Source organism: Vigna angularis, chromosome 5 (genome assembly GCF_016808095.1).
Source record: "Vigna angularis cultivar LongXiaoDou No.4 chromosome 5, ASM1680809v1, whole genome shotgun sequence".
NCBI classification, from domain to species: domain Eukaryota; kingdom Viridiplantae; phylum Streptophyta; class Magnoliopsida; order Fabales; family Fabaceae; genus Vigna; species Vigna angularis.
In genome coordinates, this window is record NC_068974.1 from 5,438,437 (window position 1) to 5,510,525 (window position 72,089).

General features: G+C 33.7%; 2 protein-coding genes and 1 pseudogene across 14 annotated transcripts; all 3 read right to left on the minus strand.

Annotated features, from left to right (window-relative positions):
• Positions 1-4,002, minus strand: part of LOC128196606 (WEB family protein At5g55860-like) — a 4,863-nt pseudogene extending 861 nt beyond the window's left edge.
• A 33,697-nt stretch (positions 4,003-37,699) lies between these two features.
• Positions 37,700-41,116, minus strand: LOC108339640 (uncharacterized). Of its 13 annotated transcripts, none has more exons than XR_008249196.1 (7): positions 40,353-41,116; positions 39,567-39,693; positions 39,382-39,449; positions 39,063-39,268; positions 38,773-38,892; positions 38,447-38,507; positions 37,700-38,050 (listed from the first exon to the last, which is right to left on the minus strand). XR_008249196.1 is itself a non-coding variant. In XM_052878501.1 (3 exons), exons 1-3 carry the CDS (start codon positions 40,830-40,832, stop codon positions 39,151-39,153), a joined length of 417 nt encoding a protein of 138 aa, XP_052734461.1. In that variant the 5' UTR covers positions 40,833-41,116; the 3' UTR covers positions 39,063-39,150. The 13 variants fall into 13 exon arrangements, 1 of the variants encoding a protein (XP_052734461.1); XR_008249194.1 differs by lacking the exon at positions 40,353-41,116 and adding an exon at positions 38,262-38,331 and having other exon boundaries at positions 39,567-40,346; XR_008249193.1 differs by lacking the exon at positions 40,353-41,116 and adding an exon at positions 38,262-38,355 and having other exon boundaries at positions 39,567-40,346.
• A 4,259-nt stretch (positions 41,117-45,375) lies between these two features.
• LOC108339127 (acidic endochitinase) lies at positions 45,376-46,599 on the minus strand. Its single transcript, XM_017576274.2, has 2 exons — positions 46,321-46,599; positions 45,376-46,195 (listed from the first exon to the last, which is right to left on the minus strand). The coding sequence occupies exons 1-2, from the start codon at positions 46,594-46,596 to the stop codon at positions 45,530-45,532; spliced, it is 942 nt and encodes a 313-aa protein (XP_017431763.1). The 5' UTR covers positions 46,597-46,599; the 3' UTR covers positions 45,376-45,529.
• Positions 46,600-72,089: the final 25,490 nt, after the last annotated feature.

Genomic DNA, 72,089 nt, shown 5'->3' on the forward strand with positions numbered 1-72,089 from the left:
AGACTCAAAGAACTTTGAACTAACTGAACTAAGCTAGAAAAGGTACAACTAAGTATGAAGAGAGCATAAGTGAACTTACAAAGAAATTTAGCACAATGAAAAACTAATTATAAGACCAAAAGAAGCATGATTCAGATTTGAGAATTTAATTTCTTGGGAGAATTGAATGAGAATCTGCACATATCAAGTTTCTAAATAGTTTCTTCCAATCAATGTAAAAGTATTGCACAAAAAATGGTTATCTCTTAGTGTAGAATGACAACACCCATATTAGCCTTAGTTTCCTAAATAGCTATTTTCTTATGTAAGCTACTTTTATGATTTTAAAGTTGATTCCTAGGCTTTTGGCCTGCAATCAAAGTCTTTAACCACAAACAATTAGTCTCAAAGTGTTGTCTAGTTAATTTTTGCCACAAAAATGACTCACAATTTGGTGGTTTAAGACACGAAATGTCACAGCAGTGACTGTAGGTCAAAACTAATCAATGCTGCAACTTGGATTAATGTTTTGAAACTTGTTCATAGTTTGAATTGGCTCAAATCCAAACTGTTATTCAAAAACACCTTGCCACTTCCCAATTTTGACTGAAAATTGAGGGTTTAGTATACTATTATGCACTTAGACCATTATACCACTAATTGAACTCTGCTAGCAACTTTTAAACATCATTTTAGACTTGCTCAAACTGTCAAACAACATAGAAATGGTAGCATTCGAAATCTGACTTTGTTATGGCCAAAAATGTAGAGGTTGCTTTCACTCTCTCTTGCATGCTTCTCTATACACTTTTGCCTTAAATTTTTTGTTCGTTATATTCTCCAAACACTACACATGTTACTTCTTGTCCAAACCAAGCTTAGAGGTCTGTGACATCTGTGTATGGAGAAGCATTTATTTTCTCATTGCGTTTTCTACTTAGGTGATAGAAGCATAGAATATGCTCATAAGTTAGCTATATTTAGGAGATGGTTGTAATGAGAAGTGAGGAAGAAGTGATATAGAGAGTCTCACGCCCAGGTGCGACAAAGGGGGCGCCGGGCGCGACAAAGGGGGCGTCGGGCGCGACTTTACAGAGAGTCCCAGCGCCCTGTTTTTTTTTTGCCCTTCGGAAATTACCGAATTACCGAAGGCTTTTGGCCCTCGGTAATTACCGAAGGGCAAAAGACCTCGGTAAATGTTAGCGACAAGAGATTTACCGAGGGCTCTTTGGCCGTCGATAAGCCTTCGGTAATTACCTTTTACCAACGGTTTTGAGCTGTTTCCGAGGGCTTCTGGCCTTCGGTAATGCCCTTCTTTTTTGTAGTGAAATATAAAGTAGAAAATATTCATAAGTGAAGAAAAAATACCTATAGAGCCTTTAATACATGTTGTACTGCAATGTTAGACACCATCATATGAAGGGCTTTCAAAGACACCAACATACGAGTTTCAGAATAGGGCTTCAAAATTTTAACACCGAATGAGGAAAGCAAAAGAAAATAAAAAAAGAAGCAACGGTGGAGGGTAAATTGAAATCACAGTGAAACACTATAAGGGAGTTAAATATTGTTTTAAAACTTTTTGCAAATAGAGTTTGATATATAATTTTTCAAGAGATTGACGGTCAAAATATTTGTTCAAACACTTGTGTAATGAAAATGTTTCAAGGTGCAAAGCAATAACACATAGATTTTATACCGGTTCACTCAACTTGAGGTATTTTCAATTCTCCCTTAAGACTTCTTAAGGGGTTCCACTAATATTTAAGATTACACAAGTTTTATCTCTTTTGGTTTACAACGAGTATTCGTACCACTCCTGGTTCATCTAATCAACACGACTAGTCCGAGTTTAACCACTTCTGTTAGACAAGAATTCTAACCACTTCTACTATCAACCTTAGACAATTGTCTAGACTGTTTAACTTAAGTGAGCTAAATACCAAGTGTTTTAATTCTCTTCAGAATATTCAACACAATTAGTGTTATAAGTGAAAGTATATATTGGTAACTCTCAAAGAGAGGATAATATCAATACAATGAAATTTGAGAACTTGTAAAGTTCTTTCTCTTAGAAATTTAGCTTTAAATGGTATAGAGACAAAGTAACAACAAGGTTCTATGAGCTTTCAAAATTTCTCTATGGTATCCTTCTTGTCTTCTCTTCATGCATCTGTTTATTTATAACTTTTATTGAGATATGTCCATTAGACAAAGAGTGTTGACTTCATGTAGAGTTGGTAGCCTTTTTAGGTGAGAGGTCAAACTCAAGTTTACTTTGTAGAGGTACAATACTTTGACATAGTTTTTATCAAAATGTAGTTTATACGATGTGATAGAGTAGAAATCTTCAAGGAAAACATTCCCAAAATGTTTTTCATATTTCTCAACGTCTTTTATGATATGCACAAATATCAAGAATAAGTTATACAAACATCGAAACACTTTATCATACATACATTTAATGTCATTAAATGTTTTGAATGTTGATCAACGTTAAGTTGTATTGCATGTTCAAAATATTCTATCATTGGTCAACTAATTAATATATGCATCGTTTAACAAAGCATTCAACGTATAATTATAAGATAGTGTAAAACATTGTATGCTTATATTCAAAAGTTGTTTGTGATTTATAGCATTTAACGGACTTTTCCATAGATGATATATTTCGTAAGATGCTTGCATGATTAACACTATTTCAATAAAACATGTTTTAAGCTTCAATGTGTTTATGAGCATTGAGATAGACACTTCCTTTCTCAAGATATTGTTTACAAAACAATGTTCATTTAGATGATATGTGTTTGAAAGCGCTATTAGATGATTCAATTTTATATATGTTTTCTATTGTTAGACGCTGTTTATAAAACTTTGTCTAACAGACAATATAATCTACAAAACTTTATTGTAAGCTTGTTTTTGTCTATAAAAGATGTTCCACAATATATTTCTCTTTGACACTTTTCTTTTAAAAAAATATTTCTTTTAGACGCTTTTCTTTTAAAACAATATTTCTTTCAAAATGATATTTCTTTTAATGTTGTTTGTTAAACTTCAAACTTGAGTTGTTAGACAGTCTAATCTCTAGACGATTTTGTCTTAACATAAATAAAGTTTTAGAAAATGGTATCTCAAGTACAAATCACTCGTGAATTATTCTTCTCTATTTATGGTGGATTGTGACGTTATGAGTGGGAGCTCTGCCATCTAGTATTGACTTCACTGGTCCACACAACTGTTGTCTACAGCTCCATCATCACTGTGGTGGCTCTACGATTGAGAATTAGAAAGGAAAATAGAAGAAGGGGAAATAGAAGAAGGGGAATTGGAAGGGGAAATGGAAGAAGAGGAATTAGAAAGAGAAATGGAATAAGACTAATGAAGTGAAGAAATCCTGGAAATTTGAGAGGGATGAACGGAGTGGAAAATTTGGGAGGAACGATGAAGGGTTGAAAATTGTGGAAACTTGCACTTAGGTATAAATGGTTTTGGAATTTAGGAAAACAAGTTTCTGTGTAAAATTTTAGGAGGGAAGAGATGTAAAAAATGTGAGAAGGAAAGGGAAAATGTAGTATAATTTGAGTAGATTATAGACCTTTTCAGAAAAGAATTAAAACTCCTATTATTATTATTATCATTTAGACCATCACAATCATCCTAAATCATATAATTTTCGCAAAATAACTTCCACTAAATAATGTTTTTTTGGTTTAATACATCATTTGGTCCCTATTTTTAGGGGTTTGGTTCAAAGTAACCTACCTTTTAAAAAAATTCAGTAATACCCCAAAATTCGTTAAAAAATATTCAATCCGGTCTTTTCCACTCATGCCGTTAAAAACATAACGGTGCAAATGCCACTTCATCATTACCATCTACAGACAAACCCTGATTTCTCTCCAAGAAACACTAGCCGCCGCACCATCCAACACTATCACCGCAATCTTTGCCGGCAGCCGTCCTCTCCAACACATCACGCCCCATCACCAAAGCGTCTTCTCCCTTCTGTTGCACCTCCATCACCTTCGCATCTCACCTTCGTTCTCGCGCCACCACCCAACGCGATCCCTTGTTATGTCGCGACCACCAATCTTCACCATTTTCACCCTCGCACCAACCAAATCGTCGTCGCGCCAGCAGCACTACCGTCCAATCTCCACCACAAAATTGTCCACCACTAACCACCAGCCAAATCGCTAGATGTTGCAGATCGCGAATCACCACTCTTCTCCACCACTAATCGCGTCGTTGCTTGCCTCCACCTGCAACCACAATCAGACCTGCAAGCAAACCGTGGAGACCTAAGGTTTCTCGCGTTCTCGTCGCAAAGCTTTGGTGGTGGCGTGTGATGCATTGGAGAGGACGGCTGCCGGCGAGGATGGTGGTGACAGTGCTGGATGGTGCGGCAGATAGGGTTTCTTGGAGAGAAATTAGGGTTTGTCTGGAGATGGTGATGATGACGTGACAAGGACTTTTTTTTTAAAATTAAAAAATCATTTAAGTCTACCTATTAACGTGTGCCACATGCTTATGAGATGTCACAGTGACATTTGTATACCGTTATGTTTTTAACGGCATGAACGTAAAGGACGAGATTGAATTTTTTAAATGGCAGGATTACTTTGAATTAAATCCCTAAAAGTAGAGACTATATAATGTATTAAACCTATTTTTGTTTTAATATAACGACGATGTTGAGACTCTGACTATCGGTAAAATGTTGTGAGTAATGAGTTTGAGATATACGAAAAAGGATTTGGAAAGAAGGAAGAAAAAAGAGAAAAAAAAATCTAAAAAAATCCCAAACAACAAAATAAGTTATACAAAATTTAATATATTGATTGAGTTTCATTACAAATAGTTAACTTAACTTCTTTATAAACTTCATTTATTCAAATCTAATATAAATAATAAAATAAAATCAATTTAATATATGATAAAATTTAATTAAATCCAAAACAAATATTATAACCAAAAGAAATCAAAATTCAAAATATAAGAATCAAAATAGTAATTAAATCAATAATATATTATCCAATCAAACTTTAATAAAATATTAAAATAATGAAAGAGATATAAAAGTGAACCCTCGTTACTTAGGTTACTCAACGGAGTTTCTCTCAGTGATAGAAAAATGCATCCTCAATTAAAGCTATCAAATTTTTTCCTAAAAACTAGAATTGAAAGATCATAGTATACCTAACTAAAACGTAATTAAGTCTTAATTTTCTTTATTAATAAAAAAATATTTACCATAATTTAAAATACGCCTAAACCAATTTTTATTTATTTATTTTATCAAATTTCACCTTTAATTAATAATACAATTTTTTAACTACGGTAACTAAGATTATGCTTTTCTTTTTTTACTTAGCTAGGTTGGTGCATATCTTCCTATATAATATCTTTCAAAACTCTCATATGATTTATATTTGGGTTTCACGGGAAGATATTTCATGATAATAAAAAAATCTTTTTTTAAGACACGAGTTCTTCATAACATTTTAAAAAACATAAAGAAAACATATGACAATCGACTAATCATAATTATTGGGACCACTATTGAAATATATAATTGTCGTGTTGTGTGGCTTACGTGATCTTTTCAATGCACGTGAAAAAAAAATTATTTGATAACGATGTTTGTTTTACTAAGGATATAACATATTTTTTGCATAGGTTTGGTTAAGAAAGAGGAGAAAATATATACCTTTTTATTGGTCGTGATAATTTTATATGATATATGTTCTAGCATGAAGAAAATATTTAAGGATGTGTTGAGGAAGTGGATTTAAGAAAAAAAAAAGAGAAATAAAAGGGAAAAAATTAAAAGGTGAAGTTGCTTGTAATAAGGAAAAGAAATAAATATAAAGAAGTTGCTTAGATTAGAGAGAAGTTAGAGCACAAACAAATATAAAAGAAAATGTTTGTTTGGGATTTGATATGTGATATATTAAAATTATTTTTGAATTGATAAAATTATTAAATATTATTTTGTGCTTGTATTAAAAAAAATTTAGAATAAATGTTGATAAATTATTCTTACATATTACTTGACATGTTTTCCAAAAATAATACATTTTTTAAAAAAAAATATTTTCTGAGAAATTTACATTTTATTTCCTCATATAGACCATTAATACTGTTCAAGGTGAGAATTTTGTTTTCGATTAGTTGAAGAAAAACGTCTTTCTTCTTTTGAATTTACATTGTTGAAGAAGTTGAACAGTATATAAGCTTACCAAAATGAAAGAGAAGAAAGTCATAACTACACTTTGAAAAATGTTCATGATAAATTTGGAAGTATAAAGAGGAAACTAAAGAAAATGAGTAAAGAAAACACAAGTGAATCAAGTAAAGAATTTTAAATTGCTCGTTAATTTTGTTTATTTTAATTAAGTTGTAAATAGATTAATATCTTAATGAAATTTGTATTAATTTGTTTTAATTGGTATATGTTATAAACAAATTTAGTTACTGTAATAAGTTTAATGGATTAAGATTTGAAATAACAGATTAAAAGGGATTTAAACTTAATTATTTGTTTGATCTTATAAGAAATCGATCAAATAAGGATCAAATCCACTATTTTAAAGAAGTTGTTACCAATGGCCTGTTTCTGCTCCAGTATAATCAAATAAAGGAGAAGATAATTGATACTCTGGGACTTATGTTTTTAAGATTTTGTTATGTTGAAGGATAATTAATTATCAATATTAAAGAATCAATTATGATATTATTTTAGGATAATTCTTTCTTTAACATATACTTTTATTTTATTCTTTTCCTTTTAACGTCCCAAGAGAGAGAATTGATTTAATTTTGTGAATAAATACATGTTTGCTAAGAATATTTGTTTGTTATACTGAGTCTTTTTGTTGTATTTTTTTTTTTTTGTATAATTTTATGGTTGAGAAAGGAGAGTTTCATGTTACTCGTATGAAGTGGTCAAAGAAAGCTTTGTGTCACTAATGCAGAAAGAACATTTTTATTCTGGCTTTTTAACGTCAGCTCCAAAATTGATGTCTTTGTGGGTGATGTTAATCAAATGTTTGACTCAACAGGTCCGACATCTTTATAGACGCCGGTTACTGCATGATCTGACATCTAAAGGGTTCTATAGACGTTGGACATTGCATTAACCGATGTCTATTACAGCTCGTGTCTTTGGGCAGCGTAGTATCACCTTCTTCCTTTGCTAGTTTCGTCATAGAAAAGGTTGCGTCTTTTAGATCTCTTATGGCAATTCAACCGAAAACCGAATCTGGGTCCTTGCCTAGTTCCATTAAAACCGCCAATGAAAACAAATGGTGACAATAGAACTAGGCAAGGACCGAAGTTCAGTTTTGGGTCAAAATGCTATAAGACATCCAAAAGACGCAAGTTTTTCTTATTAGGAAACTAGCAAAAGGAGAATGCGATACTATGCTACCAAAAAACACGAGAAAAACTACACAACACACAACAAAAACTCATTTGAATCGGTTCAAATGAAAGATAATCAACCAAAGACTAATATAATCAGAATAAAAGTACATCTAAACGGTTCAAAAGAGACAAAAACATACCTGGAAAAGCAATGCCGTGGAGAGAAAAGGCGAGAAGGAAGATGATGAAGTGCTCGTAACTGCGGGTTTGATGTCTGATTTAACAGCAAACTAGACGTTGACTCCCTAGGTGAACTGACACTAGTGGAAAATATACTTTTTACACCAATTTTTTATACCTGTTCAAAATTCATCAGCAATAGAAAATGATACAGTGGTAATTTCATAAATAAGAAAAACTTTTCTACACCGGTTATAATGAAATCAAGTATAAAAAGTGATGTAGTGACAAAATTGTAAATAATATAAATAACTTTATACCGATTATACCGAGAATAGTGTTGGAATAAAACAAATATTGGGACCCATCCACATTTATGATGCACCGTAGATTGAGGAAGAATGTCTTCCACTTCTGCAAAAGTTCCCCATGAAGTGCTCCACTACACCAACTTGTTTTTTGTATTTTTGCTTCTTTTCAATTATAAATTGGAAGCCAAGCAACATGCATATGCAAGAGAAGAACTGAGAAGGAGAAGCCACACTGCAGAATCCATCATCCACCGTGAAGAAAAGAGAGCCACGGTGAAGGAGAGAAATAGAGTTTTTTGTGTGTGAGAGAAATATCGAGAGGTGTAGACACAGTGTAGTAGAAGATACTGAGTGTGAAAGTGAGAGTTTTGTATACCATCCGAGAGGGTGAGATTTATTGAGAGATCCTCAGAGAGTGAGAGAAACACTGTAATCTTACTTTCATAGTGGAGATATTTTTCTAGACTAGGTCCCGTGGTTTTTTCTGAGAGGATTTTCCACGTTAAAATTTCCAGTGTTAATTTTCTCTTTTCTTACGCTTTCATTTTTACGCTTCCGCATAGTGCCCATTTTGGGGTTCACAGAGGAGGGAACAAGTACCGCTGTTTCCCAACAGTGGTATCAGAGCTACTGGTTCGAAAAAGTCACGGTCCTGTGAAACTCAAGATGGAAGGAGACATGTTCAAGCTAATTGCGGATAATTATTCCTACTGGAAGCCGATGATGGAAAATCATCTATACTGCAAGGATTTGTATGAGCCGATCACAAATCTGGAAATTCCGGAAGGGAAGACCGAAAAAGACTGGGAGATTCTGAATCGTAAAGCAGTGGCTATGATTCGGAAATATATCGACAGAAGTCTCTTTGAGCATGTATCGACTTATACCAATGCGTATGAGTTATGGACAAAGCTTGAATCAATGATTCAAAAGAAGACTCCCAGGAACAAAGCTCACCTAGTCAGACGACTCGTAAAGTTGGAGTACTTTGACGACCAGAATATGATCGAGCATCTCAACACCTTCAAAGGTATTGTGAATCAATTAATGAAGGCAGATATGAAGATAGATGACGAGTTACAAGCTCTTCTACTCCTTAGTTCTCTACCGGAGAGTTGGGACACGTTGGTGGTCACTCTCAGTAACTCAGCACCAGATGGAAAGCTCAGTCTGGACAACATCACAGACAGATTACTGAATGAAGAATCCAGAAGGAAAGAAAGGGGATCGAGTAGTCACTCAGAAGCCAATGTTGTTGAGAATAGAGGAAGGAGTGAAAATAGAAGCAAAGGAAAACGTGAAAAGTCACGAGGAAGATTCAAGTCTCGTTCCAAAGGTCTGACATGCTTTTATTGTGGAAAAGATGGTCACAAGAAGCCAGAATGTAGATTCCTGAAGAGAGATCAGAAGAATGGAACTGTACACCCTGATGTGGTAGATCCCAAAAAGAAGTTGGAGGAAAAGACTACAACAGCGGTGGTATCAAATGATGAGAATGTGTTCCTTATCACTGAGGTAAACTATCTAAATATTGCTTTTGATGATTGCACTTGGATAGTAGATACCGGAGCATCTTTCCATGTTACTCCTCACGAGGGATTCTTCTCATCCTATCAAAAAGGAGACTTTGGAACAGTGAATATGGGTAATCATGTCACAAGAAAAATTGTGGGCATAGGAGAAGTGACTTTGACGACACAAAATGGAAACAAACTTGTGCTGAAGGAGGTAAGACATGTACCAGAGATACGTCTAAACCTTATCTCAGTTGGCAAACTAGATGATGCTGGAATGAACAACCAGTTTGGAGATGGAAAATGGAAACTTAGCCGAGGAAGCATGATTGTTGCTCGTGGCAAGAAGGAAGGCTCCTTGTACTGCATGCAAGGAAAAATATACAAAGGAGAGACGAATGTTGCTCAAGAAGAAAGTAAGGAGTTGTGGCATAAAAGACTAGGCCACATGAGCGAAAAAGGATTAGAGATCCTCGCAAAAGATCATCTCCAAAGTATAAAAGGACAACCACTTGAATTATGTGAAGGCCACTGGCTCGCTGGGCCACTGGTTCCTGGTCGCTGGGCCACTGATGCGCTCTGGCTGGGCCACTGGTGCGCTCTGGCTGGGCCACTGGCTCGCTGGGCCACTGGTTCCTGGTCGCTGGGCCACTGGTTCACTTCTGGCTGGGCCTCTGGTACGCTCTGGCTGGGCCACTGATGCACATAGGGTCTCTTTGATATTATCCAATCCTTATTCTATTGCAAAAATAAACACACAAAAGCATCAAAACACACATTTAAACATTACAAACTATACTTACATCAACAATTATATACTTTTCATGAGAATTAATACTAAAACTTACTCAAAAACACAACATTTTAAGGAACAAAAACAAGTAAAATTTACACCTATCAAACTCCCCCAAACTTATATATTTTCGTGTCCTCATGAAAATACACAAAAACAAAAGAAAAACGAACCCAATAAAGCAGTTAGTATTCCATCACATAATCTCTGTCACAAAAGTAAGGATTGTACCTACACCTCCAAATATTCAGATCAAATGTTATAACTTCTATATTAACAAGTTCTTGAATCCGAAATGATAAGACAACCAGAAAAAGAATAGTACAAATGTGCTCAATCAGTGTTTACCTCAACCTGCAAGTGTTTACACTCAAATTCACGCTCAAAGTGTTATCAACTACTTCATCAACTTTTGCAAGTCATCTCATATACACATCAAACATTCTGATTTAAATCAAAAGGACTTTCTCAGGTTATAACTTGGCTTGGCTAGAAGAAACATGGTTTTACAGGGAAACAAAACAACACTAAAGAAGAGGAGAACAAGAACATAACAACATTGAAACTTTATTCATCAACTACCTCTTCATTCATCACATAACACATTTTTTTTTTTTTGAATTTTTCTCTAACTTTGATACTTTATCATATTTACATGATACAATAACCCCCTTTTTTTTTTATCAGTTTAAGATTCAACTGATTATGATTTCCCCCAAACTTAATTTCTACCTATCATCTTGACAAATATGTTTCTTGTTCTCTTCTCCTAGAGTGTTGGATAAGGTAGATTTTTTTGTAAGAAGCTCAGGGTTCACAACAAATATATATAAGGCTCAAACAGGATAACAAAGGATGAATATTCACATATGGGTAGTCATCTGGCCAAGTAGCTAATTTCATCAAACAAAACTGCCTTTCTCATTTCTAAACCAGAATGCATCTGTATCAATAAGAATTATGCAAAAATCGAATTCATAGCAATAACAACTTCTCACTTGCTTTCAAAGCTGTCTCAGTACACTCAGATATTCAACTTCTGGGTCACAATCAATCAGATTCAAGAACAACTCATATATAATCATAACACAAGTTCTAAAACTCAGATTTTGCAATAACAATCTCACAATCATGCCAGTTATCATGGACAAAATTCCAAATTCAAATTCAAACTTCAAACACACAATTCACATTCAAATCATTGCAGAAACATAAATCAATCCACACAACCAACAGATTCAGATTCAATCCACACAACCAAAATAACTGAAAACATAAATAGATAGAGTTAGAAAAGCTGGGTTGCCTCCCAGTAAGCGCTTGTTTAACGTCTTTAGCTTGACACTAAGAAGCACTCTGTGGTTGAGCCAACGGTTTGAAATTATCCTTCATGAATATTATATGCATGGAATAAGAAGAAGGACTTATTCCTTTCAGATCAGAATTTGACCAACCTACAGCTCCTTTCTCCACTTTCAAGAATTCAGTTAACTTTTCTCCCTCTAGAGTGGATACAGCATTGCTGATGATCACATGTTTATTGTCATCTTTGTCAAGAAAAGCATACTTCAAATGTGAAAGTAGCAACTTCAAGTCCAGCTTCTTTTCTTTTATCTCTTTTTCATCAGATGGAATCTCCTTCAAAGCATCTAGACTCTGTATACATTCATCAATTAACTTCTCTTCATCTACAAGTAAAAATTCACAAGCATCAACAAGAGTTCTTTCAAGAGGTGATGATATGTGCATCGTCTTCTGTGCCATCATGCAGACTTCCTCAAGCTCATCAGTTTGAAAGCATGTATCTTCATCATTTGGGTGAGACATTGCTTCAAAAACATTAAAATTTACTTCTTCATTCTCAACTCTCAATTTAAGCTTTCCATCATCAACATCAATCAATACTCGAGCAGTCTTCATGAATGGCCTTCCCAAAATCAAAGGAATTTCTTTATCCTCTTCCATCTCCATGACAACAAAATCCACTGGAAATAAGAATTTGTCTACCTTTACCAACACATCTTCTACTACTCCATGCGGATATTTGATTGATCTGTCTGCCAATTGTAGAGTCATGCGTGTGGGCTTCAACTCTAATTCTCCAATCTTCTTAAACATTGACAGAGGCATAAGATTGATGCTGGCTCCAAGATCAATTAACGCTTTCCCAATAGTCAGTTTACCAATGGTGCATGGAATTGTAAAACTGCCTGGATCTTTAAACTTTGGTGGAAGCAACTTCTGAATGATAGCACTGCACTGGCCCTGTACTTCTATAGTTTCTTCCTCAATATACTTTCTCTTCTTTTAGAGCAAATCTTTCATGAATTTTGAGTAAGCAGGTATTTGTTTCAGTGCTTCTGAGAAGGGCATCTTGATTTCCAGCTTCTTGAAAATATCAATGAAACTCCTGAACTGTTTTTCCTTCTCGTTTCTAGAGAAAACCTTTGGATAAGGAAGAGGTTTCTCATACATCTGTTCTTTCCTTTTCTCTCCCTCTCTCTCTTTTTCAATTTCTCTATCCTCTTTCTCTTCTTCTTCATCTCCCTGTTTACTCATCTTATCTTTTTCTTCACTCACTCTTTTCTCATTCTCTTTTTCTTCCAGCATTCTTCTAGATCTTGTAGTAATAACATTGCAGTCTTCCTTTGGATTTACTTCAGTGGTTTCCCCAAAGTCCTTCACTGGTTTTTCTTCCAACTTCTTAGCTAATTGACCCACCTGAATCTCCAAATTCCTAAGTGAGGCTTCTGTACTTTTATGGTTGGAAATTGATACCTGCATAAACTGCTGAAGAGTTTCTTCCAGTTTTGAAGTTCTGTCTGTCAGAGTAGGTTGTTGCTGAAAGTTCTGTGGAGGTGGTCTGTTGAAAGGAACAGCTTGTCCCATACTCGGATGAGGTCTCCATCCTTGATTAAAACTTTGACGTTGATCATAGTTTGTCTGAAGACCTTGATTTCCCATATAATGTACTTCTTCATGAGACATGCTTTGCACTACACATTGACCATTATTATGATCTCCTCCGCACAATTGACAACTCTGAACCATCTGATGTTGAAATTGAGAAACATTCTGCAGTTCTTTAGGTAGCTGAGATAACTTCTTCATTAATGTCTCAAGTTGCTGAGTCATAATCTTGTTCTGAGCTAATAAAGCATCTTGAGATTGAAGTTGAAGAACACCTTTTTGTTGAAATTGAGCTCTCTCACTCTGAACTTCATTATCATTTGATGCCATATTTTCAATCAGATCTTGTGCTTCTTCAGGCGTCTTCCATCTGATACTACCTCCAGCTGATGCATCTAACATTAACTTTGTTTGGGATTTCAGCCCTCCAAGAAACAAATTTAACATTGTAGGCTCATCAAATCCATGAGTAGGGGTTTTTCTCAGTAGGCCTTTGAATCTATCTCATGCTTGACCTAGAGTTTCATCAGCATCTTGTTGGAAAGAAGAGATCTCCTGCTTTCCCTTATTGACTTTGGACTGAGGGAAAAACTTATTCAAAAATTTAGCAACCACATCATCCCATACTGTCAGACTATTCTCTGGAAAGGAATTCAGCCAAATTTTTGCATTACCAGCCAATGAGAATGGAAATAAGCTGAGTCGAATTGCTTCATCTGGAACCTGATGAATCCTCACTGTATTACAAATCTCCATGAAAGTAGCCAAGTGAGTGTATGGATTCTCGTGGGATAATCCATGAAATTGATTGTTCTGCACCAGATGAATAAGAGTTGGCTTCATCTCCATGTTAGCAGCATTCACCACTGGTCTTGCAATACTGTTGAAGTGCAGAGGTCCTGAGAAAGTATTATAATCTGCAAGAGTACGTCTTCCTTGCCCAGAACCTTCTCCAGTACGATTATCTTCCATTTCTTCTTTGTCTTGACTAGATGAAAAGTTCAAAATTTCTTCAGAAATAGCAGAGGCTTCTCTAGATTCTCTACTTTGTCTCCTTCTTCTGCTGTTGTTTCTTCGAGCAGTTCTTTCAATTTCCGGATCAAAAAGAAGATTTTCAACCTGTTCTCTGCTTCTCATACAAAACACAAACTAAAAGAAAACAATAAAAAAAAAGACACAATTTCTACAGATGATAACAAATATGCACAAGAATTCAAATACGATCACAATAAAAACTTAAACAAAAGATAGCAAAAATCAACTAAACCAGATAAACAACAAACAATCAACAAAAACAAAAACAAATCCCCGGCAACGGCGCCAAAAACTTGTTGAGACCTCGGCAAGTGTACCGAATCGTACAAGTAATAAACCGGTAAGTCCGGAAATCGTTTCCCAAGAGATTTGTTTTGATTCACAGATTGATTAAAGTTTACTAATTTAGCGATTAATTTTACAACACAAGTAAAATTTGCATACAGATGAAATTAAAGTGGTAAAAACAGATGAATTAAAGTTCACTGGGGTTGATTTTCAAGTTCATCACTCAAGTAATTTTTCTACTAACACAATTTCTCAAAATTAAGCATCAACATCCTAGGCGCATGCAGTCCTGATCTCTTAGATGACCGTTCAGAATCATTCAAACTAAATCCTAATCTCTTAGATAATTCAGTTATCAGATTTGCCTTAATCACAATGTCACAGATGACTAAAAATTTCCTCCTATGTCTAGGACTCGAAATCCTTTAGCAGTTCTATCCTAGGTCCGCGGTCTCATACATTTCTCAATGATTTAACCGTTCAAATAGCTCAGATTCTCATCATAGGCATGAATAATAAAGATAGAACACAAAATTCATACAAGATCATGCATTAATATAGAAATTACAAAGAGTTTCAGAAATGTACTCTCAACCCCAGTGAAATGGAGTTCTAGCTACACATATACATCATAGAAGCGATAAAGGATGGATTGGATGGTAGAAAGTGTTGAAATTCCACTCCGAAGCACCCAAAACGAGCATGGACGCGAGCTGCAGAGTCTCCCCTAGCTTCTCCCCTCCAGAACTGACTGGTTTCTGCCTCTGGATCGCGTTTTTAAAGAAAGAACCTTAAGTGATTTTTCGCTGGGCGACGAACGTACGCTCGCTGGGCGAGCGTCGGTCGCTGGGCGAGCTGTTCCAGCTCGCTGGGCGAGCTGGCGAGCTGGGCCACTGGTTCCTGCTCGTTGGGCCACTGGTGCGCTCTGGCTGGGCCACTGGCTCGCTGGGCCACTGGTTCCTGGTCGCTGGGCCACTGATGCGCTCTGGCTGGGCCACTGGTGCGCTCTGGCTGGGCCACTGGCTCGCTGGGCCACTGGTTCCTGGTCGCTGGGCCACTGGTTCACTTCTGGCTGGGCCTCTGGTGCGCTCTGGCTGGGCCACTGATGCACACAGGGTCTCTTTGATATTATCCAATCCTTATTCTATTGCAAAAATAAACACACAAAAGCATCAAAACACACATTTAAACATTACAAACTATACTTACATCAACAATTATATACTTTTCATGAGAATTAATACTAAAACTTACTCAAAAACACAACATTTTAAGGAACAAAAACAAGTAAAATTTACACCTATCAACTGCCTAGCAGGTAAGCAACGTAGAGTGTCCTTCCGTAGATCTGAAAGTGGAAGAAGAAAAGAGCATATTTTGGATCTTGTACACTCAGATGTTTGTTCAACATCTGAAAAGTCCCTTGGTGGTGCTCAATATTTTGTTACCTTCATTGATGACCACTCCAGAAAATTGTGGGTCTATCCATTGAAGAGAAAAGATGAAGTTCTACGAATCTTCAAGGAGTTTCACGCCTCAGTTGAACGTGAAACTGGTAGAAAGTTGAAATGTTTGAGAAGTGATAATGGTGGAGAGTACAGAGGTCTGTTCGAGCACTATTGCAAGACTCATGGGATCAAACATGAGAAAGTACCTCCTAAGACACCTCAGATGAATGGTGTAGCTGAAAGATTCAACAGAACGATTGCCGAGAAGGTCAGGAGCATGTTGTCTCATGCAAAACTTCCCAAGTCATTATGGGGGAAGGCAGTGGTGACAGCCGCTGATTTAATCAACTTATCACCGTCAAGACCATTAAACAGTAAGATACCAGAAGAAGTATGGTCCGGTAAAAAGGCCTCATATCGCAACTTGAAAGTCTTCGGATGTAAGGCATCAGTTCACATTCCGAAAGATGAAAGAGCAAAGCTCGATGCTAAGGCGAAAGAGTGCATATACCTTGGTTCTCCAAGAGATGAATTTGGTTTCAGATTATGGGATCCTGCAAACAGAAAGATTGTTCGAAGCAGAGATGTGGTGTTCTTTGAAGATCAGACAATCCAAGACATCAAGAAAGTGGAGAAACCAACACTTAAGCTGATAAGTGATCAAAGCCCTATTGTGATGAACAACTCAGGGGGAGAGACTCATCAAGCCGAACCAGAGTTACAACTTGATGAAATGGCTGAAGAAGCAGATCAACCTAATATGACGGAAGAAGATCAACCAATTGAGGATGCTCCACAAGAACCCCAATTGAGACGATCAACAAGGCAGAAGCAACCGTCAAGAAGGTATTTTTCAAATGAATATGTTAATTTTACTGATGAAGGTGAACCTCAAAGCTTTGTAGAAGCAATGGAGATGAAAGACAAAGGCAAATGGTTGCAAGCCATGGAAGAGGAGATGCAATCCTTAAAGGAAAATCAGACTTATGATTTGGTAGAATTACCAAAAGAAAGAAGAGCATTGCAGAACAAATGGGTGTTCAAGCTCAAGAATGAAGAGAACAACCCAAGCCCAAGGTACAAAGCACGAATTGTCGTGAAGGGGTGCAACCAGAAGAAATGAATAGATTTTGACGAAATATTTTCACCAGTGGTGAAGATGACATCCATTAGAGCAATTCTCGGTCTGGCAGCAACACTAGACCTGGAGATTGAACAATTGGACGTCAAAACAGCATTCTTACATGGAGACCTAGAAGAAGAAATTTACATGAAACAACCAGAGGGTTTTGAAGAACCAGGCAAAGAACACTTGGTGTGTCGTCTGAAGAAAAGTCTCTATGGTCTGAAGCAAGCTCCAAGACAATGGTACAAGAAATTCGATTCCTTCATGATTCAACATAATTTCAAGAAGACCTCCGCAGACCATTGTGTGTTTGTGAAGCATTATGAAAATGGTGAGTCCATCATACTTCTCTTGTATGTTGATGATATGTTGATTGTAGGGAAGGACAAAATTAGAATAGCTGCTCTCAAGAAGGCATTGGGCAAGTCTTTTGCCATGAAAGACCTAGGTGCAGTGAAGAAGATACTTGGAATGAAAATCTCCAGAGATCGTTCTAGAAGAATGCTATGGGTATCTTAAGAAGATTACATCGAGAAGATTCTAAAAAGGTTCAACATGCACAATGCCAAATCTGCTCGTGTTCCAATTGCTGGACATTTCAAACTCAGCAAGTCTCAATGTCCAAAGAATGAAGAAGAAAAGGAAGAAATGAACAAGGTACCCTACTCTTCTGCTGTGGGTAGCCTTATGTATGCAATGGTTTGTACAAGGCCAGATATTGGCTATGCTGTAGGAGTTGTGAGCAGATTCCTGTCGAATCCAAGAAAGGAGCATTGGGAAGCTGTTAAGTGGATACTAAGGTATCTAAGAGGATCTGCCAAAAGAAGCTTGTGTTTTGGCAATGGAGATCTAAAGCTAATCGGATATTCAGACTCAGACATGGCTGGAGATGTCGATTCAAGGAAGTCAACATCAGGTTATCTGATTACTTTTGCAGGGGGAGCTGTTTCTTGGCAGTCAAAGCTACAAAAATTTGTGACATTGTCTACTGCTGAAGCAGAGTATGTAGCAGTGACTGAAGCCTCTAAAGAGATGCTATGGATGAAGAATTTCCTAAGTGAATTAGGACATGATCAAGATGATTATGTGGTGAATTGTGATAATCAAAGTACCATTCATCTGACCAAGAACCCCATGTTCCATTCACGCTCGAAGCACATCGACGTGCGGTATCATTGGATACGAGAAGCGCTGGATGAGAAGAAATTGAAGATAGAGAAAATCCATACAGACTTGAATTGGTCTGACATGATGACTAAGTCAATACCAACCAAGAAGGTTGAAGACTGTTGCCAAGGTACTGGTATCTTGGTACCTTCAAATTAAGTCAAGAAGGGATGGAAGACCCATTTTTGTTTTATGGGGGAGTTTTGTTGGAATAAAACAAATATTGGGACCCATCCACATTTATGATGCACCGTAGATTGAGGAAGAATGTCTTCCACTTCTGCAAAAGTTCCCCATGAAGTGCTCCACTACACCAACTTGTTTTTTGTATTTTTGCTTCTTTTCAATTATAAATTGGAAGCCAAGCAACGTGCATATGCAAGAGAAGAACTGAGAAGGAGAAGCCACACTGCAGAATCCATCATCCACCGTGAAGAAAAGAGAGCCACGGTGAAGGAGAGAAATAGAGTTTTTTGTGTGTGAGAGAAATATCGAGAGGTGTAGACACAGTGTAGTAGAAGATACTGAGTGTGAAAGTGAGAGTTTTGTATACCATCCGAGAGGGTGAGATTTATTGAGAGATCCTCAGAGAGTGAGAGAAACACTGTAATCTTACTTTCATAGTGGAGATATTTTTATGGACTAGGTCCCGTGGTTTTTTCCGAGAGGATTTTCCACGTTAAAATTTCGAGTGTTAACTTTCTCTTTTCTTACGCTTTTATTTTTATGCTTCCGCATAGTACCCATTTTGGGGTTCACAGAGGAGGGAACAAGTACCGCTGTTTCCCAACAAATAGATATAAAAAATCCTTTATTTTACACCTATTCATCTGAAGACAGGTATAAATTATTTATCTACACTAGTTAAATATTATAAGAGGTATGGAATTTTGCATCTTCTTCCGGAGCTTCATTCGTCTGTCTCTCGAGCTTCTTCTTCTTGAGACCACAACTTCATCATTCCACTTTTTATACACCGAACCGCTTCCAAAACCCAAGGTTCTTCCTTCTTTAACCATTTCATTCAAGTTGGACCAATTAAAACCATTTTTGAACCGATCAAACCCTGACTTTTGAACCGAGCAAAAATTACCAGTCAAAAGATCAAAAGGAAATGCTAGTGGCGGTAGTTTAAATATGTGGATTGCAGTAAAAAATAGTGAACTTGGTAAAATAAACGGAGAATCTACTAATGAGATTCATTCCAAGAGGTAAGATTCGGTTATTGATCAATAGTTGTTAAACTAAGCCTTTGTTATTTGAATCAAAGTGATTTCATGATTTAGAAAACGTGAATTATCTGTAATATATGAAACTAATATAAATTTAACATAAAACACATTGAATCTAGTGGGATACTCTTATAAAATGAGCATGGGTCATTGTAGACATAATAAAATGTTACAATTTATTTATAGATATTCTTTTGTCTTTACTAATAAAATGCTTTCAATATGTTCTTTTATTAACTTTATTAAAATTTGAGATTTTATTTATAAAATTTGACCATGTGAATTGAAACAACATAACATCGGTATGCTATGTTTAATAGAGCATAAGATAATTATAAGCTTATAAAATAGGCAATCAAAAACGTATGTCCATATCTTGTATCAATCAGCTTTTAAGTACATTAGATGTAGACTTGGAGTTATATATATATATATATATATATATATATATATATAATATTCCATTATTTGATTTTGTTTTTTCTGTCATTGAGAAGATATAGAATTACGATGTATTCATGAAAGTGTTTCTGATTGACATCTTCCACAAAGTTATATTTGTTTAATGTGTTCTAGATCTTAACAGAGATGTCATTCACCAGTTGTGAATAAAACCACACCACATTAATAACATGAAACTTTATTTCGTAAATAGCACAACAATAGTACATGTTTGTCATCAAGTTTTTCTCAACAAATCAAATTAGTTGATCATCACTGGGAGGAATGAAGCATCCATCCGCTAACAGAGAGGAAGGCCATAAAACTAATTGTAAATTATCCACATTTCTCCTAAAGGAAAATATAAAACCATTAGCCAAATCTGTATGATAAAACTATAGAGAAGTTTGAAACAAGTTCTCTTGCTTGTAGGAACAATCAGTCTACTTTTTCCTATACTTTTACATTAATTCTATCAGTTAAGTTAAAATGTGCAGGTTGTTGGTTGGTCAATGTGGTTTTCTTAATATCTTTTTCTGGAGAGAAGTTGGGCAAAGAATGAAAGCACGCTAAAGGTATGAGATACTCTAATATAATTGATATATGCATATGTTATTGTTTTAATTATAGAAATAAGGAACATATCTTATATAATCAGTAGTAAACAGAGCATATATGTATTACTAAGAGTGTTTTTGTTTATATCAAATCTTTTCTATATATTGCATTAATTCCTTTCTTTCAAAACAAATAAAGCATTATTGTACCACAAACACACTATATCAGTTTAATAATACTAAGTTATACATATATAATACTAAGTTATAGGTAGTTGAAGTAAACAAGAGGGAGTAGAAGATGTGGCGTGTTCTGGCAGTAGTGAGAAGAAACTTTCAGAACACAAGAAAGAGTTCAAAGGTGGCAGATGAAAGCATGTTTGGAGATGACAGAGGCAGAAGACAACATGGTTAAGGGCTTGTGTGCAGCATTCTTCAAGCTTCAATATCAATACTCTCATGTGTTTCTCACCCTCAGGTTAATGGTTCTGATGGGTAATTGGGGAATTCTCACAGGTTTCTGAAATGAACCATCTCATGGTAAGTGACAGCATGAGATATGCAATTTTGATGTAGTAAATATTGTTAATACCAATTGTTGTTGCCCCTGCTTTCCAAGGACAACATCACATACCTCTCTTTCTCTCTCTTTCTTGCCATCATTCTTCTTTTCTCTTTTCTTCTGTTCACAGTTTAGATCATATATGTAATACACTAGGTGATTTAATGGATCAGCCAGAGTTATGACCTACTTTTGGTGTTAATCAATGTTTCATTTGCTTTTCATCGTTTCCCCATTGCTAATAGTACATATGGCTGTAAAAAGTTGATACCTTTTCTCCATTTTTTGTTTCTCTATCTCTCTTAACTATGCTTAAAATAAGAACAAGAAAAGTGGTTTGTTTTGTCAGCAAAGAACATATGACTAGGTCATGTCCTGCAAAAAGAAAGAGAAAATATCGAAAGAGTTTAGCTTTAAGCAGTTGATGCCTTTTCCCTTTTGGCATGATCAAATGTTGATGTACAAAGCACACAACACACATTTGTTGAGGTAGCTAATTTCTGTTTTATTGATATAGTTAATTTGGTCACTATTCTTTGTAATGGAAGCAAAATTTGGTCACTTTTTGTTGAGGTAGCTAATTTATGTTATTTGGTCACTGTTCTCATATATTTCCCACCTAGTTCTTTCCTTCATACAAAACAAACATGTTTTCAGTGCTACCTAAGTGGGAAGGAATGAGAGATTAAAATATCGCTGAAGCACTTTGCTTTTGCTTGTTATTGTGATAAATCATATTTCATGTAGTCTTATTTTCATTTTATAAAAGAACAAATTTATTAGACAATAGAAAATTAGAGTCCTTTGACGTAAAGATAAAGAATGCAGTTAACATGAAGAGGCTCAAATTAGAGTCCTTTGGTTGTAAAACATGATTAGATGTTTTAATATTACATTTTGAGTTTAGGAACTACCTTATGTGTAATTATGCTAAGTAATTATGTTAGTTAAATATATTTAGGAAGTTTGTTAGGTAAATATTACATTTTGAAGTGGTAAAATAAGCAATATTGATTATTTTATTCGTTATTAATTATTTAAACTGTATTCTGGGATTGAATTTTATGTAGGTCTAGATATGGATATCAGTATATACAAATCAAATATTTAAAAAAAAATTCATTTTTTACATCGATTAAATCCATATAAGGTATTAAAAGTCTTGTTTTTCACACCGATTATAGTATCAGCAGGTATAAAAGTGAGATTTTTTTATACCTATTCTAGCACAAGCAGGTATAAAAGTGAGATTCTTTTATACCTATTCTAGCACCAGCAAATATAAAAGTGAGATTCTTTTATACTTGTTCTTAGAGTACCAAGTGTGAATAGTAGACTTTTATTTCTATTATAAATAGAATTGGTATAAAAGAAAAACTTTCTACACCAGTTCTATAGTAGGTATAAAAAATTGAAAACTTTCTATACCCCTACTTCTATACCTACTCGAAAATAGGTTTAAAAAGCCTTTTTTAAGAGGTATAGAAAACCTTTTTTACACTAGTGTGATGTCTATTTTAGGCCTAGACATCGGGGCCCTCACTAATATGACATCCAAAACAACTTTTCACCTACCCGATCAGGCCATTTAGACGTCGGATGGCGGAATCCGACATCTGTACGGCGGAAGAAAATAATTTTTCATCCACCTGTCAGACATATACAAGTCCAATAGGAGGGGCACCGACGTCTATAATCGAACATAAACGTCGGGGTGGTGGGATCGGACGTCTCTAAGGCAGACAAAAATGACTTTTTAGCTACCTGTCAACATACAGACATTTGTTAGGAGGGGCCCCGACGTCTATAATATTATAGACGTCGGGATGGCAGGATCAGACGTCTCTAAGGCGGAAAAAAATGACTTTTCACCTACTTGTCAGGCATATAGACGTCTGTTAGGTATAGACGTCGAGGCCCCTCCTAACAGATGTCTATATGCCCACTTATTTATGAAAATGTCACCGGTCAATAATTTACGCTATTATCTTGTGATCCGACGTCGACGGGGTGACGTTAAAGACCAATTTTGCACTAGTGTGTCTACATCAACATTGTTCAACATAGAGAGTTAAAAGTTCATAATCTTCTTTGAAGCATGGAACATCATATAAAAAAAAGCTAATTGTTGATTTTAAGGAAGACCTTCATAGTTACAAGATGAATTTTTTGCGGTGATGTTTGAAGTGATGAAGATTTGAGCCTTAAGTACACATAATATCTTAAAAAGAGAAAATGTTTTTTGAAGTTAAAACTAAGCTTAAAAGATTTTTAAACATTTTTAATCAATTAAATTTAAATATAATCAATTAAATTGTTTTTGAAAGATTTTAAAATAGAATAATTGATTATCTAGTTTAATAATCAGTTAATCTAGAGAACTCTTGAGGTTTTTTTCAAACTCTCGATATTTTAATTGATTAAAGGCTTAAATGCTTATTTCGTCCCATGTTAAGAGGTGAATTTCTGTTTAGTACCCGGTTTTAAAAATGAAGACATTGAGTCCCTATGTTATGAAAAGTATATGAATAAGGTCCACAAAGAAAGAACAAGTTCAACAAATTATCAAAGAAAAAGTTGAACAAGAGAGAAAAAAAGATGAACAGTAAAAGAGAGAAGAAAACAAGTACGGCCACATCAGCATGCACTTAATGTCGTTGCTGTGAACTTAACGAACATGACCTTATTCATACATTTTTCATAACATAGGGACCCAATGTCTTCATTTTTAATACCGGGTACTAAATAGAAATTCATCTCTTAACATGAGGACGAAGTAAGCATTTAAGCCTTGATTAAATTAGTTTGAAACAATTAATGAAAAGAATGTTTAATTAATTAACATGTGTGATAATTCTAATTGATTAACATGTGTGATAATTCTAATTGATTAAGTTCACTTATAATTGATTAAATTGGTTTGAAACAATTAATGAGAAGATTGTTTAATTGATTAACATGTGATAATTGATTATTAAGAAGAGACATTGTAACTGTTTTTAACTATTTTTTTAGAATAACTGATTAGAAGTTTTACTTAACTGATTAAATGAGTAAAACAAAATTTAAATCAATGTTCTAAAAATTTCTATAAATATAGATTCATTCTAAACCTCTTAGTTAACTCTTGTGTTTATATAGAGCAAATCAAACTAAAATTTCTCGGGTTAATCACACAATTTTCTAGTTCTTTCAAGGTTTACCAAATTTAACAGGTTGTACTAAATTTTTAAGTCCAAGCTTCCATTGTGATTGGTAAACTCTTTTCGTCTTTGTTCTTATCGTTTGAGATTAGCGTTGCTTTATTGTTAGCTTGCAACTTGAGTTGATAAAGCATATATTCTCTTGAAGATAAAGGTTTAATATCCTCTTTGTTGTGATAATCCAAACTTATATATAACTGTCATAATATAGTTAGTTCGTTAGCCTTTTGGTTTTACGTTACCTATGTATTGTGCCTTATATAAGGCAATACTCTTTGAATGAGAATATATCTCAGTTCTCTCATTTTATGTGCTCTCTCTACCTTTCTCTAAACATCTCTGCATAACTCTCTAATAAGTCTTCCCGCACTAATAGTGGTATCAGGAGCAACAGGTTTTGAAACTTGGTGGAGTCTTAACGTTCAAGAAGTCGAATAAATAAGAGTTACGTGGAGAAGTGATGGCAGGGATGATTCAAAGCAACTTACTGGTGTTCGATGGTAAGAACTATGATGATTGGTGTGTGAAGATGGATGCCATCTTGGGTTTCCAAGAAGTCGATGATGTTGTCCAAAAAGGTTTTCAAGAACCTTCAAAGGGGGATTCGGAAGAAGTGAAGAAAACCTATAAAGAAAACAAGAAACTAGACTACAAGGCACGTATGTTGTTGCATCAGCGCGTCTCTACGGTGATTTTTCAAAAGGTATCGAAAGTAGTCACGACCAAGGAAGTTTGGGACATACTGCAAGAGGGATATGGAAATTCTGGAAAAGTTAAGAAGATCAGATTACAATCCCTAGAAAGGAAATATGAGCTCTTGAGTATGGGAGAGCAAGAAACGATTGAAGAATATGTTGGAAAGGTTCAGATCGTGGTAAATGCAACGTAGGCTTGTGATACGATTGTTAAAGATAAGAAGATTGTCGAGAAAATTTTGAGAACGCTGACATCCCAGTATGACCACATCGTTGTGGCTATAGAAGAAAGCAAAGACCTAGAAATGATGAGAGTGAAAGAACTACAAAACTCTCTTGCAGCGCATGAGCAACGTTTGATCGAGAGAAAGACTACAGAGAAGAGTGCTACACAGAGCACGAACCAAGCGCTGCAAGCCAGAAATGTAAACTCCTCTTTTCAACACACGGAGGTTAACGACTGTGAACAAAAAGAGGGAAACAAAAGAGGTGGAAGATAGTCGAGCAGCAGAGGTAGAAAGAATTTCAACAAGAAAAATGTTCAATGTTACACTGCAACAAGTTTGGGCATTACTCTGCGAAATGCTGGCACAACGAAGCGGCGAAGAACACCAAGAATTATGAGGCAACGAATCTTGTTCAAGACGAATGCGATTCGGAGTTTGACCATGTTATTTTGATGTGCACAACCGAACAGTCATCACGTTTCGACCGAATGGATGTAGATAATGGAGAAACCGAACGGTCGTCACTTTTTGATCGAACGGATGTAGATGATGGAGAAACCGAACGGTCTTCTTGTAAAGTTGGTGAAGAAGCTAAACGGTCTTCAAGTGTTGTAGATGATGAAGAAATCAAACGATCTTCAGATGCTATGGATTGTGAAGAAACTGAACGGTTTCTGTCTTTAAACCGAACGATTTCTAGGGAAAGGTGTTCTTAATCCAAGCGGGTGTCAATGAAGAAACCGGACGGCTATTATGTTTTGACCGAACGGGTATTAACGAAAAAATCGAACGGGTGCTACTGTCAAGCGAAAGAGGGAACTCTGCGTTGGACAAGCGTGAAGAGTTAGCAGAGCACGTGTCACTTGTCAGTGAAACGAGCCATGCAGATGATGAGTCATCTTGTTATTTGGACACGAGGTGTTCCAATCATATGACAGGTAAAAGAGACTGGATGTTGGACTTAGATACAAGTATGAAGAGTACCGTTCGGTTGGCAGATAACAGCGTCATCCAGGCTGAAGGCTCAGGCAAGGTGCTAATTACACGCAAAGATGGAAGAACCGCATACATGCACAATGTTCTGTATGTCCCGACGATGAAAATCAATTTACTGAGTCTTGGATAGCTCCTGGAGAAAGGTTACACTATGAAGATGTAGCAAAGACACATCGAAGTGTTTGATGAAAGGCAACAGTTGGTGCTCAAAGCTCCTCTTGCTTGGAACTCAATCTTTAAGGTGAATCTGAATGCCACTGCTATTCAGTGCCTAGCTGCGACAGATACTAGAAAAGATGGGTGGTTATGGCACTATCGCTATGAACATTTGAACTTCAGAAGTCTAGGTCAGTTGAGAGATAAAGACTTGGTGAAAGATGTTCCTACAATTGTTGCACCACACAAGATTTGTGAAGGTTGTGCCATTGGGAAGAAAACCAGAAAAGAATTCAAGAAAGCCATCATCAAAAGAGCCAAGCAGCCTATGGAAGTGGTTTATTCTGACGTATGTGGACCCCTTGATGTGCAAACACTTGGAGGTAACAAATACTTCCTACTTTTTGTAGATGAATATACTAGAAAAATGTGGATTTACTTGCTTAAAGAAAAGAAGGAAATATACTCACACTTTCTTAAATTTTGTCCCATGGTAGAGAGAGAAAAAACACTGCAGATTAAAGTCTTTAGAATTGATGGTGGTGGAGAATTCAACTCGGGAGAGATGGACAAATTCTGTCAACACAAGGGAATTATGCATGAGGTAATAGCTCCCTACAAACCCTAGCACCATGGCCTCACCGAGAGAAGAAACATAACTTTGCTGGACATGACGAGATGCATGATTAAAGGGAAGAGTTTGCCACGATACCTATGGGGAGAGGCTGTCTCCACGACTGCATATCTGCTCAATAAAAGTCCAACTAAAGCACTGCAAAATTCAACACCAGAAGAGGCTTGGACAGGACTCAAGCCATCCGCAAGTCATTTTAGAATATTTGGTTCAGTCTGCTGCAAACATGTGTCTGATGAAAGGAGGAGAAAATTGGATGATAAGAGTGTAGTCTTGATTCTGGTACGCTATCATCCGACAGGTGCCTGCAGATTGTATGATCTGGAAAAGAAACAATTTGTAATTAGCCGAGACGTATTAGTAGATGAAGCTGTAACATTTGATTGGGCGAAGGCAGAAGCAAGCTTGAAACCAGATGTGGTTGTGTCTAGCTGGTTAGAAGAAAAAAAGATTGATGATGTTGAATGGGTCGTTGCTAATGTAGAAACTAATAACAGAAGGTCACAAAGAGCTCAATTCCCCTCAACAAGGCTTGCAAGTCATAAGGTGTTAATGGACAATGAAATTGCAGATTCAGGTGACATTGTCCATTATGCCTTTCTTGCCGATGTTGAAACACTCTCATGGGAACAAGCTGTTGATATTAAAGAATGGAAGGAGGCTATGTTGGAGGAGCTGAAAGCAATAGAGAAGAATAGAATATGGGAGATGGTAGAGCTGCCTCAGCATAAACAGGCTATTGAGGTTAAATGGGTATTCAAAACAAAGTATAAACCAGATGGAAGTGTTGCAAAGTTGAAGGCTAGGCTGGTAGCAAAAGGCTTTTTGCAAAAGCCTAGAATAGACTTTACTGATGTCTTTGCACTTGTTGAAAGACTAGAAACCGTGAGAATGGTTGTTGTTGTTGCAAACCTGAGAGATTGGAAAATCCATCAAATGGATGTAAAGTCAGCGTTTTTGAACGGTCCACTAGAGGAAGAAGTGTTTGTGAAACAGCCACCTGGTTTTGTGAAGAAAGGTGAAGAACAAAAGGTATACAGGCTACACAAGGCCTTGTATGGACTTAGACAAGCACCTCGGGCCTGGAACAACCACATAAATGCATTGCTTCTAAGAATGGGATTTTAGAAATGTCTAGTAGAATTTGGAGTATATGTAAAGTGATTCGGACAACAAAGCACATTGCTGATATGTCTATATGTTGATGATCTTCTTATAACAGGTGATTTTGAAGAAGAGATTGCAGAGTTTAAAAGACGCATGAAAGAAGAATATGATATGACCGATCTTGGTCAATTGAGTTACTTCCTCGGACTAGAGTTTGTGTATAGAGCAGATGGGATTTTGATTCGTCAAAGAAGATATGTTAATGAAGTCTTGAAAAGATTCAACATGTTAAACTACAACAACACCGTAGTTCCGATTATGGCAAACTTAAAGCTATCTAACTTGGAAGAAGAGAGAAAGGTGGATGCAACTCTTTTCAAGCATATAGTAGGGTCACTCAGATTTTTGTGTAATAATAGACCAGACATCAACTTTGTAGTTGGATTGATAAGTATATTTATGAGTGATCCAAGACATACTCACCTCATTACAACCAATCACATCCGGCGGTACTTGAAAGCAACAATAGAGTTTGGATTGTTCTTTCCAAAGGATCCAGCAGTATGGATAGAGTGTTGGAGGCCTAGAGTAATTCAGATTGGTGTGGTGATCAGGTGGAGAGGAAAAGCACGCATGGTTACTTGTTCAAGTATGGAGGAGCATCAATCTCTTGGTGCTCTAGGAAGCAAAACGTAGTAGCGCTTTATTCATGTGAAGCGGAGTACATTGCCTCAGCTGAAACAGCATGTCCAAGCGCTTGGTTGGAAGCTATTCTTGATGACTTGAAGGTTGAATACAAGAAACCAGTACAACTATTAGTGGACAACAAATCGACCATTATAGTTTCTCGAAGAATCCAGTCTCTCACGGTAGAAGCAAACACATAGAGACTATATTTCACTACCTAAGACATCGGGTCAGCAAAGGGAAGTTGAAGTTGGTGCATTGTTCTACTGAAGAGCAGGTTGCAGACATATTTACCAAAGCCTTAAGGCAAAGCAGATTTGAACAATTGAGAAAATTGATTGGTGTTAGAAGCCTGATGAGTTTGGATTATGGGGAAGTGTTGTGATAATCCAAACTTATATATAACTGTCATAATAAAGTTAGTTCGTTAGCCTTTTGGTTTTACGTTACCTATGTACTGTGCCTTATATAAGGCAATACTCTTTGAATGAGAATATATCTCAGTTCTCTCATTTTATATGCTCTCTCTACCTTTCATTAAACATCTCTACATAACTCTCTGATAAGTCTTCCCACACTAACACTCTTGGTTGTGATATCCTTTTGAGTGAGTCAAGAGTTTCTTTTTGTGTTTCGTATTGTAATTATTTCTTGCGTTATACAAACATTTTATTAATGGTGGAATATTTTTTTAAGGAAGAAAAACTCAAAACTAATTGTAGGATTGATTGAATCTAAACCGGTATAAATTCTCGACTCTACTGTATCTATCTTTATTTCTCGCTTTACATTGCTTTCTTATTCTTGTATTCATAATATTTTCAAGTTAATTGTATGCTATTTTTAAAGAAAGGAATTATTTTAATAAAAAAAATTTAAAACTAATTCACTTCTCCCTTTTTTATTTAACAAAGTCATCATTTTTTTAACATTATCTAGTAGTGGTTGTACTCTAAACAATACCTAAAAATTTTAGCCAAGAGTGATTGAGTGTTTAAATAACATTTAGATTTTTGGTCATTTATGGGTGTGTTCAAAATAACATTCAATTTGAACTAACAACAATTGTATACAAAGGGAAATTTGAATAGTTCATTGGAAATTGAACGTAGTATGCATTTTCATGCAAACCAATATAAAAATCAAAGATTAAATCTTTCTTTCTCTTATCCTTTTTCATTGCATATTATTATACCAAATTTAAAGAAGAAAAATGAGAGGTTTACAAAGTCATCTTAAGAAACATATTTGAGAGATTATCTATCAACCTTAAATTATTGTTTGACTGCTTTCTATTAGACGATAGATTACAAAAATTATAAAGTTTTAAAACACTATTCAACCGCATCCCTCTCTCTTCTTATGTTTTGACTTATTTTTCACATAAACACACATATGTACACATATACATATACATAAATATATTGTATAGGACATAGTTCCCTAGTATTAACCTTGTTATAAATAATGAAGGGTGGACTAAAGATGCACTCGATGAGAGTATGCCTAACTAACTAAACCATGATTTTATGATCTTCATGCAAACCAATACTTTGGTTTTAATTTTTTATAATTTCAAATTATATTTCAATCATTTCCCATCCATACAATTCGTCATGTAAAGAACTGAAAAAACCAAACAAAATCATCACATTCCATTACAAAAAGGAAAAAGAAGCATATATCCAACATGATCAACTATGTGTTCCTTTTTGAAGCATAACCAATTGTGGGTGACATGTATGCAAAAAAAAATGCATCCACAATATCTCCCTATTGCCACTATCAACCATAAAATTTTCATTTGTTTACACATTTTAGTTATTGGTGATGTAAAGTGATGAATGCATATTTATGCCTTCATTTAGTCTTTAATATTGGATTCATAATTGGTTTTTGTACTTTAAAATAATATTTTAATTATAATTTTTTATAATTGGGTTTATTGAGCATGAGATACAAAAACATGATAAAAATAGTTTTTTAGTTGCATAAATATTCTTTGGATATTTTGAGGTGTGTTAGTGCAGTTATAGCTAAGTTGAATTTATTGAGGTATGAAAATAAATTGGTTAAAGTTTTATGCAACCTTAAAGATAAATCCAAGAATAACAAATAATCAAAACCATAAGAAGTCAAGCCAAATATTGCATGAAGAAGGCAAGAAAAGCATAAAAAAATGAAGAAAATTGGATAAGTCAGGAAGAAGGAACAAACAACAAAATTTGAACCTTGCGATTTTCTCTATTTTTTCTACAAAAATGACTTTGATAATTAATAAATGTTTATGCTAAAAGATAATTTGGGGAAAATATATCTTAAGATATTTTCTTTGATATTGTTAAATAATTATCTTATTTAACTATATTAGTAAATATCAAAAGATAATATTTGTCAAATCATTTTGAATCTAGAAAAGATCTTCTCAAATATTTTAGATCTCTACAACAATCAAATATATCTTGAAGATATTGGATTATTTAGAAGATAATTGGAGGAGATTACACTATTAGAAAGGAGATTATAATAATGGAAAAGCCTAAAGTAAAGCCAGACTAATTCCTATATAAAGAGATTGAGGGAAATACATTATATGAGCTTAGGAATCTTTTACGGGGTTCAAATTTTGTCTTATCTTTCTTCTCTCATGTTCTTCACCCTCTCTTCTTATATTTTTCATGTTATTTCAACATTCCATGGAGTGTCAAGCCTCTTGGGTTGGTTCTACTATAATTTCTTCACTGGATTTTGAGGTTAGATGAATAAATTTCTTTGTTTTTTTATTCTTGTTGTGATTTATTTTTTTCTATGTCTTTTGCTTCTTAATAAAGTAAAGTAATGGTTTTTACATTATAGTAAGTAAGCATGGTGTTAAATCTACATAATATATCAATCATATGATACCAATGGTTTTTAATTTTAATTGAGAACTTACTTTGATTAAATTTAGAAACTTTCATGTGATTGAATGAGTTTTTACTACCAATTGAGATTGTACTTTGATTAGTGATAAAAAATTTCGCAAGAATTACTCAATAATGTACTTAGGTTAATTAACTTTTTACTTGATATAAGAGGTAAAAGAATATACATAGTAATATTTAATTGAGAATATACTTTGGTTAAATTTATTATGATTAATCTACAAAGTTCTTTCTTTTAATTGAGAATGTACTTTAGTTAAGAGTAAGAATGAAAACAAATTAATTAAGAATTTACATTGATTAATTTGAAAATCTAAGACAATAATTAATTGAAAAACAATCTTTAGATAACCAATGATGAATACTATTTTTAAAAAGTAGTGAAATCAACTTATTTTCATTATCATTGTTTTCATCTTTTTAAATCTTTATACATAAAGGGTCATGGTCCCTATTTGTGAGCACATCGGATCATTCTTGTTTCTTTCTCTTTATCCCCTCAGAAGAGAAAATCTAGAGGAAACTAAAGGTGCTCTACAAATGGAATATTAGAGACTCATTCAAGTTGTTCATTAATTATTCTCAATGTCTAATCTTTCAAGTATGTTTCTGCTCTACTGTTATAGGGATATTGGGAGCTTCTCTCATTAAAGGGTTTTTGCATATCAATTGTATTGGTTTATTGATCTTAATTGTTATCCTGTGAATCATAAATTCCAACAATTGGTATCAAAGCATGTTAATGTTAATTTATGATTAAATAGCGCGAACCAAATTTGGGATTTTTTAATTGATTATGAATTGTGTATCTGTAATCAATTTCTATGCATTGATTCTAGTTTGATTAAAAAAAAGGAAATTAAAATCCAATAAAGTATTTTCTTTTGTAATATCTGAAAATCCTGATTACATTTGTTAAGAAACCCTAATTTGGGAAAAGTCCCAATTTTGGAACCCTAAGTAAAATCTCCAATTTTCGAGTGTCCTTCTTTTATGGTGCCACCGTGAAGGAACCTCAATAAAAAAAACCCTTATCTAAAACTGGAGAAACCATAAATTTGGGAAATCCACAATTTGTTTTTCACATTCAGTCTCTCGTTGTTTCTCTCACGTGGGTCTCGAAACAACTAGCCATGGTCGGTTGCTTTATGGGCCACCATTGGTTTGTTTTCCATGGACATTGGACGCTAGGTCTCTACAACGTTGTAGTAGATTCGTCGTAGCTGGTGTGTTTTTCTTGCAGGTCTAGGTGGTTCGTGATTCTCTTCCCTCACTTCTGCCATGGTTCTGGTTCGTTGTTTCTCTTTTCTGCCTTCGTCTTTAGCTTGCAACGTAGTGGTAGCAGTCGCTCGGTCCGACACAACGGTAGAGGCACAACCCATGGTGGTGAATGGATCTGTAGAATACGTGTTGTCGTGGTGGGCTCACGGGCTGCTCGTGTTCGTCGTTTATGAAGAAGTCACGCTTCTTCTTCTTCGTTTTACCATGGACAAGCTTCTCTCGTTCTCTGGTGCAGTGGCTAGCGATGACAGATCTAGTTGCGAAGCTCTCTCATTCATGGACGTTGTCACCAATGACAACTCGTGGCTTGTGGGTAGTGGCCCATGCCCAATCTAGCGCAAATCCAATTTGGGTGATTAGATATGGACTTGCATCTAAGCAGATCTGTTTTTGGACTTTTATGAATTTTTTTAATTAAAATTTAAAATAAAATAAAATAAATTATTAATTAAGAATAAATAAAAGTAAAATTAATAATTAATTAGGAATAAATAAAATTCAATTTGGTCTTGTTTATAATTTTTTAATGAGCTGTTCATAATTAAGAAATCACCAAGGTGAGTTTTTTTTTTTTATCTAGAGTAGTTCATAGAGAAATTATGAATGTTCGTGTGTATGTAAATCCATGCAAGTATTGGTCGGTCCAAAGCAAGATTAATATTTGACCGGATTGTATACGCACCTGTGATGATAATGTGTGATAATTATAAGGGTTTACATGTCAATAAAAAAATCAATACAAAGATAGGTTTGTTATTGGACATGTTCTTATTATCAGTGTTGATCATTACACCAAGATACCTCCACCAGTTAATATTAATGTCTAAAGACTTGATATTGATGGGGCATTAAGTGTCTTGAGATGAGATAGATGATTATTTGAATTATATTTATAAAATTATGAATTTTACGGTCTAAACTTAATTCCTCTATTTCTCTTATGTTTAAATACAGTTACGATTGCTTCAATATCTGCGAATTTCTTTAAAGACTAAAACGAAAACATGAAGATAGTCCTTGATCGAATGAGCTTTAGGCATAGTCTTGCTTTGGTCTATTCTAAGGTCAATTTAGCTTAAGTACCGATAAACACTCGGTGGTTAGATTCTGGTGCAAATACTAACATTAGTGTTTCAATGAAGGGATGTATAAGCTACCGAAAACCAATTGATTCTGAAAGATGGATGTATGTTGGAGATGGAAAATCGGTAGAGGTGAATCTATAGGGCATTTTAGGTTGTTATTGTGCATCGGTTTCTATTTGGATTTGAAAGACACTTTTGTTGTGTCGTCATTTAGACGAAGTCTGGTCTCAGTTTCCTATTTAGACAAATTAGGATATTTGTGTTCATTTCGAAAAATTAGGATATTTCCTGGTCTTGTGTGTTGATGACATACTACTTACTACCAACAATGTAGACATGTTGCACGAAATCAGGAGATTTCTATCTAGAAATTTTAAAATGAAAGGTCTTGGTGACACTTCATTTATATTAGGAATTCAGATACACCGAGATTGATCTCGAGGTATTCTAAGATTATCATAGGGGAATTACGTCGATAAGGTGCTTAAAAGGTTTGGTATGCCAGATTGTAAAGCAAGAGATAATTTAGTCGCTAAGGGAGACAAGTTTAGTCTCAATCAATGTCCAATAAGAAATATAGAAATTCATGAAATGTAGAAGATTCCCTATGTTGTAGTAGTATGGAGTCTAATGTATGCCCAAGTATGTACCCATTCGGATATAGCCTACATAGTTGGGGTTTTAGGTAGATATTTAAGCAGTCCAGGAATGGATCATTGGAAAACAGTAAAAAGATTTATGAGGTATTTATAGAAAACAAAGGATTATATGCTCACCTACAAGAGATCAGACCAGTTAGAGATCATTGAATATTCTGACTCAGATTTTGCAAGATGTAAAGATAGTTTGAGATCCGCTTTGAGTTACATTTTCATGTTGGATGGTGGCGCAGTTTCTTGGCGTAATGCTAAACAAACCCTTACGGCTTCATCCACTATGGCTACAAAAGTTATAACATCCTATGAGGCATGAAATCAAGGAATATGACTAAGAAACTTTGTCACAGGGCTACACATTATAGAAGGAATTGAAAGACCACTCAAGTTATATTGTGACAACAAATCAGCTGTAATGTATTCTAACAACAATAGGAACTCGAACAAGTCAAAGCACATTGACATCAAGTTCCTGGTTCTGAAAGAAAGAGTAGAGAATGGATAGATTTCTACAGAGCACTTAAAGACAAACTGCATGTTAGCAGATCCTCTTACTAAGGGAATTACACTCAAGATCTTTCATGAGCATGTTGCTCACATGGGTGTTTTAGATTTTGAGGAATCTTTGGTTTAATGGGAGTTAGTCACTTTTGTATTTGTATTCTATGTTTGGTTTAATGTATGCATACATTGTTCTTCGACATATTGGTTTAATAAATATATGATTTATTATTAGGATATTACATTCTATATGATAAGGTTATTATGTTGATCTCATTAAGATAAAGTTAGGACCAGTTGAAAATAAATGTGTATATGTCACCTTCACGTGATTTTCATGCTACACATTTAATGATGAATCCATGTCATTTGGTTTTGTCAATATTAGTGATCATTGTCAAGTTTTATTTCGATTGATGCAATGAAAACTGCTTTGATTCTACATGCGAATATAATCAATGGACGAGACTTTTGGATATACTCAAGGTATATAATGGCAATTTTGAACTCATAAAGTCTAACACATTTGTAAGAATTTATATGGATATATATATATATATATATATATATATATATATATATATATATATATATATATAAGTAATTATTAAATATGTTAGGATCATTATATTTTATTAGCCAACTTTATAAAGTGATCTAATTGAGTAAATATGGTTAAGGGTATATTTGTCATAAAAGGTATATTATGTAGAGACCAACAATAATTTTAATTTGTTGAATGAGTCAAATTATAATTATTGAAACTAAAGAAAAATAATCGTTAGATTACCTAAAGGGTCATGGTCCCCATCTGTGAACATATCCTATCATTCATATTTCTTTCTCTTTATCTATATAAGAAGAGAAAATCCAAAAGGAACTAGATACTCTACATAGGGAAGATTAGAGACTTACTCCATGTTTAATTTTTCAGGTACGCTTCCACTCTACTTTATAGGAATATTGGGAACTGATATGATTAAAGAGTTTAATACATATTAATTGTATTGATTCTTAATTGTTAACATGTGAATCATATATTTCAACCGTATTCTCCATGGTTCAGTGATTGTTAAAGAAGTGTAAAACATTACAAGTGAACTTTTCATATTTTGACAGGTGTATATGATCACTAAAATTCATTACACAATTGAAAGTAACTTCCAGGTAAGAAAATAGTTATAGGAATCAATGCTGAAAATTTTTATAAACTAATTTGAGTTCAACCTATGAATAAGAAAAGGAAATAATACCATTTTAAACTAAAATTTTAAAATAATAAATTTATGATTTTTTTTATATTATTTTTAACTTGTTATTTTTATTAACGTAGAGGTTCATATTTATTTTCATCCATTTGAAGATATTATCCGTAATTCAGTGATAGGTGAAGTGACTAGAAAGATGAATTCATATGGTGTGTGAGAAATTCATGTGGAAGGGATGTGATGATTATCAAATTTCAGACTTAGGGAAGAAGCTGACTATTCCCAAACTCACGAAACTTAGAAAGCAATTAGAATTGACAGAATGTGCTATATTGTGGGTGTGTCATCTCGTATAGCAGTTTAAAGATATCTTTTTCCTCCAGTCCGTCAAAAATTTTTATTTTTTGAGAAAAAAAAAAGTTATTAGAATTTCAAGTTTTAAAATAAATAATTAATCTTAACAATGTTATCTCCACCATTAAAATTGGAATTTGTAGTTGTTAAAGAACAGTATGAGTTAAAGAACATTTTTAGTAGTCCTTTAATCAAGAAAGTGGGCTTGGGTTTATTTCGTCCTTGTGTGGCACCTCCTTCCTCTGCATTTCATACATGCACCTCCTACCCCTCTGTTAAAGGACTTTACATGTCACGCATAAAGTGTTTCTTCCTACACTATGTATCTGGATGGTGTTTTATAAGTTGTTCTGGAATGGTCGTTCCTTCATATCTGCCTCTCTCCCTCCATTCTCTCTTCACCACCTTTCCTCCATTCTCCCTTCTTTTTGCACAAGATCACGTTGAATGGGCGTGGGAATCTGTTTTTTAATTGCTCCTTGTATATGTCACCATGGGAGGTGCCACTAACCCATTTGGCATCTTCGTCTCCAAACTGAAATGCATTTGGTAATTTGGTAATCCATGTACCGTTTGATATAAAATTTTTAACATCTCTCGTGTCAAGATATATATATATATATCTTGTGTGTAGAATTAGACATATGAGTGATTCAATGAATGGTCCAATAGCAATTCAATAACGAGTAGAAAAATTAACCCAAAAAATAATAAATTTTGTTAAGATACACTACTAAAAAAAAGTACATAGATAGTGTTTTTTTTATCATAAATAACGCGTTTTAAGCGCTATCTATGATAACGCTATCTATTAATAGCGCTTCGAAAAAAGCGCTATCTATTAATAGATAGCGCTTAAAAAAAAACGCTATTTATTGGTGTCTGACAATAGATAGCGCTTATTTAAACAAGCGCTATCTATTGTCAGACAGAATAGATAGTGCTTTTTAAAAAAAAACACTATCTATTATGTCCGACAATAAATAACGCTTGTTTAAACAAACGCTATCTATTAGTCTAAATTTTTTTAAAAAAAATAATTTTTTAATAAAATATTTCAAAAAATAAAAATTCAAAAGATAATATAAAATATTGGTTTTATTATATACAAATTTATTGGTTCTATTATATACAAAAAAAATATAAAATATTAAGAAAAATATGAAAAATAGAAAAGTATCTAAAAGAATGTTCATAACTACTAATACACTAATATTTCAAAACTCTCCACCATGACTTCTTGCTCTTCTAAATAGTTGTTATTGATTCATTATGCTTCTCTTGCACATCACCATCTGTTGTTGGAAGGAAAGGGCTTGCACCATGAAGAGAAAAAACTGAATACGAAAACCCTTTAACTTGTTCAATCATTGCCCCTACTCCCTTCAACTCCCCAAATCTTACCATCCATATAGAATTAACCTGCAGAAAATAAGTATGGTCAAACATGTTATGTATCAATTCGAAATGGCATAGAAGCATTACAGAATTTCAAATAGTTGTTACCATTTACCAGAAAATACACCGTATTAAGTACTTTTCTAATTATTAAGAGAAAAAAGACAATTAAATCATAAATATATAACTAGAAAGTAACATGAAGCTGTTGTGACGATGACTATATATATCTTACCAAAATGTAAAATTCTCCTTGCCAGCCCTTATAATGAACCCAAGGGATTCCATAATAGCCATTCAAAGTACTTTCCAATATAAAAAATATAAAACTGAGAACTACATAAGTATCATTAGATCAATTGAAGCTAAAAGTATACTTTCTTAATAATCATGTTCAAACACAAAAGGAAGATTACTCACCTGTAAACTTGCCACTCATAAGGTGACCCTTAATTGCAACCCTTCAACCAGTTCTTTGTTTCTACAAACAAGCAAGGAATTTTTAGTAATTAAATACAAATGCAACACAAAAAGATGACAATCCCAAAATATTAAAATTAATAGTTTATACATATAACTATAAAACAAAAGTTAACATGAATAACCCAAAATATTTTAGGCAAGCATAGACTGAAATGGTAATATTCAACTAATATTTATATTATCCTAGGTTTTCTAGAGCTAAATACTCAAATCAAAATTCTATATTTTCAGTAAATGTTAAGTGCTGAAGGTAAAAGCTTTACCAGCTCCAAAACATAAATAAGCTCCATAGCAGTAGCTTTGAATTGGCGAGACAACATTATGAAATCTAGATCTTACTCCACTTGTTCCAGCTCTAGATTATAAAAATGGAAGCAACTAGTCTTAAAAGAAAATGAATTATATTTTATCAATGGTTGATTCATCATGAAAGAATTGTAAAATTCCTTTTTTCCAGTTTATCATAATGCTAAAATGCCATACTATTAAGCTGAAAACAACAACAAAATTCTTAATTCATTAAACTATGTCAACTATATGGATTACATGATACCATTGGGTACAGTCAAAAAACAAATCCTTAGAGAATTATTCCCCGTGACATCCCTTCTAACAACTTCTTCCAATGTTCTTCTGGTCCTCTACCCTCTTCCTCCAAAGAGACAAAATATCAAGTAATGGGTAAACCTTGAAAAGGTTGCTAAAATTTTTGTCACATTCTGCATGCACTCACACTCCTCTCCATCTGTCACAGTGCACCTAATTTGGAGGGGACATCCGCAAAGGTAAAAGGAAAAGGTTAATATTAACCAATATAGTCTTTTGAGCATAACAGAGTAACCTTAATTAGTTAACAAGATTTAGCTACTTACCCAACTTCCACTATCTGAAGATCCCAAACTTTCTTGCATATGCCACAATAATGCTTTGATTTTGTTAACTGAAAAACAAAGTGATTTTAGAGACTGGAAAAAAAAAATCTAAACAAGTATAGAACTTGAATTATGATGTTTTAGTTCCAGAACTAAATACAATCTATGAGAAAAAAATGATATACAAACTCTTTTATGTTCTACATAGGAATTGGCTCCCGACCCTTAAATCTTTTTTCTTCTTGTACATCTTATAAGGAAAGTTCAACCCACAAGCTTCACAAGGCCACATTTCTTTCTTCTCAAATAAATCTTGCAATGGAATTCAAATCAATGAGCCATTGAACTTTGGCAGAATTCGTTATTTATACAGAGTAGTAATTACATAATCAAAGCTTACAGAAAAAGCATGCCAAGTCAATTTTGGGACTACAAATGAGAAAAAACTCACAGTGCCAGAGCCAATTTTCAGTGGAAAAATAAGTACTCTGAATTTACAGAAAAAACATAAGTACAAATTTCAATTCTAAGTTTAAAATGTGAGAGTATACCTTTGTTGCTACTTCTACTAGATTACATGAAATTGCAAAGTGGTTTTGAATCAACATTAAAATCATCTTTTTCTAAATAAAATATCCACAAATTCACATATTAAATCATCTTAAACCCGTTTACACTCAAAAATCACCAATAAAAACATTATATATCACCCAAAATCAGAGAATCCACAAAGTCATACCTGCAATGCAAAACTGGTCAAGAAAAAATTAATATCGTGGATTCATGAAAATTGAAATATAAAGGAATCCACAATTTTATATGTATCGAGGCATGACTGTTTCAATGACAATGAGTCCTTTCAAAAACCCTAGAAGTAGAGCAAGTTATCAAAATCGTGAAAGGAGAAAAAGCTTAAAACCCTACAAAAAAGTATTAAAAAAATAATAAGAGGAATGAATGAAGTTAGTAACCTCAGCTTGATGTTTCGGATGGAAAGGGTGAAAAATCGAAACAATCAGCGATTAAAGCAGAGACAATGTGTCGATAGCACGGAAGTGTCTGGATTCCATCACAGAGGTATTATATCATAGTCTAATTTGATCTTTAACTATTATTGAGTAAATACCAATTTAATTCCTATCAAGGACAGAAACGTGAATGGGTAGGGATCAGAGAAAATCTGAACACCCCACTCAGATTTATGTTATGAGAAACGCAACTGGTGAAGAAATTGGGGAAAATGGCCCCTTCAACCCAACAAGGCAACAAATGTGGCTGACCGGTGCAGGAGCAACCTCCGTCAATGATGGCAGCATCACGACGGCAGGCTCACTAGCGGGTTGGGTCCCGACGATGACAGGTTTTACTTGTGGTTGGTTTCGCTCACGACGAAGGAGAAAAGAGAAGGAGGGAAACGTCGGATTCAGACGAAGGATGCACAAGAAAGGCATTTTCAGAGTTACTGCTGAAAAAATAAGGAGGGAAAAGAAGGAGAGATTTTGAAAAACAAGAAACGAGAGAAAGAAGTGAATGGGTGAAAAGTTTTAGGGTAGGCACGAAGTGAAATTTGGAGGCAAGTACGATTCGATTTGAAATATGGGGGCAAATTGAAAGTTAAGTTTGGGCGTAGTGGGTTTCATGAATAAGTGAAACTGAAAATTTAGGAAGGTAAGAAGAAGCTTGAAGAAGAAACGTAAAAGAAGCACGCTGACAAGGGGAACCGTGAACCTCTTTCTAAAACATTTTCAAGTATATAATAGATAGCGTGTTTAAAAAACGCTATTTATTAGATTTTTTTAAATTATGAATTTTAAAAATAATATTAATTATCTATAGACAACGCTTTTTTAAAAAAAATGCTATTGTCATAGGTATAGATAGCGCTTTTTTAAATAAGCGCTATCTATTGTTTTACATATGTATAGATAGCGCTTATTTAAAAAACACTATCTATTGAGCGTTATCTATGAGCGATTTTGTAGTAGTGATAGGCTCTAACTTATGACTTTGATACCATGTTAAGGTGAGGTTTATACTTTTATGCTATGAAATCGTCTTATCCCTAGTCGACGTAGGACTAGCCATTAATGGTTAATTCGATAGTCGTTTGATAGGGATTTGAACAATAGACCCAACAAACATCAAATTCGATGAGAGACTTCCAACACCCCTCACGTCAAGGTATATACATCTTGTGCATAGAATTAGACATTAATGACTAGTCTGACAGAGCCCCGATATAGGGTAACACTCCAATTTCCAAGGTTTCACGGGTTATTCTAGAACCAGTAAATTTCAAACTTTAACAAAGCAGGAAAATGTATTTTAAAAAACATGATATTTAAGCCTGCATAATTTTATTCAAAAAGATAATAAATCCAAAACACTAGTCCAATTGCATTATTTAAATGAATGAAAATAACGAAGGAAATAAAACAATGCCAAATACATTGTCTTAAAACTCAATTGCAATAACTTTAAATAAAATTTCCAAGTTTGTTTCGTGTCATCTCTCGAATATATCATGTCTCAACATCATCTCCAACATCATTTACTCATATATAACATATTATACGATCATCACCGATAATATCATTCACAACACACAAACACAAACACGTATAGGGTAAGCTACCTATAAAACAATCTTAATAATAATAATAAGATATAAACACATTGAATATATCAACCACAAACCACCCCATACCCAACAATAATAACAAAATTCCTAATCTTGTAACATCATAAGGAATTACTCAATTCTTGATCCTTGATCTTCAATCCTCGATCCTTGACCCTTGAACCTTGATGTCATCACTAACATATCACACATAGAATCTTGGTCTAGCCACTTATTACCGCCTAAGCTAACTACCTATTATAACCATTATAGTAACATCGCTATCATCATAGCATCACCTAGAGCATCTCACATACCATGATCATCATAGATACACCACCATCATGACTATCCCAATCATGAACAACATCATGAACATCCCCGTACCATAACACAATAGTGAAAAGAATCAGTCAGACTCATGTATCCTACCTCACTAACTGTAGCCTTTCCTACAACCCCATACGTAGATTCCCCACACAGATACATTCGAGTAGTCTCTCAATCCAGCTAAGAAACATGTAATCCTTTCACACAAGGACAAGGAAGACACCTTTGCCCCCACACAAGGAAGGCTCAATACCCGAACAACCCTTCCAATGCACACAAAGCAAAAGGAAACACTTATCCGTATAGCACCAGGATTTACTAGGTACAACAAGTAGATTTATCCTCCACTCTCATGCGCATCAATCACATACTCAAGTACATCCCAACACTCACTCGTGTTTCAATCTCAACCACAAGTCAAAATTGAACCTAAACACAACCATTAATCTCATTCTCAGATTATCATCACATTTCACGGCTCCTTAGGCTTGGTCCACGTCCAATCTTCATCGAAACGCATTATTTCTAGTAAAAATACTCTAGGATAATCGATTATCATAAGCGATAATTAATTATTCCTGAAATACACATGTACACAAAATACACTATGATAATCGATTATCACTAATGATAATCGATTATCTTAGTGTTTCTACTCAGCAAATCACCATAATTCATCATGCATAAAAGGATAATCGATTATCATCCCAAATAATCGATTATTCCCGAAACTCACTCACAACCAATGCGCAAATAATCGATTATAATTAATGATAGTTGATTATTTTCGAATCAAAACACATCCTAAACATAATTGAAGTGTTCAAACATACATGTAACAATCCTAAATGACGTGGAAAATTTTCACAAAACCTCATGCATGCATTCAAGCATCACATACCCTTATGAGCATACCTTAATACATGCATTACATCACTTGAATCATTCAAATCCAATCATTGACATGTTATACCCCAATAAAACCCAATTATACCGCATATGATTATCAACACACCCTTACAACATATATTTGCATGGAAACTCCCAAGCAACGTAACTTTGTTCTCTATTAGCATCAAACTCTCTATTGGGAACAAAACATACATAATACATTCATAGAAAAAACGCATCACAAATATTACCAAAATTTATTTTCATATGCGCACATAAACCCTTACCCAACAATAACAACATTTACTCATAATCATAATTATTTACACATATATCAAACAAGAATTTTCATGCAAGTAATTCAAGAATACATAATATATAACAAAGAATGGTAAGTTTCCTCATACATTGGCCAATATTAGGGTTTTATCTAACTTCAAAAATACCACAAATCCTCCCTTGTATTAAGGTTTTCTCTTTTCTTCTAAAAATGTCTTTTATCTCCCTTATCTCTCAATTTTGTTTAGATATAGAGAACAATTAATGTGCATACCCCTAGTTTCCCTTCTCCTTTTTATCTTCTTTTAATCTATCTCTATCTTTTTGGGTTTTAATAAAATATCTCACTTTATCTCTAAAACCATTAAAATTTTCTCTCTTATCTATTTTTTAAAATATCAACAACTACTAAATATTTTAAAATCCATGAAATCTCTCTTTTATTATTCAAATTTTACTTTTATTATTTTTCCTTCTCGTAACTTAATTTCTACACCACTTATTAAAGGCAAAAAAACCTTTTTACCATTGGGCCTAAAATTCAAATAAAACAAAAGTTTACATTAACTTTCTTTCTCTCTAGAACTGAACCCACACTTATTCAATCCTAATTCACCCTTCTATCAACAAGCCAACAAAACACATTGATACCATCACACACACATTCACAAAAAATAACAACATACTAATCATGTGTTCTAATTAATCATTACACACCAATTACTAAACAATAATTCTCAAGTCTCATAACCACTTCATTCCCTAACTACAACAATTTCCTCGGGTCTTATAGGGGGTGTATGGAAAGTCTCGAATCAACTAAAGATAAGGCGATATCATAATATATAAGTATGCAAACTTCATCTTATAAGTGAGTTTTGTGAAGTTAAGTTAGACTTAAAGTCTACACTTCCTAACATGATATCAAAGTCATAAGTTAGAGTCTATCCTAACAAAATTTGCTTTCGTTAAGTCTATTGTTCCATCAGCTATTGTACCATTATCAGATTATCTATTAACGTTTAATCTCACGCACGATATATATATATACATATATATATATATATATATATATATATATATATATATATATATATATATATATATATATATATATATATATATATATATATGTTGACGTGAGGAAGTTATGTTGAGTTAGACTTTCATATTATATAAGTAAATACAAACTTTATAAACCAATTTTATAGAAGTTAAGATTAAAATCTACTTCTTAATATTATATAGTAACGTGCGCAAAGATACTTTATGAAAGAACAAGAAAATTAAGATTGTGATTGCATAGAAGAAGGAAAATGAGAGATATTTTTGGATTAGGTGTTTTAGAATGTATTTTTTGGATTCGAAAATGCTTTCTCGAATATTTAATCTTGAAAAAAATTTATATTCTCGATTAAATGCTTTGGAACATACTTCCAAAACTAAAAATATCTACTAAAACATCTAATCTGGAAAGTATAAAAAATATATTTCAAATTTGGTGTTTCGACCAACATATTTATTTTAAACAAATATTTTTATATTTTAAATTGAAACACTTTATCTAAATATAATTTCTTTTTTCAAAATAGTACTTCGTAGGCCTTTTTCAAATCTAAAATTATTTTTCCAAACACTTATTCTAAAAAAATTATGTTGAGATTTCAAATTAAATGTTTTAAAAAACATTTTTTGAATTTGAAAGTACATTATGCTACCCACATTCCAAAATATATTTTTTTATACTTTCCAGATGAAGTATTTTGAAACAAAATTTATAGATTCGAAAATATCCTCCCAAATAGTCAATTCAAAAAGCATTACAGAATTTTTACTGAAATTTTATTGAAGAGTACAGGTGAAAGAGAAAAGGATACAGGAAGAAACATCCATTATTTCAAATCCAACTTACATCCATTACATTACTTGCAACCCAAGACCATGCAGAGCATGACTTCAGGCAAGGGAAACATAGCTGACATGTTATTTATTCCGTGCATAGTACATGCCTACGGTGGTTGTACCTTCCTACTGGTAAATTGCGTCGGAAACGGACGCCACAGACACCTGCAACTTGGACTTAATCACATTGGATAGTATGCTATCACTGTAGCCATTCTGAACATCGTGGTATCTATTCCACAGCATGACTCCCCCGTAGTTGGAGGCTTCCTTCGCGTGCGGAAGCACCTCGTCGTTGAGGACCTCCGGCGGAATGTAACCGTCGCCAGCGCTGGACGCTGCTGGCACTCCCAAGAAGAGCGAGTTGTTGGAGGCTACCAAGTCGACCCACTTGTCCCAGGACTCCAAGAGGGCGTCGGTGCCACTGGTGTAGGAGCAACTAGGGTTATTGTAGAACTGAACGAAGATGTAATCGAAGAGTTTGGTGGCGATGGCTTTGTCGAGATAGTTGATTGGGTCTGTTGGGCACTGAGGGGCTGCCGACAAGTAAAAGTAACGCCCCGTCGTTTGCCGTAAGAAATCGAGTTCCCTTGCAAGATCGTCCCAGTAATTCTCTCCATTTTCGATGTCGAAGTCGATGCCGTCCAGCATGACGCCTCCAAGTGGACCGTATTCGCCGCTGAGGAAGTTGGTGAAGAGGTAGGTTGCCACGATCTTTGCGTCCTCCGCCGAGCTCAGCCAGTACCCTCCAGAGGCTCCTCCAATTGAAAGGAGCACCTTGATGCCTTTCTCCTGTAACCAATAACAAACACAGACCATTGAAAGAAGCACTCGGATGGTTCAAACACGATTTGAGACAGACTTAGGAACTAAAATTTTCAGAAGAACTAATGGATATTCCTGAGATCCGAGTCTACCTGGCAGTAACTAATTTGGGGCTGTAGTTCGGCGCACCTTCCCGATGAAGCATCGCAGTGACCGGCGAAGTTGACAGCTGGCATTCTCCCTGAACCGAACTGGTTGAGGAAAGCGAGGAGCACAATGGCGTACTTTCCACTGTTACACGTGGTTATCAAATTGCCTTCTCGAGCGTCTTGGCCCCAGTACACAGCAATGCCACCATTGTCAGAGAGTGAAGAAGAGAACGTGAGGGTTAAGAGAAGTATGATCAAAGCTAGTCTTTGAGGTGCCATTGGTTACTGTATGGCTTTCTTGTTTGAGTGTTGGAGAAACAGAACCAACCTATTTAAGCTGGTAAAATCTTGTCCAAACAAAGGTACGTATTGCTTGATCTTCAATCATTTTTAATTAAAATAATTCAAGTATTATTATTTGATTCTTAGATAAAAACTTATGTATTATTTCAGCGGGGAACTCAAGTATTATTTCTAACATAATTATTTCTAATTAAAATTGTAAATATTGTTTGGAATGCAAACATCTTTATTAAATACAAATATTATTTAAAAATTATTCACTTCTAGTTAAAAGTTTGATGAAGAAAGGGAGTAATATAAAAAAAATTCAAAGTTAATTATTTTATCAAGTTAATAAAGTTTCATTTATAAAAATAAAAGTAAGTGTACCATATAGACCAATCCGTATAATCTTACTGATCGGTTAGGATATAAAACTATAGCTTAGAAAATCCATAACCTGATATACCAAACAATCAAGGTTTGTACGATCCTCTTAATTGTGGAGTCGAAACTTTTTACTCAAATTAAGAAAGAAAAAACATGCTTAAACAACATTGGGCCTCAATTGGTTCAGTCCTATTCAAAGGCTCAATAAAAAAATTACAAATACAAAAGTAAAGAAGAAGGTAGGTTATTGCATTTTTTGAATATTTAAGACTTGATTACTATAATCGATCGATAATTTAAGACTAACTTGAGCATCGGAGTACCTTTAACAGGTACCCACCACGACTATACAAGAAGGAAGACGACCAACTTGGAAAAGATAAAAAGATTAAATGTAAATCAAAGTTAAGTTAAAATTGTGTTAGTGTGTCTTTGGGCTCTACATACAGAAACAATAAGTATATTTGAACTTTAATCACTTTTAGCTAAAATAACTTAAGCATTGTTTGAATACATTAGCACTCTTAGATTAAAGCTTATATATTATTTTAAAGGTAACTATTTTTAGTAACTCAAGTATTATTTGCAATATAATAACTTCTAATTAAAAATGTAACTTCTAAGAATATAGAAAATAGAGTATTAGAGTTGATAAGTGTTTTAAAATAATGAGACTAAATGTTTTAAAGTTAAAATAATTCAATAAAATAAATAAAATTTATTAAACTCGTCTCATTACTTAAAACATCTACCATCTCTTTACAACTATTTTTCTCTACAACTATTTCTCTCTACAACTATTTCTCTTAACTTCCTTTCACTTCTTTCTAAAGATTCTAACTCCTTGATTATCTGTTTGACGATCAGGAAGCACCTAAGAGATCATGACGGAGTAATGTCCACATCTATCTTATCAATTTTTAGAATAGAGCAAGTAAGTTTCGACTCATTTCGTTTCTAATTTGAAATTTTGCTAAGCGATTCTTCGTTGCATGCATCTTTTTGTTTCTCTTCCAAATTCCAAAGGATTAATTCCGTTCTCAATTCGACATTTTGTAGGAGTTTCTAGAGTTCATTGGACTCTAAGCAAGGGGTCTGTGTTTTTAGAGCTCCGTTGTTAGTGTAAGGTAAGTGAAACTAGATGTTTAACCTTAAACTATGTTTGTTGGTTAAGTTTGGTGCTTATATGTATGATAAATTTAATTAATCATCATTTTACTATGTATGTTAAAGTTAGTTTATTTAAATGAATATATTTGATTAGTTGATGAATTGGTCTATGAGAAAATATTAATTTGTTGTTATTGTTATGCCGAAGAGTAAGTTATGAAATGGTGATGATGTATTAAATTGACTGAATTGTTCTAGGTGCATTTGAGTTATCTATGTTATGAGTTTTGTAGTTAAAAGTGGAGGATTAATAGGTGAGTTTGAGAGATGAAGGTGGGACTATTATTTATGGTATTTCAAGTCTTATTTGATAACGGACTAACCTTTTTTGGTAGCTTGGGGTGGACCAGTTGTTTCACTACTACAAGTCACGAATCGTCATAGTTCGATATTCATACTAAATCTAGATAGTCTGGTCTAGGTCTTTGCATGTTAAGATGTTTGGTTTGATTCATGAAATATGTGATTTATGTCCGTAAATGTTTTAAGTGTAATATGAATTTGTTTTGTAGCTTACCCTTTAGTTTGTGTTTTATTGTTATGTCTTGGGTTTTTGGTTGCCTTGGCTATGATCATCCGGTGAGTGTAAGTAGAGAGTGATGGGGGATGTCGGTGGAGCAGACTTTTGGAGGGAAGACCAACAAATGTTTAATCCTTTTAGAATGTGTAAATGTATATAGTTTTGGTTTAGTTTGTTTATATATAAAGTTTCTTTTATGATTATTTTGATAACCGTAATAATTTTATATTTTTCGTATTGTCGATTGTTCTTGATTATGTAACGACTCTCATAGTTTTTGGGAGATTACATAATTATTGTTTGGAATGCAAATATTTTTATTAAATATAAATATTACTTAAAAATCATTCACTTCTGCCAAAAAGTTGATGGAAAATATAAAGTAATATAAAAAATCAAAAAATTTGATTTACAACATGAATAAAATACGCTTTTGAACAAATACAAGTTTCAACATTCTATTAATTTATCATACAACATAGACAATGTTCTGGTGAAATTTAAGGCATTGATAGCTTTGAGCAACAAATTTGCAAGTATTTTGACAATGGAAAATATTTTTTTAACATATATTTTTGACAACTTTTTTATAACCGCATACGTGATAGTTCGTGATTGGTCCATTTGAAATATACGGATCAATAAAATAGTGCATGTAATTTATTGTCAAAAAATTGTTAAAAAAAGTTGTTAACATATCATAATTCATCATTTCATTATTTTTTTAACTTTGACATGTTTTTTTTTGTATAAATGGAGTTGAGAAAAGAGTTATAAATCTCTTTGTACCTATTGAAAAAAATTCACTTCAAATTTCTACCTTGAAGTCTTTGTCAATTTATGCATGAACATAAAATGTTTATTTCCTCTTTACCACCAAACTAGAGTCAATAAGATAAATAGTTGTTTTAGAATTGGAATGTAAATGTGTTTTATAAGATTTTCTTTATAGACCCGAAGATACAAACATTGTCTGCAATAAATCGTTATCTCAAAAACTGTATATCATCCAATAAAATATTTGTTTATCACATTATACTGTTTGTCAAAATTACTCTCACATGACATATTTAAAAACTTTCTTTTCTATAGATAAAATATAACTGTTGAACTTTACTCGAACATATAAATTTAAAATCACAAATTAAAGAAAGAAATATGTTATTTGAAAATTACGCATAAAAAAAGTTGTAACAGATATATTCAAATCATAGTTTAAATTAATAATTTTGTATTTATTTTAAAACTAAAAAAAAAAAATACTCAGTAAATCAACTCAAATAAAATGACTTATTCATATATATATATATATATATATATATATATATATATATATATATATATATATATATATATATATAACTTTTAAAAGGTAAATGAAAGTTGTAAGAAGTTTAACAAGATTTTAATTACTCAAGAAATAAAATTATAATTATATAATAATATGTTTTCTTTAAAAGTATAAATCTCATTTACAATATAAAACCTACACAATTATATTATTTTACGTTTATTTACCAAACATTTATAACACAACAAGTTTATTTATCAGTTCAAATGTAAAATAAAATTTTATCAGCAGTTAACTTATCATCAAGAAACTAACTTATAAACTACTATCTATTTTTAATTCATATATTTCCAAAAATATCCTTAATCTCTCAGCACTAAACTTAATTGATTAAAATGATTTTTTTTTTAATTTATAATTTATAGTTTCTGATTCAAATTGTTTTCTAATCACTTAGATTTAATTTTTACATACTAAATTATACATTTTAAATTTTAAAAAATAATAATATTTAAAACTAAATGAAAGGGTAAACCTAAAATTATTCTAAATTAAACTAAAAATGTAATTAATTTTTTTATAAACTAAAGTCAAAGCCTTAATTTACTTCTCTCCATCTCAATACTATCTATTTTAATTCATTTATAATAGTTTTTCCACCTAAATTAACGAACGTATTTCTTTTTATACAATTTTAAATAAATTATGTATTATATTTATTTCAGTTTTCTTAATTTCATATTTATACATTATCATATATTTTTTTTGCTCTTTTTTATTGTTATTAATTTTTTCTGTTCATATTAATTTAATTAAGAGTATAATTATAGATAAAAAAATATGGTTTTAAATTTAAAGACGATAAATAAAGTAATTGATTTTTTTGTACGAAGCCGACAACTAGAAACCGACAATTAAAATCCCACGTATGAGTGTCATTCTATTTGTTATTATTTGTACACGTCTTAGATGTAAAGGGTTTTCTACTCCTTTCCATCATACTTACACATAGTACAAAGTGTACCATTTTCTTTAGTTTGTATTTCTCTTACTTTTTTTATAATAAATAAAAGACTAGTTTTGAATGCTATTTCACTTTAAAATATTATTTTGATTTTTAATATTTTTATTTGACTTATTTCCTTTCAAATTTAGTCTTGTTGATCTCTTTCACTAATGACAGTGTGATAACGTTTGATATAATTTTTAATCTTTTGAATAATTTTATTATATAAAATCGTGATAAAATTTTAAGTTTTAAAACGATAGTAATTTATCTTGGCAACGGTCACTACAAGAAAGTGGTAATGTAGTTAATTATCGAAGGTGTATTTTCGAAGGTCTTTGGGTCTTCGGTAAAGTTGATTTATCGAAAGTTTTTGACCGTCGCTATTGGTGCAGTGATTACCGAAGGACTTTAACCTTCGGTATTGGTGTAGTGATTTTACCGAAGGAATATGTCCGTCGGTACAAGGTTCGACTTTATGAAATTAGAATTTGGGATTTCCCTCTCCCATTCTCCCAAATTTTGTCTTCGTTAAAACTTCTCCTCCCAAACAGCAAGCAGCAGTCGACCTTTGATCCTCTCCGAAGGCAAGATCGAGTCTGTTGCCGCGGTCCTCCTGCACTCCCTCGCCTACCTCCCGCGCGCCGCCCAGCGCCGTCTCCGTTCCTACCACCTCATCCTCTGCCTCGGCTCTGGCGACCGCGTCGTCGACTCTGCCCTTGCCGTTGACCTTGGCCTTCGGCTCGTCCACGTCGACACCTCGCGCGCCGAGGAGATCGTAGACACTGTCATGGCACTCTTCCTCGGCCTCCTCCGCCGCACGCACCTCGTCTCCGGCCACGCGCTCTCCGCCTCTGGCTGGCTCGGCTCCGTCCAGCCTCTCTGACGTGGGATGCGCCGCTGCCACGGCCTTGTTCTCAGCATCGTTGAAATCTCTGGGTCGGCTAGGTCTTTGTCCACTTGCAGCTTGGCCTTCAAAATGAGCATGCTCTATACTCAAGCAGTACGTATTTTTAATCTTTCCTTCATTGAGTGAAGATCCCTTCTTCAGTTGAAATTAAAATAGTAATCGATATATCAATGCTTTAATTTCTTGATCCACTTGTTGTTTGTGAGACTTGATTCTTAATTGATATATTAGCATATGTTTCATGATTTTTAAGCATTTTTTGTTTTTGTGGCACTGTAACTGGTGTGTGACAGTTTGGATTTTATGATTATCGGTGCGTTAACACTATTGAAATTTAACTTACAAGAAACCAAACAAAAAGGTGGAAATACTGGAACAAAGCATCTATTTGGTTTGAACCCTTTGTAAGTAGCCATTTCTCAGACACTGACAATTAGCTCCGGTAATAATTAATAAGCATCCTAGCATTAGGGAACCCAACCTTAAAGACTAGTTGTTATGGGGAAGAACCAACACTTGAATACTTTACCGAGCTTCGCATATTACTCTATGTGAGACTTAAGCACCACATAATACTCAAGTCCCTCCATTCTTTCATCTACTTAAATTCTATTTTCAGGTAAGAATAAGATACTGTGGTCTAACGTGAGACTTTACTGTTGTTTGGTTTAACTTATTTTAATGAAATAATAGCTTATTTTGACAGTTTCTACAGATAGCTTAAAAAAATAGGTCATTATTTTCCCCCAAATTTAAGCTAAGTTGTTAGTGGAAATTCCTGTGTTTTTTCTTAAACCAACGAATTTGTATCCTATTTTTGATAGTGAGAATTGACTATTAGTTGCTATAAACTCTTTCCGTGGTTAATGCAAAAGCTTCAATTTATCTTAATCGCAACTGTTCCATAATAGTCCTTGAGGACTTTTTAAATAAAAAGGTTTAATAGGTTCGGAGGTCCCTATATTTGTGGGTTCGTTTCAATTGGGTCCTCCAATTTTGAAAGTGATCAATTTGGTCCCTAATTTAACAAAATTGAGTCATTAATACCCTTTCCGTTAAATGCAATGGACGTCATTAACTTTTTAAACATGTGGTATGTTGAAGCATCCTTCAAATAAAACTGTGTTACACCTGCAAATAAAAGGATGTCTCAACATGCCACATGTTTAAAAAGTTAACGCCGTCCATTATATTTAACGGAAAGGGTATTATTGACTCAATTTTGTTAAATTAGGGACCAAATTGATCACTTTCAAAATTGGAGGACCCAATTGAAACGAACCCACAAATATAAGGACCTCCGAACCTATTAAACCAAATAAAAACTTGAAATAGTAGTCTGTACTTTTTTAGTTCACGTTTGATGATTGTATATTAGTTGGAGAGCCGATGAATCTATTTGTTGGTATAAATTCTTATTGGATAAATTTGATATGATGATACTCTCTTCAAATGGGGCTTGAATTTTGTGTAGTCAGTAAACTTTGTAATATAACTATTTACTTGTTCATATGCTACTATATATTTTTCTTTGTTTCTGTTAGTTATTTATTGTTTTAGTTATCTTACAAATATATAATGTATATAAGGTTTCCATAGGAGCTTTTCTTGTAAATACGGACAATAGTCAGCTTTTGGATGATTGTGCTGTAAAACAGCTCTTGATTGATGGAACCATAGCTGGATGTGCTTTGGATGGTGTAGAAGGGCCCTAATGGAACCATAGCTGGATGTGCTTTGGATGGTGCAGAAGGGCCCCAATGGATGGAAGCATGGGTACGATAAATTTAGGAACGCCCTTCGGTAATTACCGAAGGCTTTTGGCCCTCGGTAATTACCGAAGGGCGGAAGCCTTCGGTAAGTGTTAGCGACAAGGGATTTACCGAGGGCTCTTTGACCGTCGATAAGCCGTCTGTAATTACCTTTTACCGACGATTTCGGGCGGTTTCCGAGGGCTTCTGGCCTTCGGTAATGCCCTTCTTTTTTGTAGTGGGTATTTCAATAAACTTCAATTTTGTTTATAACTTTTTCAAATGTTTTAAAGATAACATTGTAATAAAACTTCAAGTTGTAAAACAAATTATATCATTTCAAATTCTTAATAGTATTAGAAATTGTCCGCTTTAGATCAAGCTCTCATAAATTTGTTTTGGATACCACTCCAAAAGGCCTCTTACCAATGGAGGTATTGATGTGTATATAAATCCATGTCCAACTCTTCTTTTATCCGATGTGGGACTTTGTTTGTACCCCAACATCCTCCCTCAAACAACTGATCACGGAGGGACGTACTCAACTAAGATCGGTCACCAGAGCTGAACCTTGGGCTCTGATACCACTGCTAGGGAGGTTCGATATACACACATATCTCCACACTGGTAAGATATTGTCCACTTTGGGTCAAGCCCTCACGGATTTGCTTTTGGTACCACTCCAAAAGGCCTCTTACCAATGGAGGTATCTATGTGTATATAAACCCATGTCCAACTCTTGTTTTATCCGATGTGGGACTTTGTTTGTACCCCAACAGTTACAACCATTCACGAAAAGTTAAAATCAAGAAATGTAACTAATCAGAATCTCTGGTATCTCTTGCATTTAAAAGATGTCTGATCAACATCTATATAAAGGGATCATGTGCTCTATTGAAAGGTGAGACTTCTTCTCTACATTCTGTCATTCACTTAACACACAAATCAATTCGTGAGAATTTTATTCTTGTTTGACGTTAATACTAAGAGTGAGTATTATCATTGTATTTCTTCTTTGTATCTCAAAAGCGGATTTCGTGACCCCTTTCACTCTTATAAGGGACGAAATATTGCTTTTAGGAAAGTGTGTATTCACGCCTAGAAGATTATATTAAGTCTACATTGTTGTTCATCTTGTTTCCCTAAGTTCTTGGAAAATTGTTCCAACAGTATAAAAGCAATATCTTCTCTAAGATGACAATAATATTCGTGGCATATGTTTTAAGTTCTCCCCAACCTAAAGAAAGTGAAACCAAGACATTGGAGAAACAACGGAAAAGGAACAAATGGGAGAATGATGATTATGTCTATCGTGGTCACATTCTGAATGGTATGTTTGATACTTTATTTGACATATATCAATATGTGGATTCTGCAAAAGAACTTTAGGATAAACTTGAAAACAAATACATTTTTGAATATGCATCAAGCAAGAAATTCCTAGTTAGAAATTTTAATAATTACAAAATGATTGATGCTAGACCAATAATGGAACATTTCATGAAATCCAAAGAATCCTAGGAAGTTTCAAGCAACATAATATTGCAATGGATGAGACATTCATGGTTTCTTCTATAATGGACAAACTACCACCAAATTGGAAAGATGTTTGAAATTCTCTAAAACATAATAAAGATTATATGAATGTTGAACAATTGGCTGCTCATCTTTGGATAGAAGAAGGGATCCGTCTGCAAGATGGTCAAAAGGATTCCAATCATCCTAATTCTTTTACTATTAATATGGTGGAAGATGAAAAAACAAAAACAATACCAAATAATAAGAAAATGCCTCGTAATTTCTATAAAGCAAAGATTAACAAAAGGCCAAAATTTGGTAAAGAAAGTCAACAAGCAAATTGTTGGGAATGTGGCAAGCCTGGTCATTTAAAGAGGGATTGCACAATCTAGAAAAGGTAGATGTCCAAGAATGGCGGTAAACAAGGTCAAGGCGAGTCTAGCCAAGGCCAACCGAAAAAAGGTAACTGTACATAAATTGCACATAATTCTGTTTTGAATTTTGTGGAGATGGTATCTTAACAAAGTTCTCATATTGTTATAATATAGAAGAAGATCCATTGACATATCAAGAGGCCATAAGGTCTCAAGATGCAGCTTTCTGGAAAGAAGCAATTAATGATGAGATAGAATCTATCCTGGGAAATAACACATGGATCTTGGTTGACTTACCTCCTAATTGTAAGACAATAGGATGTAAGTGGATTTTCAAAAGGAAAATGAAGGTTGATGGAACTATTGATAAGATCAAGGCACGTTTAGTGGCACAAGGTTTTAGACAAAAACCAAGAATCGATTATTTCGATACATATGCACCAATGGCTAGAATCTCCATTATAAGGCTATTGATTGCTCTTGCAGCAATTCATAAACTTGTAATTCATCAAATGGATGTCAAGACAATGTTCTTGAATGGAGAATTAGAAGAAGATGTTTATATGACACAATAAGAAGGTTTTGTTATGAAAAAAACCAAGAACACAAGGTATGTAAATTGATTAAATCCTTGTATGGATTGAAACAAGTGCCAAAACAATGGCACCAAAAGTTTGATGATGTTGACTTATCAAATAGTTTCAAGATAAATAACTCAGATAAGTGTGTGTATAGTAAATTTGTTGACAACGGTAATGATGTCATAATATGTTTATATGTTGATGATATGCTAATTTTTGGAACAAATTTAGATCAAGTGAATTTGACCAAAACATTTCTAGCATCTTATTTCTCTATGAAGGATATGGGAGAAGTAGATGTTATACTAGGTATAAAGATTAAGAGAGAAAATGAGAAATTAATTTTGTCTCAATCTCATTACATTCATAAAGTACTCAAGAAATTCAACAATTATGAATGTTATCTTGTTTCAACCCCTATGGACCCTAGTTTAAAGATATTACCTAATGATGGTAAAGCAGTTTCACAACTGGAATATGCAAGGGTAATAGGATGTTTAATATATGCAATGACAAGTATAAGGCCAAATATTGCTTTTGCGATAAGCAAATTGAGTAGATATACTAGTAAACCTAATCTATCACATTGGCAAGCAGTACGTCGAGTACTAAAGTATTTAAAGAAAATTATTAATTATGGATTAACATATTGTTATTATCCTTCAGCTATGGAAGGATATTCTGATGCCAGTTGGATTACAAATGCAGAAGATCACTCTTCAACTAGTGGTTGGATTTTCCTCCTTTCGGGAAGGTGTAGTTTCTTGGTCGTCCACTATGGCTTTAGCGTTTATAGCTCTAGCCTCGGCAGGAAAGGAAGCCAAATTGTTGAGGAATCTCATGTTTGAAATACCATTGTTACCAAAACCAATATCACCAATAGCAATACATTGTGACAATGTTGCAACATTGGCAAAGGCTTATAGTCAAGTATACAATGGAAAATCAAGACATATTGGTGTGAGACACAATTATGTCTAAGGACTCATCAAAGATGGAATTACTACAGTAGATTTACTACGAACAAAGTTTAATTTGGCTGATGGATTTACTAAGGCATTGGCTAAAGATTTCATTTCCAGAATGACAATTGGAATAGGAATGAAGCCTACAATTAATCACAAGTAAGAGAATCTTAACTTAACGCTTAATATGACATTAAGTCTTAAGTTCAATAAGATTAAATCTCTTATTTGATGATTGAAAGCACAAATAATTATTTCAAGAGTGCTTTAGATCTATGATGCTTAGGAGGTTGAATAATTCTTAATTAATTTCTTGAATTTATGTTTTGTCACGGAAACATGTTTACCTAAGAAATCAATCTATGTAAGTGCGAAGTTTGGCCGCTTCAAGAAGTCAAGGAGGCATGACTTTGTTGCACTTACGAATAGATATGGATGCATGACCTTATTTTTTCAAGTATAACAAGAATATGTATTTTATCTTATATGTAGAGTATTTTCAAGACTTCATTATGTATTAAGTTGATTCAATTGTTTCGACACCAATAAATACGAATTTCTGAAATGTGTATTCTACTAAGTGAAAGTTCAAGTCTATGTACACTTTCATTTATGTGTAAGATTGTAATTATTAAATTGATGTTTGTGTTAAGTAATTATACAATACTCTCAAATGGTGGAGGATTGTTGGAATTTAAGAGTATTAAAGACAATTTTCAGATTCAAGAAGAGTTACAATTATTCATGAAGAGTTACAACCATTCATGCAAAGTTACAATAGAGAACTTTAACTAATCAAAACCTGGTATCTCTTGGATTTGAAAGATGTATGATCAACATCTATATAAAGGGATCTTGTGCTCTATTGAAAGGTGAGACTTTTTCTCTATATTCCGTCATTCACTTAACACACAAATTAATTCGTGACAATTTTATTCTTGTTTGACGTTAATACTGAGTGAATATTATCGTTGTATTTCTTCTTTGTATCTCAAAAGTGGATTTCGTTATCCCCTTCACTCTTATAAGGGACAAAATATTTCTTTTAGGAAAGTGTGTATTTGTGCCTAGAAGATTATATCAAATCTACATTGTTGTTCATCTTGTTTCCCTAAGTTCTTAGAAAATTGTTCCAACATAAAGAAAGTATATATGAACTTTTACAGTTATCCAAAATTAATCATAATAGTATAACATATATTAGAATAAGAGATAAACTATTATTTCACACAACTCTTTACACTTGAGAGTTAAAGAACAGGTAGAAATTTGTCAAAAGAAACTATACACAAATATATACACAACATTAGCAGCTAAGAAGCCTAAGACTGGTCTTTTGCTCCATCACTGTCACCTAACATCTGATCTAGAGACAAATCCTCATATAACTACATCATATAACCATCATTCTCTTCTTGAGGTCGGAGGTCATTGAGAGCGTCAGAATAACCTCTAATTACTAGCTTCCTATATCAATACATAGACTTACACACATAACCATTTAAAAGAATTCTCCTTGAACTTCGTATAACCATAATCTCATTCAAACATATGTCCAAAACCTTATCACCAATAATACAACAAAACATTATAATATTTAAAACTATACACATGAAAGAAAATGTTCAAAAACACCTAAGAGCGCAGACTCACTCGCCCAACTAACAAATTTTGCTCACCAAGCAAGAGATAGAATAGTGGCTCTCCCAAGCTAAGCGAGCTGGCTCGCTTAGCCCCTGCAACCCTTTGCCAAACACCATAATATTCGCCTAGTCAGCTCCTCCATTCGTCCCATTAGCACAAAAACAACAAGTTTCCCAAGCTAAGCGAGCTGGCTCACCCAGCTTCTAGAACTCATTGCCAAAACTCTCATGTATTCGCCCAGCTAGACTGCATAACTCTGCAGCACTATAACTTCAAAATTAGCTTTCCTAACCCACCCATTACCTATTCTAATCATTTTTACCAACTTCTAACACTTTACATTGGATTATAAATTATTTTAGACCTAAACAAAAGTGTATAACCTATCTTAAACTAGTATTAAACTGTTTATAATAAGGTATTAACTCAAAAACAACTAAATTATCAACTTAGAGACCACTACCTATTCTAACTCATTTTTAAGTAACTTAGGAACTCTAACAAGTCAAAAATGACTTATCAGTATACCCCAAACATTCTATTTTGACACAGAACCTATGATTCAAAATTTCTCTAGTTCAAACACCAAAATACACTTAAAAACAACTTAAAACACTAACAAAATACTACCAACCTTATCTAGACCATATTTTCAATTTAATTAACCACTTTAACTAGTCTCAAATAACCTCTAAACATACTCTAAAGTTGATTCTATTATGTTTAACCTTTAGTTCACCAATTCACACACCAAAACCTCATATTTTAACTAAGAACACTTACTACTCAACCTAGTTCACTTATCTTCCATATTTAAACCAAATTCAACACCATCAACCAACTCAACACTTATTCTTTATACAATTGAAGCTACACACATAATTACTTAGCATCAATAATCATCATGGATCAAATTCACGTACTCAACAACAAAAATTCTTATTAACTAGCATTTCAAACATAAACATCCAATATATATAAAATACACCTCCTACATACTATCAATTCATAATTTATAAATTAAATAGAAAAAAACTAGCTTCCCTTACCTTTAAAGGAACTACCCAACTAAACACGGTTCGCCGCTCTTGCCTTGATCTCAAGGAACTCTAGAGAAACCTACAAACCACAAGAACATGATCAGAGCAAGTCCTTAGGACCTCTGATCGACAAAGAGATAAGTAGAAAACAAACCTAACACATGCGAAGAGAACTCCTATACATGCATTTGACCAAAGAATTAAAGGAAAAAGGAACAAAAACTTACTTGCCCTACAGAAAAAAGTGATCGAATAAGGGTTGATTCTCTACCATAATCACTCAAACATCTTCTGATCATCAAACAGATGATCTAGACGTTAGAAATTATAGAAAGAATGTAAAAAGAGTAAGAGAAAAGTTTCTAAAAAGATGTTAAGTGTTTTCAATAATAAAATAAAATTTAAGAATTACTATTTATTTTATTTAATTATTTAACTTTAAAATATTTAATCTCATTATTTTAAAACACCTATTAATTCTAATATCAATTTTTTAGAATCTTACAAATAATAATCATTAATAATGTTATATCTTAAAATTGAAACAGTTGTATCCCTATTTTATAATAGAAAAGTGGTTCAACACTTATTAAGAAGTAAAGATATCTTAACAATACTTGAGAATTAAACTGTAAAATAATTCTAGAGGGCTTTATTGATCTTCTCATAATCTTCTATTTATAAAAATAAATTGATAAAGAGTACATGATAAATAAGGTAACCTTAGACACAATATAATAATGATAAATAGGGTAACCCTAGACATAATATAATAATGATAAATAGGGTAAATATTCTAACACTCCTCATCAAGCTAGAGCATGCAGATTGTATGTGACAAGCTTAGAATAAATAAACTCAATCCAACAAAATCAACTTGTCTAAAATGTCGAGACAATAGACGTGATAACTTTGGCTTCGAACAAGATGCACATATACTTCAGATAATCAAGAGAGAATGCATATAAACCAAATTGGACACGCAAACCAATGTAACCAGAGAGACTCCTCATAAGCTTTCGGAGAATAATATTGGAGAACCACGAAACTTCAACTAGCACCATGAACCTTCAAGTAGGGTGACTTTACAAAGTTGATTTCCATCAAGTAAGGATGGGACCTGCATGGCTAAAAGCGACAAAAATACAGGGACTGCTATCTTTGACTAGTTGGGTTCTGTAGTGGCTGAAAGCAAAAAAACTGCAGGGACTGCCATCTCTAACTAATTGGGGCCTGCAGTGGCTCAAAGCAGGGACTGTCATCTCTGCCTAGTTGGGGCCTCTGACTAGTGTCTGACTAGTGGCTGGAAACAACCTCCCCCTTACTGTAGGGATTAAATTGTCATTATTGACTGATGGGGCCTGTAGGGACTAAATTGCCATCACTGATTGATGGAGCCTGTAGGGACTAAATTGTCATCATTGACTGATGGGGTTTGTAGTGGCTGAAAGGACAAAACTGCAGGGACTGCTATCACTGACTGATGAGGCATGCAGTGGCTAGAAACATATTGCAGTGACTGAAAACATACTTTCCCTCACGGCAAACGACGAAAATGACGATGCACTGATGACAAATTGTGAAGGTGGAAGATCATAATGGTCTCCTTTATTCATCAAAGCATCCAAAAACAAATTTGACAAGGGACTGGTGAAATTGTTTAACTAAGATTCTGAATCTTGACAGAAATAGACTCCCCTCATGCCATGAGGAACCTTCAACTTATGACTTTGGTGTTGAAATTCCTTGGTGTTAACCAACTAATAGCACTGACTCTCCTTGTAGACTTGTAAATAAATGACACAAGTCATCAGGAACATCAAAGCTGCTACAGTATGCAAAGTTAAACACACATTATGAAAGCTGCTAAAGAACCATGCTGAAACAAAGATTTTTTTTTTCCTTTCGGTCTAGGGAGATGAACAGCAGCGACACAATATGATTCTGACATTAGGAAGGTGACTTATGAGAAACACGCACCAGAAGCTCAGAGGAGACAATGCGTGTGGAGGAGAATGAGGGAACGACTACCAAGGATGGGTCACGCTCTTTGAGGCGACAAAACCCCTAACTTTGTCGGAGAAAACATGACGATGGCGATGGACGTCGGACAGATGTGGTGCGCGTGGCGACGCCTAGATGAGAACTAGCCCTCGACACCGACGGGATTGGCCATCGCTCAAGGAGGCAATCCAAATCCACTGGTCGCCGAATTATACTGAGGCAAACGATGGTGGGGAACAACTAAGAAAAGGCATTGGAAATATATGAGATTATTAGGAGAGCAGGACTGCTCATTGAGGTATTTCAGAAAAGATTAAATTTTTAAGGCCAGTGGCGGCAGCCACAGGCCACCGGCGACAACAAAGACAAAGTAGGAAGAGACTCAGACCCTCTGATACCAACTTGAGAATTAAACTGTAAAATAATTCTAGAGGGCTTTATTGATCCTCTCATAATCTTCTATTTATAAAAATAAATTGATAAAGAGTACATGATAAATAGGGTAACCTAAACACAATATAAATAAATAGGGTAACCTAGACACAATATAATCATGATAAATAGGATAACCTAGACATAATATAATCATGATAAATAAGGTAACCTAGACACAATATAATAATAATAAATAGGGTAACCCTAAACATAATATAATAATGATAAATAGAGTAAATATTCTAACAACAATAATAAATTAGGAACTAAATATAAAACATGTCTAAATGTCGAATTAAAATATATTTTAATTATGATATTAATTAAAATTTATTTATCAAACATATTCTCAGAACTTAAAATATATTTAAACTAATATTTTTCTTTGTTGTTTCTATCTCAAATTTCACTTTCATTAAGATTACAAATCTTTTACAAACTTGGGTAACTAAGTTTTTTTTTTCTTACTTAGGCTTGTGTGATTACCTAGCTATACAGTACAAAAGATGTTTTATTATAATAAAATAAAAGTAATTATTTTCATAACATTAATACATACTTTATATACATAAAATAATGTAGAAAACACATTATCAAACACACCTAATAAATCATACGTTATTATTGGGACCACAATTGAAATATAGTTGTCATCTTGCTTACATAGCCTTTCCAACGGATGTGATCATTTTATTGATAATGTTGTGTGTTTTACAGTAGGTTTGATTAAAGAAGACAGAAAAAGATATACTTTTTTAATTCGTCATAATTTTGTACGATATCTATTCTACCCAGAAGATAACATTTATGGCAGGTATGGTGCTGGAACAGGATAAAATATGAAAAAGACTAATTTAATTTGATATTTTAATAGGAAAGAAATAGAAAAACATTAAACTAAAAAAATAGCGATTCATTGTTATTTTTTACTTTTTTTTTTGTTTTCGATATTTTCTTTCCTTTTTATCTATTTTTTATTTTTATTTGATTAAACATGTATAATTTTTTTAATTGGTTTTTTTCATTTTCATCAAATGTACCACTTTTCTTGTTTGAGTTTGGACTACATATTTTTAGAATACGTTATTTAATTAGGAAAACAATCACATGAATTAATTATAATTATTGTAAGTTATTTTATGAAACTAGAGCAAAAGTAAAAAAAAATAAAAAAAATGTTTGCATGGTGTTTTTTTTAATATATGATTTTTATGGTTTATACCCAAACAATAGTTTTGTATTTTAAGTAATCCGCCTACAATAGATATCCAACTTTATAACGGAGTTTATTTACTTGTTTAAAAATATTTTACACAAATATTTTTTTAAATATCTATTCGTATAAACCAAAATAGAATAAAAAGTAAAGTCATAAGAAGAGAGAATGACACATAAGGTATTTATTCATCAATTTATCTTATCATATATAATATATTTGGTTTTCAGTCAATCAATTCACTACACATACTAATATTATTAAATATAAAGTGAATATTCTTTACGATCAAAACTAATTCTTATTTATTAATATTTTAAGTACTGTTTGAATTCATCTTGAATAATCTCTTCAGTACTTTTTCTATAGATAGAACTTATTTTCTTTTATTTCTTTCTAGACTAATTGCATGTTTTGTAGTGTTCTTAATTTTAGGACATATTTGTATTTTTTTTACTAAACAGATGTTTTGATAAATTTGTACTAATTCTCGTTTTAAATAAAAATTCTATTTTCTTTTTTAAATTGTTCATATTTTAACTTATAGAAAATAAAAATGAAGGATTTAAATAGTGGAAGCTTTGGGAAAATTGATTGTATAGTTGCATTTCCATAAAAGTGAATTGTACTAGTTGCAACAATTGGACTCTTAACCAAAAGTTTAAGTGTAGTTTAGTGTAAGGTAGTTTAGAACAATTACATGGATAATTTTATAACTTTATTTCACTAGTATAATAAAGGGAAACAACAGCGGTTGTTTTTGACAATACGCTTCGATTTTTGAACCGAAGCATATACTAGCGAAGTAAAAAGGTGGGGACTTTTGGCCTCGGTTCCAACTGAGGTAATATCCCCAAGGTTTCTGCTTCGATTCTTCTACACCTGAGGTAATAACATGGGTCTATGACAACGGTTCTGGCTAAAACTGATGTCAAAGCCCTTTATTTTTATTTTTTTAAATCACGTGCTCTTATATGAAGTTTAAAAAAAAAACAACTCGAACAGAAATTTCCAAAACCAGAACAATTAAAACCCTAATTAAAAGAAAATTTTGCAAGCATAAAAACCCCAAATTTCCAAATCGTAATCCAAAACCCTAGCCTCAAAACGCAGGAATCAAATTAAAAAAAATCCAAAATTTGTACGAGGTCAGAAACCCTAAACTTTATGTTGGAGGCGCCACTGCTACCACATCGCGAGAAAGAAAGATGTGCCTAAGCTGTCAAAGTCGCCTCCCTTCCTGCAAAAACGAACCAACACCGAGAAGCAAAAGGGAGTCTTCCCTCCATGCGAAACACGAACCAGAGTTAGAGAAGAGAAAAAAGAAGTTTGTGCCTCCCTCACTACGAGGCAAAACGAAACAAGAAGAAAAGAAAAAAATGAAGATGGGTGCTTCCCCCTTCTTGTGAAGCTGCGACAGAGGAGTGAAGAAGAGAACAAAACATTGGCGGAGAGAATCCTAAGGGCGAGAGAGAGCAGCGATGCAATTTAAACCGAAACGAAGGCCTTCTATCAAAAAATGTCTTTGTTCGCGAAATTTAAACCTAAACACATGTTATTACCTCAATTTTTTTAATCGAGGCAGTAAATGTAACATCCCGATTATATAATAATCAATATTATATAATAAGGACGTTAACATCCAAATATAGAGAACAGTCGGAGTATGACGTGTAATTAAATATGAAATTACAATCATCCAAATAAAAGGAGTAAAAATTTAAACATGAACAGATGAAAGGATTAAACACTACAAGTGTTCAATCAGGAAATTCCTAAGAAGACTACTCCGCAACATCAGCAACCTCCAATTCTTGCTCCAAGGGAAACTCCGCGACAACATCTGCTCTCATCCAAGTGGATGATCATCGCCAAAGAAACATACCCAAACAGTACATAACAAAAACAATGCAAGGGTGAGCTAGATATAAAAAGCATGTTATACCTATAGCACAATTAATTCATGTTATCATACTTAGATTCGTATAAAAGAACAAGTAGAGCATAATCATTAACTACAATTTCACCCACTCACACGACATGCAAAACTCATCCAAACATGGTAAACTAACATCACAAAACTTGTTACTTTATACCCCAACTTGTTGCTTTATAGACCGACTCGTCCGGACTAGAATGATTACCGAGCTATGGCGGGTCTTGCACTCGTGGTGGCTTTATGGAACTTGAGCACTACCGCTCTGGCACTACCGCCTGGTGAAACTTTGGGCACTCCCGCCCGGTGGAACTTTGGGCACTCCCGCCCGGCCACAATCACGAGGTTAATCCGTTATTACTCACCTTGGATCATATGGAAGCACCCAAGACTAGGACCTCCTGCTACTCCTCACCACATGGTTCAATCCTCTCTACATGAGAAGAAAGACCATTGGAGTTTCAGGATGACCCCCAAAACTGAGCTACCATGTAATCATTCTATACAACCCTAAAACACCACCATGTATCCTCTCCTTGAGGATCATGGAATTACGTCCATGAATTATACTGTTACTTTAAACCTTATCCCAAGTCATGAATAACCAGACACCCCCATAATATCACATCAAATCTAACATATCTCATACATTCACATAAATCACGTCACAATATATATTTTCCAAACATTGGTACACATAATTCAATTCAAGAGAAAATAAACTTAGAACACATTATTTGTAGAATGCTAACTGGACGAGCACTATTCACCGGACACCAAGGAACGAACACTATTGGACGAACGCCACTGAACGAACGTTACTGAACGAATGCTATTTTTCCACACCAGGCCGAACACTTTTTGAACGAACGTCATCTAAACGATCTGGACGAATGCCATTTTCCAAACCCAAGCCGAACACTATTTTGGACGAACGTCATTTAAACGATTTTGACGAACGCTGTCTGTCGACAGTTATACTGCCGAACGCTATACTATTTGGCCGGACGCTATGAGAATAAGGCCGAACGTTATAAAGATCTAACTCTCAATACTCATTGAACGAACGTTCCAAAACCGATTGCTACTAATACGAACGCTCGCCTATACCTAGGGATGTTCGCTACAGAGAACAAGTAACATGAAAACGGAACACTCGCTGTTACCTATGGACGCTCGCTGCCTGAGAACCAGCAACATCAAGACCGAACACTCGCTACTACCTAGGGACGCTCACTGGGACGAACGCTATACAGATCAAATACGAGGAGGCCGAATAAACACTGTTTAGACGAACGCAACACATTTCAAATATGATAAGAACGAATACTATAGGGGAACACTGTTTGAACGAACGCTAGAGACTAAATAAGACGAAACCAAATACTATCATGTTGAACAATGTTTGGACGAACGGTGAGAAAACGAAGATACTCAGACTAACACTGTTTGTACGAACGGTAAGAAAACGAACGTAGTCAAACTAACTTGATTTGTACGAACGTCTATATGGTTCAAATACTACAAGATCGTATGGATAAACACTGTGTGGACGAACGCACACTGTGTGGACGAACGTATATTGTTTGGACGAACGTATAATCACTAATTTACTAAGACCGAACGCTACACTCACCAGGCCGAACGCTCGATATAACACTTATGGACGAACGCTCACTATAACATTTAAGGACGAACGTCTAAATTACAAACATTACTTAAGGACGAACGTGAACGCTCATTACCTTAGAACACCACAAACGAACGCTCAACCCATTACTGCCGACCACTAATTGGTCGAGCAACTTGGACGAACATCCAATTTTGAAGTCAAAATTGGACGTACGCGCGTTCTGCCGAATTCTGCAGAATCGCGAAATCCAGAAAACCAGAAACCCAATATTCATCCCCAAATTCCATATTTGCATTAATACAGTATGAATCAACAATCAAACAAAAGATCTAACTCCCCTTACCTCTTGAAGACTTCCTTAGAGAATCTTGAATCTACTTCCTCAAGACTTGTAGCTGCAACTCCGGACGCTCTCCGCTTCACCTCTCCCAGATCTGCAGCAAGCCTCTTCACTCCTCCAGAAATTCAGAACCAGCACCCAACACCCTTCTTGAATCTATTTCTCCCAAGACTTGTAGCACCAAGGCTTCTTTGTAGCTCCAGTAACTCTGAACTTCACCTCTCTCACAGATTCAGTAGCAAGGCTTTCCACTCCTCCCGAATTTACAAAACCCAAAACCTCCTCTCAGTATTTCTGAAGTTAGTACTGTTTCCCTTGGGGCTCTTGGACGGTTGAAAATGGAAGAAAGAATTTCCTTCCTCTGGGCTGCTCTCTCCCCCCTTCCAATAACGAGACCAAGTCCCCCTTTTTCTCTCCTTCATATAATTGTACTCCAATAATGCACCCCAAATTAAGCAAGAAGTGGGTGACTGTCTTGTCCCCACACTTCTCCTAAATATACGGTCCTCACAGTAAACATCTACTGCCTCGGTTCTATAAAAAACCAAGACCTATAGTATCAAAAAAAAATTAAAAAAATTATATTAAATGACATTTTTATAATTTTAATGAATCTTTTTTACCTTGGTTCTAAGGAGAACCGATGCCATAGCCCATTTCAATAAAATTGTAAAGTAAAATTTTATCAACATCCACTTAACTTATAATCAAGAAAGTAACTTACAATTTATATTTTTAATTCATATATTTCTAAAAATATCGTTAATCTCTAAACAGTAAACTTAATTGATTAAAATGACTTCTTTTTTTTTTAATTTATAATTTATAGTTTCTGATTCAAATTGTTTTCTAATCACTTAGATTTAATTTTTACATACTAAAATTACACATTTTAAAATTTTAAAAATAATTTTTAAAAGTAATTGAAAGGGTAAACCTAAAATTATTCTAAATTAAACTCAAAATGTAATTAATTTTTTAAGAAACTAACCTCCAAGCCTTAATTTACTTCCCCTCATCTCAATCTGATCTATTTTATTTCATTTATAATAGTTTTCCCACCTGAATTAATGAGCATATTTATTTTTTATTATTGATAAAATTGTAAATAAGTTATATATTATATTTATTTTAGTTTTCCTAATTTATATTTATATATCTTACTTTTTCTCTTTGGTTTTTTATTAAATTTTTCTTTTCATATTAATTAAATTAAGAGTATAATTATAAATAAAAGAAATAAGGTTTTAAATTTAAAAATCATAAATAAATTAATTGAGTTTTTTACGAAAACGACAACTAGAAACCGACCATTAAAAGCCCACATATGAGCGTCATTCTATCTTATTATTATTTGTACACGTCTTAGATGTAAAGGTTTTTCTTCTTTCCATCCCATAGTACGAAGTGTAACATTTTCTTTAGTTTGTATAATTTGTTTTACTCTTTAAAGTAAATAAAAGACTAGTTTTGAATTTTTATTTTAAAATTTTTATTTGACATATTTCCTTTCAAATTTAATCTTATTTCATCTCTTTCATTATTGATAATATGATACGTTTGATATAATTTAATCTTTTGAATAATTTTTTTTAAATAAAATCATGATCAAATTTCAAGTTTTAAAATAGTTATAATTTACTTTATAATTTACTTGGTAATGGTATTTCAACAAACTAAAGTTCTCTTTAACTTTTTCAAGTATGTCTTAAAAATTAGATTGTAATAAAACTCCAAGTTGTTAAAGAAATAATACTACAAATGTGATAATAATGTTACATATCAGTCCACTTAAAATTAAAATATTTGCATTTTTTTAGAATAGAAAAGTGGTTCAACACTTGTTTTTATATGTTGATTACTATCAAAAATCCAAAACCATTTAAGTTTTCAATATATTTTTTAAAAATAAATCGATTTCAAAATAAAAAATACTTCAAATACGATAATTAATTTTCCTCATATTACCTCTATAAATTTGAAATTGTAAAACTTCATAAAATGGTATTTTAAAAGTGGTGGTAGTATAAAAATAGTGAAACTCGATTATTTTAATATTAAATGGTTTATTTATAAATAGTTTTGTCATAAACGAGTTTCATTATTTTAAAACGTATCATCTCTCTAGAAACCACTTTTCTAGAGTTCTTTACCTTCTCTCTAAGAGTTCTAACTCTTGAGTCATCTCTTTGACGATCAGCAAGTGCCTAATCGACCACTACGACAAGGTCTATATTCCTATCCAATCAGTTTCTGCAATAGAGCAAGTAAGTTTCAGAACCTCTTTGCTCTTCGCTCTTTAATTGAGTCAATGCATGGAAGTTTCCATTGCATGTGGGTTTTGTTTTGTTCTTTGAGCTTTTTGGTAAATCTAAGGTCCTAAGGACTTTTTCCTTTCTCAATTTGGTGATTCGTAGGTGATTCGTAGGTGATTCTAGAAATTCCTTGTGCGAGAAGTAATCGGGGTATTCTTAGAGTTTTGTATCATCGATTTAAGGTAAGGGAAGCTAGTGAATTTTCTTGATGTTATTTTAACTTATGATTTAATTATGTTGTGTTGAATGTGATTAAAAATAAAAGCTTATCTACCTTTGTATGAATTGGGATTGAATGCTTTAAAATAGTTAATTGATGCTTGGTGCAATGATGTATGTTTTAGAATATGATGAATCTATTTGGATGTGTTCTTGATTATGAATTTTGTGTTTGTGAAGTTAGTTATGTTAATTGAATTGAAATTATTGGGAAGGAATGGTTAGTCTTGGTTGTAGGTGACTTTTGGTCTAAAAATGAGGTTTTAGGTAGTGAAATTGTAAGAGAAGGATTGTAAACTGGTTTGAGGAATTTAGGGTTTATTATGAGGTGTTGTGTGACTTGTCTAAGCATTGAAAAGGAGGAAATCTGATGTAAGAGGTTTGATGGTTGATAGGTAGAGTTTAGCTTAGTTTAGAACTAGTTTTGGGGGTTCGGACTAGTGAGAATTTAAATTATGGGTTATGTGTTTGAATAGTCATGTTGGAGTCATTTGGGACTTGTTGGAGTCACTAAGTTCATTGAAACTAAGCCATGGATGGTGGAATTCAACTCGGGTCTCTAAAGTGAGGTTTTAATAAATTTCGGATTGAAATCTTGTGGTTAATAAGTTTAAAATGTGTTTAGGTTGGTTTAGATACACTTTTTTAGGTACTTTTTAGTTTAGAATACAAGCTAGGGGTGTTAGAAGTTGGAAAAGATGCATAGGATAGGTCATGAGGGGTTTAAGGGTGCAAATTCTGCATATTTGATGTTGTAGAATTATGCAGTCTCGTTGAGTAAGTGTGTGTCTGTTGAGCAAGCAAAAACACTTCTAGCTTAGCGAGAGTAGTCACTAAGCGAGATGTGAGTGAGGAGAGCCCACTATTTCTATTTTTGCACAACGAGTCTTGGTGCATTAAGTGAGTGGACTGACAGACACTTTTAGTTGAGCGAACAAAATTGGTGGCTGAGCGAAAATATTTGATTTTCAACTAAGTTTTTATATCTTTTCTTAAAGTGTGTCCAATGTGTATGATTGTTTGAATGATTGATTTATAATACTTATTGTGAAACATGAATTGATTTATAATATGAATTAGAAACAAGAATATGTATATGGTTTCGAATGGATTTAATGTAAATGTGAAGTGATATCAGTGGATTCATAATTATGACGATTAGTTCCAAGGTGGAACTTCTTGGTGTGGTTTCAAGTGCAGGTAACTTTGTCATGAGGGTTATCTTGACACTCTAATTGTCATACATTCTCAAGTATAGAGGTTTGACACATGTCGTGAAAGTAGTAGGATGTCCTAGTCTTGGGTGCTTCCAGTATGATCCAAGGTGAGTGAGTGTGGTAGGGTGAAACCCATTGGCAATGGCTTTGCAAAGAAGTAGAGGCCACCACAAGTGCACAACTCGACATAGCTCGACATTCATTCTAAATCCGGATAATCAGTCTAGGTCTTTGCATGTTAAGATGTTTGGGTTGATTTATATGATATAAATGATTTATGTATGTTATGTTATAAATGTGATATGATTTCTTTGGTATCTAGCGTACCCTTGATTTTGTGCTTGTATGCTTGTGTGTTGTTTTCTCTTTTGCAATGATCACCTTAACCGGTGTGAGCTTAGGGAGCACATCTTTCAGGGGATTCAACATTTGGTTAAGAGAGAAAAGCAACAAATTAGATAGTCTTTGGTCCGTAAAGGATTGGATCTCTTGTTCTAGTAGCCTCAAATTTTTTGTAAGTTTTCATCTATGTACATCTTATTTTAGTAGTTTTATACTACTAAATTGAGATGTTACAAAAATCAAAACATATCTCATTAAAAATATATCATAACATAATAAGGTAATTAAGAATTAAAAATAAAAACTATCTAAATGTCGAATTAAAATATATTTTAGTTATGTTATTAATTAAAATTATTTGTCAAACATATTATTAGAATTTAAAATATGTTTACACTAATTTTTTCTTTTTTCTTTGTTATTTTTTTCTCAAATTTCACTTTCATTAAGATCACAATTTTTACTAACTTGGCCTAAAAATATTTTTCTTACTTAGGTTTGTGTGATTAACTAGTTGTGTGATTAACTAGCTATACAATTAAAACTCTCACATATAATTAATATTGTATTTCAGAAAAAGATGTTTTATCATAATAAAATAAATATTTGTTTTTCAAAAATTAGTTATATACATATCGATGTGATCGTATTTAGTAAAGTCTTCTTTTACTTC

Excerpts from the sequence above, each read along its gene's own strand:
- LOC108339640 (XM_052878501.1), bottom strand. The coding sequence starts at position 40,832 with ATGCCTTTCTTGTGCATCCTTCGTCTGAATCCGACGTTTCCCTCCTTC. Across the intron at positions 39,450-40,601 it reads TTTCCCCAATTTCTTCACCA|TTAACAAAATCAAAGCATTA; the intron begins GTTGCGTTTCTC and ends TTTGTTTTTCAG. Across the intron at positions 39,269-39,381 it reads CTTCAGATAGTGGAAGTTGG|GTGCACTGTGACAGATGGAG; the intron begins GTAAGTAGCTAA and ends CCTCCAAATTAG.
- LOC108339127 (XM_017576274.2), bottom strand. The coding sequence starts at position 46,596 with ATGGCACCTCAAAGACTAGCTTTGATCATACTTCTCTTAACCCTCACG. Across the intron at positions 46,196-46,320 it reads CCCAAATTAGTTACTGCCAG|GAGAAAGGCATCAAGGTGCT; the intron begins GTAGACTCGGAT and ends TATTGGTTACAG.